Raw genomic sequence first — 72,089 nt, forward strand, 5'->3', positions numbered from 1 at the left:
CATCTCTTTCTACAACCCATGGTTTTCAATAGGATGATGTTGATAGAAATGATGGTATTGAGTTAATAACATATGAAAGAATTCATAGTAACAAAGAATCCAAAGCCTTGATAATAAATTCAATGAAGAGGGATGCAGAAGTACACGATTGAAAGATCGACAATTTTTCCTTGAATAATTGACTAGTAAGTCAACTTATGATTTTTGAAATTATAAAATAATTTGTTGTAGGAAAAAGGGCTAAAAGAAATAGAAGAAAGCACATCACAGCTGAACTTTCCCATATCAAAAATAAAGTAAAATATTTACATATAACTTTAAAGCACAATGGATTAGATGACTTTAACAAATTTTCTCTGAAAAATAGACTCGGTAAGGAAACTTTAATTCCTAATATTGAAACTGGAAATAAAATCAGGCACATCAAAATAGAAATTTATGACATACAAAGAATATAACAAAAATTGTAGAGTATCTGTAGATGATTAAAATGTTGTAATGAGAAGAAAAGCAAGTGAACAAGTAAGATTCTTTTACATTTGATTCATTGCTCTCTATCGAGCCACATCTTCAGATACGTGTTTGCTGGAAGTAGTGTCATTTATTAAGGTCATCCATACAATAGGTGGAATGTAGACCTAAATTCTATATTTTTTCTTACCAAAAAAAAGACTCCAAAAAAAAGCAAGTTTCCCAATCAAAAAATAGGAATAAAAAAAGCAATAATCTTGTTTAATGGCACATTTTTGATACACCATAAGTCAAACGAAGAAATTGTGAAATGGGCACATGACGATTAATGCAAAGTGACAATTTGAAAACTATAGTCTCTGCCTCAGACTAACAACTGTAAATGGATACACTTATTACTAATTAAAAGATTATTAATTTTTGTGTGGTTATTATAGGTCATTTTGGAGGTGATGTATTTATGCTCACAATTTCATAATCTCCAAATCTAAAGGTCACTTTACAAAACATGTGGGATAGAATTGTTTGAAAGAAGAAACTAGAGTTTCATAATGTAGAAGATGCACATAGATGTCTTGAATAACAATTTCTGAAGGTAGAAAAGCGGAGCTACCAGGATAATATTTGAAATAAACAAATATTTCACTAGATTCTGAGTATAAAAATAAAATCATTAGACATTATCTGTTTGAATGCAATTTCAAGTTGTGTTGACCTCAAGTGGGTATTCGAGGTTTTACCTTTGAACTACAATCTGAGATATGCCAGCGCCTCTTATGTATGGTTTATTAAATGTCACAATATTGTATCATTTGAATCTCTTAATAAATCATGGTCTAATTAATTTCCCCTACCATGCATGACTTATTTGGGTTCATTCTTGTTCTTTAAGACCTGGAAAAGTACTTGACTATTTGGAGTTCCATCAACAAGTTGTTTCCATTTTCTTGTGAGTCTCTCCAATTGCTGATATTTTTAATAAAATAATTTTAAAGCTTTTAGTTATGTCTAGATCATTCATTATATTGGCTATTGTCAATTAGTTAATGAGATTCCACCAATCACAATAGCACATTATTATTCACTGTATTATAGATTATAGTTAGGAAAAAATATTATTTAGCTGATAGGCTTTTTGTGGGAACTTTGTTCTCGAAAATTGAATTTTTGATGGAAAATTTGCAAGTTAGCCGAGAAAGTTGTTAGTTTGGCCAAAAAATTAAAAAAAATTCTTGTTAATTATTTACCGGCCTTTTTTTTTAAAATCTCCCTCCACTTTTAACTCTTGTTTTGATATTTATTAGTTGTTAGCTCCTCTTTTAACTATTGTTTTTCTTTTTCTATTTATTAGTTGTGGTCTCCACATTAGCTCATGTTGTGATCTATTCATTTAACTTTTGATTTTTAAAATTGATCTAGATTTTAGTTTTTAATTTAAAAAAAAAAAATTAATATTAGTTTAATTTTTTTTTAAGCATTATTTTTTAGTTTCTATAATTTATTTAGTCAATAGAATATTTGTTAGACATATTATATTTTTATATTTCTCTTATTAATTTTTCATAATAGTTTTTTTTATGGTTTTTTAAAATGATATTTGATAAATTTAATTTAAATAAATAATATTTATTAATTTTTTTAATAGATTTTAATAAATATTATGTTATTTAAATTAAAATTTATTAATAATCTAATTTGTTCAGATAAGATTATATTTTAAATATCCACTTTTAACTATTGTTTTTCTTTTCTTATTTATTTGAAAAATAGTTACTTGTGATCTCCACATTAAATTATGTTGTGATCTCTATTTATTAAACTTTTAATTTTTAAAATTGATTTAGATTTTAGTTTTTAAATTCTTTTAAATTATTATTTTTATATAAATTTGTTTTTTTTTTGAAATATTATTTTTTTAGTTTCTAAAATTTATTTAGTCAATAGAATATTTGTTAGAGATGTCATTATTTTTCATATATTTTTTTGTATTTCTTCGTAATGAATTTTTTGATGGATTTTTTTTAATGATTTTTTTTTTTCATAAATGATAAATTTAATTTAATTGTAAAATCTTGAAATTATTGAACATGTTTCTTAAGCAATATTCAAATTTCTTAAATATTGTAAATTTTATATCTATATTTTAATCTTCAACATTTTTTATTTTTGTATTTTTTATTTTTAAAAAACTTATATTTACATTATATAATGTTCATTCTACGTCTTTCTCTTAAATCTCATCTCCTTTCGGCGGACTCGTCGCATGTAAAAAGCATGTGACTGCTAGTTTATAAAAATCTTATGTATCTAAAACTTCATTGGTTGAAATATTTTTGTCTGATATGCTCACTTTTCTTTTCTTCAATTAGAAAGTTTTCTTTGAAATTGATTGTGTTATATTAGTCAATAATAACTGTCAACAATATTTCTAAATCTAGACTAGTTTTAACTAGCAGTCACATTCTTTTGTACATGCAATGAGTGTGCCGATAGGAGATGAGATTTAAGAGAAAAATGTATAATGAACATTAAATAATGTAAATATAAGTTTTTTAAAAATGAAAATACAAAAATAAAAAGTTGAAGATCAAAACATAGATATAAACTTTACAATATTTAAGAAATTTGAATATTGCTTAAGAAACGTGTTCAATAATTTAAATATTTTACAATTAAATTCAATTTATCAAATATGAAAAAAAAATCATTAAAAAAAAAACCATCAAAAATTTTATTACAAAAAATTAATAAGAGAAATACACAAAAAATAATATGAAAAATAACGACATCTCTAACAAATATTCTATTGACTAAATAAATTATAGAAACTGAAAAAATAATATTTAATGAAAAAGTAAACTAATAAAAAATAAAAATAAAATTAATTTAAAAACTAAAACTTAAATCAATTTAAAAAATCAAAAGTTTAATAAATAGAGGTCACAACATAATCTAATGTAGAGATCACAAGTAATTATAATAACGACATATCTAACAAATATTCTATTGACTAAATAAATTATTGAAATTGAAAAAATAATATTTAAAAAAAAAAACTAAACTAATATTATAATAAAAATTTAAAGTAATTTAAAAACTAAAACCTAAATCAATTTAAAAAATAAAATTTTAATAAATAGAGATCACAACATAATCTAATGGAGATCACAAGTAATTATAATAACGACATCCCTAACAAATATTCTATTGACTAAATAAATTATAGAAACTTAAAAAATAATATTTAAAGAAAAATAATAATTTAACGTAATTTAAAAACTAAAACCTAAATCAGTTTGAAAAATTAAAAGCTTAATAAATAGATATCACAACATAATCTAATGTGGAGATGACAAGTAATTATTTTTTAAATAAATAAAAAAATAATAATAATAATTAAAAGTGGATATTTAAATTATAATCTTATGTGAATAAATTAGATTATTAATAATTTTTAATTTAAATAATATAATATTTACTAAAATCTTTCAAATAGATTAATAAATATTATTTATTTAAATTAAATTGATCAAATATGAAAAAAAAATCATTTAAAAGAAATCTATCAAAAACTCTATTATTAAAAATAAATAAGAGAATTTTTTTTTTAAAAAGTCTAATAAATATTTTATTGACTAAATAAATTATAGAAACCAAAAAATTATATTTGAAGAAAAAAAAATCTAATATAAAATAAATAAATTAAAATAATTTAAAAACTAAAATCTAAATCAATTTTAAAAATCAAAAGTTAATGGAATAGATTGAGCTAATGTGGAGATCATAACTAATAAATAGAAAAAGAAAAACAATAGTTAAAAGTGGAGATAACAACTAATAAATATCAAATCAAGAGTTAAAAGTGGAGGGAGATAAAAGGTGACCAGTAAATAATTATCGAGAAGAATTTTCAATTTTTCGGCCAAACTCTTGCAAATTTTTTATCAAAAATTTAATTTTCGAGAACAAAGTTCCCACAAATAGCCTATCGGCTAAATAATAAAAGGTTTTCTTTTAAATTGATTGTATTATATTAGTATACATAAGTCTGAAAAATATTTTTAAATCAAAACTAGTTTTAATTTTAGCTAAAAGATTTAGAAGGGGAAAAAAAATTAAAAAATTAAAAAATTTCTTAGTTTTAAATTTACATGCATATGTTTTCATTTCACATTTTCTCTTCTATCTTTTATTTGTTGTCTCTTGTTAGAATTTGTGAAGAAAAGCGTTAAATTATAGGCAAGAGTGGATTGAGATATATTAAAATCATATATTTCTATCTATATTTTAAATTATGCATGTTTTTAGGACTCTGAGTATGCATACTTTGATTTATGTTTGTGATTACTTTGTGATATATTTATTTATTTATTTATTATTTATTATTGTTTTTCAATTAACAATAATGTCAAAATTTTCAATTTCATGAACTTTAAGTATATAATTATAATAAATAAAATAACATTAAAAATTATTAATATTTTTCTAAAAGTAATAAATATAATATTATTAATACCGATAGGCATTCTACAATGACAGAATGGGAAAGTGAGATGGTGTGACCGTGTTAATGTTAACTTTTATTCTTCTAAATTAAATTTGAAAACCATCTATATCTCAAAAGTCTAAATTTAATTATAAATAGAATATACTTTTAAAAATAATTTTATAAATACCACATAAAATATCCATATAAATTATTATATTTGGAAATATAAATCATTATTTTTTAAGAAATTAAAACAAAAAGCTTAAGTTAGCAAAAAGCTAAATAAATGGAGATAGGAAAATATAAATAATTTTAGATGTAGTAAATTAAATTATAATTATTTGGTAGTTGATATCTATCGACATTTCTTTAGATAGATTTATTTAAGATATCTATACTAGTAATAATTAATGTGGATATGCATTTTACAATGGGAGAATAGGTGGAGTGGGATGGTGTGAGCGTGTTGATGTTAACTTTTATTCTTCTAGGTTAAATTTGATAGCCATCTACATGTCAAAAATTTAACATAAAATATCTGTTTAAATTATAATATTTGAAGATCTAAACCATCCTTTTTTTAGAAATTAAAATAAAAAGCTTAAGTTAACTTTTATTCTTCTAGGCTAAATTTGACAGCCATCTACATGTCAAAAATTTAACATAAAATATTTGTTTAAATTATAATATTTGAAGATCTAAACCATCCTTTTTTTAGAAATTAAAATAAAAAGCTTAAGTTAACTTTTATTCTTCTAGGCTAAATTTGACAGCCATCTACATGTCAAAAATTTAACATAAAATATTTGTTTAAATTATAATATTTGAAGATCTAAACCATCCTTTTTTGAAAAATTAAAATAAAAAGCTTAAGTTAGCAAAAACCTAAATAAATGAAGATAAAAGAAATATAAATAATTTTAGATATAGTAAATTAAATTATAATTATTTTGTAGTAGATATCTATCGAAAATGTTAACATTTATTTTTTAGGTTAAATTTGACAACCATCTACATGTCAAGATCTTAATATTTATTATAAATACAGTATTTTTTTTTTTTAAATGCTGATAGGCATTATACAATGGGAGAATGGGTGGAGTGGGATGGTGTGAGCACATTGATGTTAACTTTTATTCTTCTAGGTTAAATTTGACAACCATCTACATGTCAAAAATTCCACATAAAATATTTGTTTAAATTATAATATTTGAATATCTAAATCATCTTTTTTTTAGAAATTAAAATAAAAAGCTTAGGTTTAGTAAAAACCTAAATAAATGAAGATAAAGAAAAAAAAAAAAATTTAGATATATTAAATTAAATTATAATTATTTTGTAGTAGTTATCTATTGGCAATGTTAACATTTACTTTTTAGATTAAATTTGACAACCATCTACATGTCAAGATCTCAATATTTATTATAAATACAATATATTATTTTTTTGAAGTTTGATAAATGGTCCATAAAATATTTTTCAAATTATAAATTAAGAGATATAAATAATCATTTTTAAAAAAAAATTTAAAAACTGAAAAAGAGGCAAAATATAAAAAGATTAAGTGCAAAAAAGAATGGAAATAAAAATATTTTTAGATATCATAAATTAAATTCTAATCATGTTTATAATTAAGCTGAGAGGCTTTCTACAATGGCAGCAATCTTCAATGTAAACATTTTCCATTTTGAAAAAAAAATGACGTTCATTTACATGTCAAAAAACCAAAATAGAAATATGCATTTTTTTATTGCTATGATTTTTATGGAATATGATTTCTAATCTTCAATGTAAACATTTTCCATTTTGAAAAAAAAATGACGTTCATTTACATGTCAAAAAACCAAAATAGAAATATGCATTTTTTTATTGCTATGATTTTTATGGAATATGATTTCTTTAAAATTTGTACATGGTGAAAAAAATCATTGTCAAAATTTGATTATTTTTCAGTCTCATTAAACTTCTATGTATCAATATCAACATCAACACATAGTATATATAAAAATAAAAACAATAGTTTTTTCATGGAATTTTTGTGTTTATTTGAATACAATATTTACTAGATTTATATTAATTCTTTTGAAATTAGATACCTCTCAACTTATTTTACAAAAAAAATTGAAATAAATTTTTAGGTATGCTAGTGGATATCTATCAGCATTTCTTTAGATAGATTTATTTAAGATCTCTATACTAGTAGGATAATTTTAATGTTAACAATAGAACAATAATTTGATAAACAATATAATAATAAATGACTAATTTCAAAAAAGTGTATAAGTTTAGGAAATATTTATTGTAAATAAAAACTATTAAGAATATTGAACATGGAAAAAATCTGATTTGGGGGATGGAGTCTCTGAGAAGCATTGGCTGCTGGCTGGGCTAGGGTTTTTCCCCTTGCTTGTTCTTGGTGTTTGATCTTTACTATTTTTCTGTTCTGTTTGGATTGTTAGCTACTGGACATAATCTGCGTCGGTGTTTTTGGAGATCTTCTGTAGTCAATTTTGGATTGGGGGTTTTATTGTTTGCATGGTAGGGCCTGGGATTTCTTCTCCGTTGGTGAGAACAGATGGTTCTTCTCCAACTATGCATGCAATGCGATCTGAATCATTTTATTCAGGGGAAAGCTCCAAGCTGAAAAAAGTTAATGGTTGTCTTCCGCGTAGCCATGATCACCCTGTTTTGGTTATTCCTCCAACGGCTGTAATGGAGGACATTGATTATTGGACCAAGCATGCTTTGATATGCAAATTTCTTGGAATTCGGATTTCCCTATCTGCTCTTGAGGCATGGATCCGCCGCTCTTGGCAGGTGGAAGGCGATATGGAGATTATGTTGGCAGGGAATAGTTATTTTTTTGTTGTATTCTCTTGCATGTCTGATCGTGATTGTGTTTTTGAAGGAGGCCCTTATTTCTACAACAATGTGGGGTTATTTGTCAAACCTTGGCATTCAGGTTTTAATTCTGCTGAGGATCTCCCTTCAACAGTGCCAGTTTGGGTTCGCTTGCCTCATCTTCCCTTGGAATTTTGGCGCGAAGGCATCCTTCGACAAATTGCTGCTTTGTTGGGGAAGCCAGCTGCGATCGCACATCAAACCCTCGATAAAAAGGTTATTTCTTTTGCTAGAATTTGTGTTGAAATTAATTTGAATAACCCATTACCAGATTCTTTGGAAATTTGTCTGGGGGATTCTTCTTGGGTGCAACAGTTAGATTATGAATCCCTCCCTTTCTGTTGCTGAATTTGTCATGAGTATGGTCATTTACTGCGGCAGTGCCCCTGTAACTCGAGTTTCAAAGGAGTGGATCGATCTACAGCTGGAAATGCTAGTGGTTTGGCAGATACTACAGGGAAAGGACAATCTCAAATGGTTAATACTACCAAGGGGATGAATCCACAAGATGCTATAGGTAAGGGTAAGGCTCCAATGCAGGATAAGGATGGATTTACCCCTGTTCGTCCTCGAGCTAAGGGACGTGGTCAAAAGAGGCCTTTGAAAGAAAGATTATCTGATTCAGATTTTAATCGTTTTGAGGTGCTGGATAGTATGGTTCTAGAGGAGGATATTCCTCCTCCTATCTCTTCTGATCCAGCTTGCCCAGATGAGAGATCTATTCCTAATGATGCTTGTGGGGCATCTCAAGTTGTAGTATATCAGAATTGTGAGGTTCCGATAGCTCCTGTGACAGCGGCTCTGGTGACTCCTATAGTGTTGAAAGATGATGATGTTGTTTTGGCTGACTTGGTTAAGGATGTGCTACTATCAGGTAAGGGCAAGGGATCTCCTCTCCCCTTGGGGTTGTTGCCTCGACCCTTTAAGCGGGCTTCTTCTTCTCCCCCTCTAAGGAGTGGGCGCAAAACAGACCAAGAGAAGATTAAACTCACAGGAGATATATTGATTGAGTCTGGTTCAGTGAAACCTTTGGATTCTCATTTTCCCAAATCTACCCAATGATGATTATTCTCTCATGGAGTGTAAGGGGGTTGAATAGCATCCCTAGACAAAAGGCTATTCATAACTTGGTGGTTGATAATAGTCCTAATGTTTTTTGTATCCAAGAGACTAAGCTCTTTGTGGAGTCTATGGTCCAACATGCCTCTAGTATTTGGTCTCGTGGCCAATGCCAGTGTATTGGGGCAATAGACAGTGCTGGTGTTTTAGCTATATTTTGGGATCCTCAAAAAATTTCTCCTCTTGGCTGGATGTCTTCTCGCTCAGCTCTCTCTATGGTATCTTCTGCTCTAGACTCAGGAGAGGTAATCATGGTTGCTAATGTGTATGCACCTGTTGATCTTGTGGGAAAGGAGGAACTTTGGGAGCATATTCAATATGTTAGAAATTGTCATCCTTATCATCCTTGGGTGTTAGCAGGGGACTTCAATTCAGTTTTAAGTCTGGAAGAGAAGCATGGTGGTTTGGCTAGATTGGGGCCTTCTTCTGCTCTTCTTCGGCAACACATATCTCTTTTGCATTTCTCTGATGTTAAGCCTTCTAATGGCCTCTATACCTAGAATAATTGCAGGACTGGTGTTGCTGCTATCTCAGAACGCCTGGATAGATTTCTTGTTTCTTGCTTCTGGCTTAGTGGCACCCTTACTATCTCTTCAGAAATCCTTGATTGGAGGGGTTCAGATCATTGGCCAATCAAATTTTTCGCTATAGGGGCTTATGTTCTGAAGCATCCTCCTTTTAAGTTCCAGTTGATGTGGCTTCGTGACTCCTCTCTTCATGATTTTGTTTTTTGTTGGTGGAAAGATGGTTCCCCTACATATGGTACTACAATGTTCTCATTTTCTAAAAGGCTTCAATATGTTAAAAGGCAGCTCAAGATATGGAATAGGGAATGCTTTGGGAATCTTCACTTTATGAAGAGGCTTACTCAAGAAAATCTTGATGTCATCACAAGGGAGATTAGAGATCGAGGTTTCTCGGAGGATCTTGGCCAGGCTGAATCCCTTGCTTCTAGAGCTCTAGAAGAATGGTAACTTCGAGAGGAAATTTTTTGGAAGCAAAAGGCTCAAGTTGATTGGCTCTAGGAAGGTGATCGAAACACTGCCCTTTTCCATAAAACAGTGCAATCTCGCCGGAATCAGAGCACTATCTCTTCTTTGGTTAATTCTCAAGGTATCCAACTGAATTCCTTGCCAGCTTTGTTCCAGGAGGCTATTTCATACTTCTCTACCCTCTTCTCTGAGGACTCTCCTCCTGCTGATAATGAAGAAAATATTATTTTGTCCTGTATTCCTTCCCTTATCACTCAAGAAATGAATGATTATCTCATGCGTCCTATCTCTTTGGAAGAGCTGGAGGCGGTGGTCTTTGGCATGCCTAAGGGGAAGGCTCCTGGTCCTGATGGTTTTCCAGTTGAATTCTTTCAGAAATTTTGGGACATCATTAATCATGATTTGTTGGAGGTGGTTAAAGAATCCTATGCTAGCAAGCAGATGCTTCGAGCTTTGAACTCTACATTCTTGACTCTTATTCCTAAGAGAGAGGGTGCTAATCAATTGGAGTTTTTTAGACCAATTGCCTTATGTAATGTGGTCTACAAAGTTATTACTAAGATGATTGCTGAGAGATTGAAAAGGTGGCTTCCCATTATTATCTCAGAAGAACAAGGTGGTTTTGTTGCTGGAAGACAAATTTTGGACGGGGTGGTTATTGCTACTGAGGCTATTCACTCTATGGCTACTTCAAGGGAGAGAGCCATGTTTGTTAAGCTAGATATGGCTAAGGTCTACGATAGAGTTAAATGGAGCTTCCTAAGGAGTATTCTTCTTTCTTTTGGATTTAGCTCTGACTGGGTGAGTTGGATTATGAGTTGCGTTACTTCTGCCTCTTTTTCTATTCTTATTAATGGTCAACCTTCACAACTATTTGGTGCTTCTAGAGGCCTCCACCAGGGTGACCCTCTCTCCCCATATCTATTCATAATCATGGCTGAAGGCTTGGGTAGATTCATTAAGCATCAGGTGTCCCTGAATACTATTCAAGGCTGGCGGTGGGGTAATGGCTTACCTTCTCTTTCCCATCTTCAATTTGTTGATGATTCTGCTCTTGCCGGTCTTGCTAGGATCAAGGAAGCTAAAGCCTTTCGACATGCTTTGGACGTTTATTTGGCAGCTTCAGGCCAGAAAGTTAATGAGCACAAATCTTTCATTTACTTTTTTAACACTCCTGATTCTATTCAGCACATGATTGTTGGTATCCTACGGTTTCAGATAGGTTCACTTCCTTTGACTTATCTTGGCATTCCTATTGCTGTTTCCAGGAAGCCATGTCTCTTCTGGAAAAATTTGATTACCAAGCTTGAGGATAAGGTAAATCATTGGACTCATAGATGGCTTTCTACTGCTGCCCGGGTTACTCTTCTTCAAGCTGTTATCCAAGCTCTTCCTACTTATAGAAGCATGATTCATGCTGCACCTATTTACTTTCTCAAGGAGTTTGATGCTCTTTCTCGACAATTCCTTTGGAGTGGTAATTTGCGTAGTACTAAATGGAGCTTGGTTAATTGGGCAACTGTTTGTAGGCCTAAAAAGGAGGGTGGTCTTGGTCTTCGTTTTGCTCTATTGAGTAGACAAGCTTTGGCTGCTAAACTTTATTGGCGATGGTTCTCTGGACAGCATCAACTTTGGGCTCATATTATCACTCATAAATATTTTCATGGTGCTGATCCTTACTCTATTTCTACACTTCCTCTTGAAGGTCGTGGCTCAGTGGTTTGGCATACTTTGAAGACAGGTGCGATGTTGGTGAAGAGGGGTCTGTTCTAGATATGTAAAGGAGGTTCTCAGGCTTTGTTTTGGTCTGATGCTTGGGATGGATTCCCTTCCATTTTATCCATATACCCTCATCTTCAGCCTCTTTGTGACTCTTTTCTGGCCGCTGGATGGGATAAAGTGGCTCATTACAAGACTCCTTATCAATTGGGACCTGTTGTTGGTTATAGATGGAAGCATTCCTCTGATTGGCCTCTTGGAGGTACAGACATGGATCGTCAGGAGCTTTCTCAAATTCTGGCCTCTAGAGAGTGTTCCTCTTTGCTTGGTCCAAATGTATTGGCTTGGGGCGGTACCTTGTCTGGTAAATATCATGTCTCTGCTGGGTATCAGGAGATAACTAGACAATAATTTGGGGATGCTAAAGTCCCTTGGTGGAAGCAAGTCTGGAATAAAGTTTCTTGGTCCAAGTGCAATTTTTTCATGTGGCTAGTGGCTCACAATCGTTGTCTTACCTGGGATAATCTTTGTAAACGTGGATTTCAGGGCCCCTCTTATTGTGTTTTGTGTGGTAATGGAGAGGAGTCTGTCTCCCATCTGTTCTTCCATTGCTCTTATTCTACTCAGATATGGCACCTTTGGTGGAGCGCTTGAGGTTGCTCTTGTCGGCATGCTTCCTCTTTGCCTGAGTTCTATGCTCGCTTGGGTAGTGCTCCCTCCAAGTCTTCTTCCCTCCATGCTGCTTGGATTGCTGGCCCATCTTTCATGCTTTGGCATATCTAGTTGGAGAGGAATCGTCACATATTCCAAGATGTTCAGCTTAGTGTTTTGCATCTTTGGTGGAAAATATCATATTCTCTCCAAGAAACTATTCTTGTGAAGTGTGAGCTTGATGGGGGTATGGATCCGGTTGATCTTGCTATCTGTAATCGTCTCAATTTTCATCTGCAGGATGGGGTTGCGGCTCATAGGTTTCCTTCTATGACCAGGCAGCTTCACCATCAGAGGAAGGGTCGGGTTAACCGGGATGGGCACTGGACTCCTCCTCCCTGTGGAGTTCTGAAAATTAACACTGATGGTTCTTCTCGTGGGAATCCTGGTCCGGCTGGTATTGGTGGAGTGGCTTGTTGTAGTTCTGGGAATGTTAAATTTTTCTTCTCAATTCATAAGGGTGATTATACTAACAATCTCATGGAAGCTCATGCTATTTTATATGCTATGGAATAGTGTTGCTTGTGGGGATGGAGTAAGATTATTTGTGAGTCTGATTCCCAGGTGGTGGTGAAAATGCTTTCTTCGGAAGAGCTTGAGGATGTTAGTTGGTAGCTGGCCACTGTTGTTAAGCAGATTCTTTTCTTCTCTTCCTCTTTTCAGTTCATTAGGTTCAAGTATATTCCACGAGAATGGAATAGACCTGCTGATTGTTTAGCCAAATGGGCTTCTAGTCATGATCCGGGTTGGAATATTAGGGATAGGGGGCAACTGTCCTTTGAGATGGTGCAAGAATTTGATGATCTTGTTGCTTAGGATCGAGCTCCTTGTTGAGCTCTCCTTGTTGTATTCCTTTTTGTCTTAATAAATTTTTACCCCTCTTTTTGCCATAAGAATATTGAACATTGGTTGTAAATTATATTAAGAATATTCATGTTTGTGATTAATTTGTGATTTTTTAGATATTTTTAATGAATAGAGTACTAAATTATATTTGTGATTATTATTTTAAAATTAGGTAAACTTTTCAATCTCATGAACTTTAAGTATATACTAATAAATATATACTAATAAATAAAAGAACATAAAAATTTATTATTATTAATATTTTTATAAAATTAATAAATATATTATTATAATTATAGAATAATTTTATGTTAATAGTAGAACAATAGTTTGATAAACTATATAATAATAAATGAGTGATTTCAACAATTAAATATTAGTATATAAGTTTAGAAAATATTTATTGTAAATAAAAAATTATTAAGAATATTGAATATTGATTCTAAATTATATTAATAATATTTATTTTAAATCATATTTATTACTTTAATTTACAATTGTTGATTTCATTATTATTTTAAATTATTCACTTAATTTACTTTGTAAATTATTCACTTAATTTACTTTGTAAATTTTTCAATTAATTTATTTTTAAAATATCATTTTACATTACATTTCAAATTAAAATGTTTTTTAAAATTTTAATTACATTTCTAAAAGCTTACTTGTGAAATATTATTGTTCTAATAAGTGCAATTCAAAAACATATCCTTTTTTAATGTAGTTAAATTGATGTGCAAACAAATTAATTTATTATTTTTATTGTGTTATTCAAACAAGTTGAATGGCTCACAAAGAGCCCACCCAAGGCCCAAAGACATCTTAAGGGATGAGGCTGAGATCGTGCTTGGGGCGAATTTGGTAGCGTAGATGCTCCTCAGTCCTTGGCTCTAAGCTGTTCCTAAAACATCTAGGTGGCCTTCGTTGGTTGGTAGCTCGTAGGCTTGTGCTTCGCTAGGCTACCTCGTGGGTCTGAACCCTCCATAAAAAAAAGACATATTAATTGTGCATAATGCATACCTATTGTTCTCTGTTGATATAATTTACTAACCACTACGTGATCTAGTTTGTCAAAACATTGAAGGAAGCAAAATCTTTATTTCAGTCTAGTGATAGACTTTGATCCCTACTCAAGTCAACTATAGTTTACACAAATGATTATCGAAAATCATAATTCAAAGTTGGTTAAAGTAAATATGTATTTTTAACAAACAGTTAACTATTTTATCAAATTAGGGCATCTTGTGGGCTAAGTTTGTCTTTCAATTTCATTAGCCATTTTTGTATATGAGTACATTGTCTGTAGCTTAAGGCTGTGTTTCAATTTTCTGATTTAATCTACACAAAGTACTGCATGTAAGTTGTGCAGTTTAGGGTAGTCTATGCAAGTTTTTTTTCTCCAACTCATAACAGTTCCCTGTAACAGCAATAAGAAACTGCACTGATGCTTTTATAAATTTTTAGGGCTCGGAAGTTTCTATTACAAAGAGTACAATGTTCAATATGGGCATGCCCAATTTCGTAAGAATTATTTGTTATGTTAATTTAATATGCTAAAATGTATTTGCTAATTTGATGTACAATTCCACTAAACAAAAACCACACAATACTGGTGTCTTGGTTATTGAGTTGTGCGAAATGTGTATACAAATGACAATAAGTCAACTGTACAATTATTAAAACATAAAAGATATATAATGTAAGATTTAAAATATTTGTTATTTAATATCGTCGATGTTTAATAAATCACTGATAATGTGACTAGAGTTCAAACATTGTTTCAAAGTCCTCTTGCCATCATAAATAAAGAGGTGATTGGTAAATGCTGTAGACTTTTTTTTTATTTTTGCCAATTCCATGTGCTATAAATAGTGTCTAAAGGTTTTCAATAAATCCATTTTCTGCAGAAATTGGAATTTGGCCTTACACATAGCATTTTATATGTTTGAAATTTTTTTGAAGTTTCTTTTAACTATATCTAAAAATATAAATTCATATGCATATATGCATACATAAATCAGTCCTTAAATCCAAAATATAATCATCGAAATGAAAGAAAGATCAGAAAGATCACATGCAGACACCATACATAAATTACTCTGAAAAATCCAAGAATATAGTCATGACATCAGAATGAAAAGGAAGATCATATGCAAACAGGCATACATAAATTAGCCACATATATGATAAAGAAAACATGACTTCTAATCGAAGAAAGGAAGCTTGTTGCGAATGGACAATGTTCCCCAAACTGCCCTCCTTGGAATTTGAAACATGCAGCCCGACAACACATTATTCCATTTCATGGAGCGCACATCAAAGGTAATCATATTTCTACATCCTGTAATTGTAGGCCAAATTTTATCTGATGCAGCAGCGACCATGAATTCCATTGCACCAAATGGTATGGGTATCAATTCATGGGAAGTAACAGAAATAAGAGAACAGGAACATGATTTTTCATCCAGCTCCCATATTCCCAGTCCCACCAAAAGAAGCTTTCCACCACACGAAACTAACCAAGGCATGGCACAATAATTTACAAAGCCCTCTGGGAAACGCCCCACAATCTGCCTAAATTGAAACTCTTGGGATTTAATGTCATACTGAGCAAGATGAGTACCAGAGAAAGTCACGATGTAGACCACACCATTGTATAGCACGCACATGCGAAAATCAAAACCATCTGTAGTCGTGAAAAGAGGGATTTTAAACCAGCGGTTGAGGGCGATGTTGACCAAGGCTATGTTTTCATTATCGAGCTGCGCAACAAAATAATGGTGAATTATACCGCGATCCTCAGCATTGAAATTGGGGGAAGAGATTGTAGTATTCTAGGCTTTGCAAACGATCCTGGCTCTTAACAACGATGGCAACAGAAGTCTTGCCAAAATCTCTTCAATCATGCCATCATTCAAATCTGCAAAATCTCTTTGAGGGGAAATTGACGACAATAATCTTGAAAGAGAAAGGTGACTGGTATTGTTCTTCTGTCGTCTCTCTTTACCAGTTGCATAATTCTTCTGACCAATTTCTCGTGCCATAATGTTGGTTCGTTCTCACATATGAAATCCAAGGAAAGACACGCCGTACGGATACCATCTATTGCAAAAAAATAAAATAGGTTACAGCCTTTCTTAAATTAGAAAAAAACAACTGCTAAACTTTTTTACAATTAGGAAAAAATATATAATAATAGTTCTAAGGAAGACAATAAAGCTTTTAAACAATTAGAAAAACACTTTAAAATTGTTTAAAGTTATTTTTCAATAAAAAATAAAAAATTTGATTAAATAAATAAAATAGTAAGTATTTTGTTTTCTAGTTGAAGCGTTCTAATTTTTATATATTAAATCTCGAAAGTTCAAAAGATCTTATACAAAGTCTACAAGGGGAGCATAAAGCCAGCCCACCAATCCAAGAAACAAAATACAGAGTTACATTATACTGAGTACGAATTACAAAAGTTTCAAAAATAGAAACAATACATAAGACAACTAGTGCAAGCTTTCTTCATGGTTCTCGATCCAATTGGTCCATCCAAGAGATCCCTCCATCCAGACCATAATTTTCCTCTCCAAAATTTGTGTTCATATCAATTTTATCAGAGCAAGGGACTTTGTTCTCTCTAATGTCTTAAATCAATTTTTCAAGCACCTCGTCGAAAGCAGTTTGGTTATCCACAATATTGGCCCATTCAAAGTCATCTTTCATTTCATAAATGAACATAGACGCATGCCTATCTTTGAGGAATCTTAGCAGCTTGTGCCACTCCAAATTCATCACACAACAAACCTGAGAAGCAATTTTAAAATGAGTGACTTTTTTGAAAAAGCTAGTAAGAATCCTATCAGTGCCTTAGAATTTAGCTTCATTTCTCAATTTCCAAATAATCCAAAGGATGAAAAATGATACAAATTGCATAAATAGGTTAGCATCTTTACGAAGTCCTTGAATATAACCAGTAATAATTTCTAGAGTATAAACATGCTTAGTAATATAAATCTCAAACATTAATCAAATTTCTCTAGCAAAGCTATAGTCAAAGAAAATGTGTCTCATATTCTCAAGGACTCTACAAATGGGATAGGTGTCAAAGCCCATTTGGTGATTCCTGATGGTAAGTCTATCAAGAAGGAGCTACCACTTGAAACACTTAGGTGGGATGGGAGACTTCCAAAGTTGTTAAATATTTTCTGCCATTCAAAAGGACTGGTGTTGCTATACCAAATAAGATTAATGTGATAAGTCATAGAAGTGTCATGGTTAAGGAATTTGTAAATATATTTAGCTTTAATTTTGGTAAGAAGAGAGTTGTCTTTCCATCTAAAAGTGAGGTAGCGGTGAGAAAGTAGTGTTCCTAGGGAGGTTTAGGGAAACATAGGCAGCCCTAATCAAGTCATATGTGGGAGTCTGGGAGATCAAAATCATGGGAGAGGGTATCCCAGTTGATAAGTGTATTATGCTCCATAATATCCATTATACATTTTATGCCTTTATTATTCCAGGATCTAGCAGAGCATCCTTTAGTAAGGGTAAGAGGTTTGTTTAAATGAGAGAGATTCCACCAAATAGAATGCTCCCCATGCAGGGAGTGGTTATAATCAAAATTAGAGTTTTCAATGAAGCCACAAATAGATTTGCAAGCCCTTCGGATGGATCTAAAAATCCAGCTACCTTGAACAGTCATTAGGAACTGACCAGTAACCAAATCACATAAAGGGAGACCTTTCCAAGATTTGGCAGCCTTGGGAACACCATTCTGAATATTATTTATAATGAGGACTTTATAGGGTTCATTTTCTTCAAAAGCCTAAAAAATCCACTTGGAGGCAAGGGACATCCCTTGAAGCCTAAGATGCTTAAGGCAGAGCCCACCAGCCTTTAACCATGTGATACCACTTCCATTTAACCACATGAGCTTTCCTATTTCCTTTGCCATCAGACCAAAGGAAATGATGAATAATCTTTTGAATTTCAAATATTTGATAATTACTAAACATCAAAGCAGGAGAATAATAAATGTTGTAAGATGAAAGGATTTTTTGGCAAACTTGAACCCATCCAGCAAGGGAGAGAGCTTTATTGTTCCAATACCACATATCTTTAAGGGAAGGAGAAATGGAGAAGGGAATGCCAAGGTATCTAACAATCTTATGAGGTCCTCCCCAAGCATAGCCAAACTGATCAATTCCAATTTGGGGGTTTTTCTTTCCACCCAAGCATAATAGATTTAGAGCTAGAAATACAGGCCTCAAAGGCTTTATCGAAGAGATCAATCTTTTGATTAAGGTATTGTATGTTACTTTTGGGAGGGCTCCAAGAAGAAGGAGGCGTCATTAGCAAACTGAATATTAAGAAACTCTAAATTGTCAGGCAGGGAAATTCCACAGACTCTAGGGAAAAGCGTGTCATCTCTGAGGAGATAGAAAAGAGCATCAGAAGCGATAAAAAATAGGGTCAGGTCAAGGGGGCAACCTTGTCTAATGGACAAGGAGAGCAGGATAGGCTAAGAGAGATTTCCATTAACTTCAACCAAAGCAAAAGCATCCTTAAGAAGGATTTGAACATACTTGCAGAAAATATGAGGAAAACCAAAGGCAAAAAGCATTTTGAGGATAAAATCCCACTCCACCCTACCATAGGCTTTGTTAAATTTGACAAGGAGCATAGCAACATCGGACTTGGCCCACTCTATAGCTTCCCAACTAGTGACCAGGGTTTCAAGACTATACCTACCCTTGATCAACCTAGTTTGTGTGGAGCAAATGGATTTAGGAAGAACTTTTTCAAGGTGGGAGGCTAGGACTCCGGCATGAATTTTATAAGAGATGTTTAAAAGGATGATAGAACGCCAATTCTTAATAAGGGCTTTGTCACTAGTATTAGGGATAAGCTTGAAAATTCTTGTATCAATAAAGGTCCCTAAGGTACCATTATCAAAAGCTTCAGAATACAGATCATAGAGGTCTTGAGTGATCCAATCAATATTGGATTTATAAAATTTAGCAGGGAACCCATTTGGGCTAGGAGATTTATTGTCTTTGAGATTTCGAATGGCATTGGGTATTTACTGAGGAGAGACCATAGCTTGAAGAAGGAGGGAGTCATTTTCAGTGATCATATTGGGGATAAGACCCACACATTTATTTCTGATATCTTTAGAGGCCTATGTATCCTCAGAGGTAAATAACATATTGTAAAAAGCCTAAAAAGATTTAGTAATGTCATGGAGGGTTAGGAGTTCCTTATCATCCACAACAATTCTGTCAATTCTTTCTTTGATTTTTGTTTGCTTAAGGAGGTTAAAGAAGAGTTTGGAGCCTTTATCCCCAAACTGAAGCCAATGATTATGGGCTCTAATAAAGGCACCTATGATTTTAACTTGTTAGTGTTTCCTAAGAGTGTCCTTGGCAAGGGAAACTTGCTCAGCTAAGCTAGGTGAAGTGGGTTGAGCTTGAATGTTGCTTTCTAATGAGGGAAGACAACCGGTGAGAATATTTTCCAAATGTCTAAATCCTTTGGCTTTCTTTTTACCAAAAGTTTGAAAAATATTTTGCCAAGAAAAAATGTTCATGTTTCATCTATTGGTGTGTGAGATATATTTATTTTGCAAGTTAAATAGTCTAATCATTTTAACATCAATAAGGACACCTTGATCATTAAGGAGAGAAGTGTTGAGGATAAATTTTTTATTAAGAGGAGAGGAAGAAGGGATGGAATTCCTAAGAGTAATAGTAGCGAGGATGGGGAAATGGTCAAAAAGAGTAGCAGGGTGGACCACAACTACAAATTTCAATCGATTAGGAGGAAAAGAGAAAGCATTACTATTAGCATAGAATCTATCAAGTCTAGAGTAAATGTGACTAGAGCCTTGTTAAAAATTGCACCACGTAAAGCATAGGGCTAAGGTATTAGATTTAAGACCATCAAGAGGATCAAACAAATTAAAATGTTGTTTAAATTGATCCCAATGAAGTTTTTTAGAACCTTTCCACCCAAAGGGAGTTCCTCCAAACTTATCATCAGGGTTCTCCACCATATTGCAATCACCTCCTATGATCCACAAAATATTAGGTAGGGCATTCACCCTATCTCAAAGGAGAATCCTTTCTTTGTAATCATTTGAAAAATAGAGGGAACTGGGACCAAAATGAGAGTTATCAGCATTAATAATGACCCAGGCAGCCCTATTACAAGTTGAGACACTTGATTCAGAGATATGGTTAGTCCATTTAGGGTTCAGAAGAAGGAAAACTCTACCTTTTCCTCTAGAGTGATTTGTAACAATTTTCAATGCATCTTTCCAAATACAATCAAGACCAGTATCAAGGGAAAAACCAACAACTATAATTTCTTGCAATATCATAAAATCAGTATTTTTATGACAGTTAAGAAAATTCTTAATAATAAACTTACAATCCAGAGACTCAAGGCCTCTCACATTCCATGAAATGAACTTCATGAGGAAATTTAATTAATAGAGCTAGTAGGGATACCTAAGTGATCTCCATTTTTCTTATTGTTTTTGGACCCAAGAGGTCTACCTTTCTTTTTTGATGAAATGTTTCTAGGATTTTCATCATCATCATTATCGCTAACCCCATAAGGACCCTACTTATCTTTAAGGGCATAGAAATTAGTCTAGTGTGTTGAGGATCCCGAAAGGTGGGGGGGGGAGGAGGGCATTTTTCAGGTCAGGAGTAGGATAGACAACCTCAATAATCAAGTTATCCTTAATATTTTAGGGCTTGCAAAAAGGTTCCTTCTGGGTTATTTCTTGGAGCAGAGTGGGGTTAAGACAGGTAGCCAAGTTAGACCTATAGATATTATTATCCTAACTATCTACCATAGTAGTATCATTATTCTTATTAGGGCTAGCAACACTAGAAGTATTATGCGGGGTATCCTCAATCATAAGTAGAGGGCTAGAGTTGAGAACCTCAAATTGGTTACCTCTGGGATTGTCTAACTGAACTCGATCCAATGCAAGTTGCTGAGCATTTATTCATCTCCTCTTTTTGTTCAAAACAATTTGGAAATCATCAAGGAAGGTTGTCTTAGGAGGACCTAGATTTGTAGAGGTAAATTGAGGGAAGGTAGGGGTGGTATTATTCCTAGCCATTGGGATAGAGAATGGGTTAGAGGTGATAGGAGGGACATTGTTCCCTAATTCGACACTAGATAGGGTAGAGTTCTTTCTATTAGAAAGGGCATTTGGTTTAGGTTTCAATTTAGGGTTAACATTAGAGGTGCCTGACTTAGAGTTGTCCAAGGAAACTAAATCAAGGATAGATTTAGATTTTTCTTCAAGGTCAGAAGGATTGGGTTTCTGACGGCTAGCAATAATAGGGAAGTCCTTCCTAAGATGTCCTTCTCTCTTACAGAGGAAACAAGCTTTTAGACCACCTAGGATTTCTACAGGGCAAAAAAAATATTTTTCCCATTAATGTCAAAAATTAAATCCGAAGGGACGTCAACACCAAGTTTGCTAGAAATGAGAACCCTGGCATCTAGATTAGGGACTAGATGGGCAATTTCATCAATGCAAATATTTTCCCATAATCATCAAGAAGTTGGTGTAAAAATTTCCATAAAAACGAAGGAACACTTCTCAGAATGACCCACCTAGGGGAAGAAAGGGAAAAAACCTTCTTCATCAACCACCTCTTGAGACTAGGATAGAGTGTGGAAAGAAGTCTTCCCCACCGTTCAATAGTGGGGTTTAAGAGCTTCCAGTTGGGATTTGTGATTTTTGAAGAAAATAATATATAGTCTGCACTAGATCTACCTACAAAAGGAAATCTTCAAGCCAAGTTTTAGATTCCACAGGCTATATAACTAGTCATCAAGGAATTTTGAGGTGGACATTTCTCCACATCAACACAATCAAAAAAAGATAGTCGTATTACATAACTTATTATTTTCCAAAGCAATTTCATGTAACATTTTATCATTTGGGGAAATAAAAGAATCAGCTAAGGTATTGGTAGGATTCTTACCTTCTTTGATTGGTCTTTTACTTCCAAAATCTTTAATAAATCAAGCAACAGGGGAGATGCCATTGCAAGAAGGGGCAACCATCTCCGCAAATGTTTTCTTAGGAATAGATTAATTTAGGGCATCAGATCTAGAGATAATATTAGGGGAAATGGTCTTCTTAGGGGCCATTAAAACAATGAGGGCAGTGATCGAGGAATTAAAGGGTGAAGGGATTGGTTCAAGCTCCATATAAGAAGTGAGCAAAACACAAAAACAAAAATCAAATAGAAAGAAATAAAAGAAATGACAATGGAAAGAACACAGTTGGCAATAGAAAAAACAAAGAGAAGGGAAAAGAGATCAAACCACATGGAGGAGAAAATATCCTCCTCATTACTGCACAACAGACCGAGTTTGCATCTAATGCTCGCCACATCCAAGCATCCTCCGAAGTATCTTGTGTTCTATTTTTTATTTATATTTATATCTATTTTTGTCTTTTTAACTAGTTTTATAAGATTTTTTATTTTTTAATCAATAAATTATTATTTTTAAAAACCACCCAATCAATGATATTCATCATAAAGAATTTATGAATTTTCTTAACATTTTTTATTCTAACATAGAGGTATCCTCGCAGCCCAATCCAGTGCTCAGAAGAGGCGAGTGGGGTAACAGGCTCATATAGTTGTCCCATTAGTTAATCGTAGAGAGAGGTTTGAACCCGAGACCATGGGGTAACCCACAGCCTCAAGTCTCTACTCTCAACCAGATGAGCTAGTGCCTTTATTATTCATTACTCTTCACTATTTTGAAGGTTCCATATAATTATGTTTTCAACGATGAGCTAATATATGTTTAATAATATTTTTTATAGGTATAATTTAATGTGCATAAATTAAATTAAATTAAAATTTATTTTTTAATCTCAATAAATTTATTTTTTTAGTAAACTAAATAAATATAATGTATTTATTTAATTTATCATATACTAATAAATTATCATCTTAAAAAATCTTTCCATTAAAAATCTATTATAAATAATAATAATAATAATAACATGAAAAAAATAGCATGTATAAATAAAGAGTAAAAAGTAAACTAAAATAATTATCAAAATTTAAAACTAAACTAATTTAAAGTTTTTCAACTTAAATATATCAACTAGTATAAATATCTAGATAAATCTATCTAAAGGAATGCTGATAATAATTAAAATTTAATTTATTATGTCTAAAATTATATATATTTCATTTATCTCCATTTATTTATTTGTTTACTAACTTAAGCTTTTTATTTTAGTTTCTAAAAAAATGGATGATTTATATCTCCAAATATCATAATTTAAAAAAATATTTTATGTGGTATTTATTAAGTTATTTTAAAAATTATATCATGTTTATAATAAGATTTAAACTTTTGACATGTAGGTGATTGTCAAATTTAATCTAGAAGAGTAAAAGTTAACATTAGCATGTTCACACCATCCCACTCCACCCATAGAATGCCTATCGAGATTAATAATATAATCATTTAAAAAAAATTAAAAATAATAATTTCAAGAATATTAAAATATATATCCCACTCCACCCATTTTTCCTTTATAGAATGCCTATCGACATTAATAATATAATCATTTTTAAAAAATAATAATAATAATTTCAGGTATATTAAAATATATATTAAAAAATAATGGTGCTTCTACAAATATCCTCTTTGCTAAACTAAACATTAATATTTAAAGTAAAAAATTAAATTAAAATGACCTAAAAACAAAAATTAACATCAATCAAAAGTTAAATAAACAAGAAGAAAAACACCATTTAAAAGTAGAGATAATAGCTAATTAATTAATTAAGTTAAATAAATAAATTTAAAAATAAGAGTTAACCATAAAGATAATAGCTAATTAAGCTAAATAAATAGAAATATTTAAATAATCTATACATATCTCATTATTTTACAGTTAAATAGTAGCTAATTAAATTAAACAAGTAGAAAAAGCAAGAATTAAAAATGGAATGAGATGAAAATTGATAAAATACACAACAAATTTTCCATTTAAAAAGTAATTTTAAGGGTTGTCACATATAGCCCTTCGGTTAATTTTTTTGAGATTTATATTTATTAAATCATTTATAGTATATTTGTTTGGTATGGCCTTTATATTTGCTTAATAAAATAATTAGAGATTACAAATCCTCAACATGGGGCATACCTATTGACTCCTATTCTATCATCTTCAATAATTTATATTATAGTTGATCAAAGTCTTATTCTTAATTTTAATACTAGCTTTTATGAGCATCTAATGCTCACATTGGTTACATAGTAGCAAGGTTTTACCCATGACTAACCATTTAGAGCCAAATGTAGCATTGTATTAATTCTAAAATAATAAAATGAAAAAATGCCAAAATAAAATAGAATTTTGTTAAATCAACAAGAACAGTTTTCTTACCTCATTATGGACCACCAATCATCATCAGAGATTATTTTCTTTACACTTCTTCCCTCTAGTGTGTGGGACTCATTCAAATTCAAATTCTAACCATTATTTTATCCCTAATCCTAACCTAATAATAACTCCTAGCCTAAGTATATTTTTCAATGAGTTCCTATATCTAAGTATAATCCTACTTACTATGTAAAATGTAACCCTAACACTAACCCTGATCTTGGTCCTAAACCCAATCCCAACCCTTAGATTAATCCTAATTCCAACCAACCCCAACTATTATCCTAAACCCTTAATAATAAACCCAACCCTAAACCCTAAAATATTAAACCAAAAAAATTCAACACCTTAATAATTTATATATTAAATATATGCCAAATTAACCAACATCCTCACTATACATCTTATAAAAGCCTTATACTAGCACTTGTACCGCAATAGGGTCCAAGCGTATAGCCGATAGGCGTCACTATTGTAATATGGAGTGGAGGTGGTATCAGAGCATTAGTATAGGCGTTGTTGTTGTAATGTGGAGTGGAGGTGGCATTAGAGCATTAGTTTAACTGGTGAAGAGTTTGATACAGAGGGCAAACCATTTTTTAAAGCAAGTTGCTTTTTACATTCAAGTGTCCAGATAAGAAGCAAGCACCAAGAAAAAGATAGACAAAATAAATGGTATTGGAAAATGTTCTTTATGACTTGAGAAGCAATAGTATTATCTTTACATGTGTACTTTTCATTGACTAAAATACATATCTGTACACATTTGATCATGATTCCAGATGGACATGTGTTCTTCAATTGTTGGGCTTGGTTGAAAAATTATTTTTGATGCACACAATTTGTTGTGCAATATTTTCTCTCTCAAAACACAATCACAAATTCTTGTCCAATAGAACATGTTCTACAAGGAGCACGCTAGATGGGGCCTGAACAAGTTTCCAATGAAATGTCTATAAAAACTTGACGTGTACTGATATTTGACCTGAGGTGTTAATTCACTCCATATACAAGGGCCAACTATAGCTGAATGGTACATCACTGGCAGCTACTGCTTTAAACAAAATATGATTACCAACTACTACTAAAATGCATCTACAGGCTATGATCCCTCATGAACTATTATTAGAATTAAATAGACAATATTCAAAGGCAATGCTTGATCACAAGGAGATGTAACCCTTCAAAATGAGACAATACTAGTGAAAGATGTAACGTTTCCTGCAATCAGAGATATAAAAAGAGAGATGGTTCATTTGAAGAGAGCATCAAGTAGATTTGAAGAATTAGAAATCCAACCATCAAGGACATGAATAGAGCACAAATGAGAATGAATGTTAATTAAGGAAATCAAACTCTTTAAAATAATGTTCATCAAAGATTGTAGCACAATAGAGCAGTATGAGATCAATCGGAACATAGTTACAGGATGAATATTCTCGACGCACGTCATCAAGAGTCAACTTCAAACAAAATGTAATATAGAAACGTTATCTGAATATAAAAGAAAATTGATACACAAAGCAATTTGAGATTATCTAACTTTTGATCCGTGAACAAGGGTCAAAACAGAGCCACTAAAGGAGATATGTACTTATTTCACTTACCTGTATTTCGCATGGTCTAAACAAGTGTTGAAATTGGTTAAATTGGCATTTGCAGGTACAAATTGTGTAAATACATTATAAATGCACAAAGAAAAAATGGAGTCCATACGAGAAATATAATATAATTTCTATCTCAACCATTGCCCTATGGATAAGAAACATGCTGAGAACAATACAAAGAACATGGAATCACATAATGTCGTTTTACCTAAATCGTTGAGAAGAACTCCAAGCATTTTTGTCTGCCTCTTCTACTATCATCCCAGTTCCTATAGGAACTAACAAAAAATGACCTAAGAAAGGTTATCGAGAAGTAGCAAGCATGTAAATAGAATGGAAAGAAAGCAGCAGACAAAGAATACCTGTTCAACCTGTAGCATAGGAGTGATCCCTTAAGCAAACCCCTTTGCAGGCGAATTTATACAAAACCTAAGTAGCCAAACTATGGTGGTTGGAGAGACGGTGCAATGAAGTGGTTCGCCTATCAACTGACTCGTGGCCCTCCACCTAGCTCTGCAATAGCTGCGTAGCATTTCGAGCTCCACCAAGGTGTTAGGTCACGCGCAAGTGAGAGGTGAGCACAGATTCAAACTGCCTATCACATGCTCTAATTAATTAGCCAATATTCGTCTGCAAATTAAATGTCTGTGGTGAACATATGGACCCTCCATCCTCGTTGCAAGCAGCTAGCTGTCGATACGGCTGCAACCACAACTTCGGCATGGACAACCCAGCAGTGGTAGCAAAACTCGGCTAACAAGGAGGAACACAAGCAACAGCATGAGGAATTCCCTATGGACTATCGCCCAGGGGAAAGCCTATCGGCTAATTACCCATTACTATTTATATCTTAAGATTTGAATAATTTAATGATTTTGTTTAACAAATACTATTTCAATAATTTAATTTTATATCATATATACTAGTTTAACCAACATCCACGTCATACATCTTATAAAAGTCTCATATATAAAACCACTATTTATATTTAAATATTTAAACAATTTCGTAAAATTCTCCAATAAATACTATTTAAATGTTTTATACCCTCTCATAAAAACTATTAAATTTTAATTAAGCTGATAGGCTTATATGTGGGAGCTTTGCTCCCGGATTTTACAATTTTCCATCCGAAAATTGTCAGCCTTTATCGGATTTCATATTTTTTGACAATAGATCTTTCCTTTAGCAATTTCTATTTTTGACTCCTAAAAACTATATTGTTCATATATTTATACATTAATTTCTATTTTATTTTAAAATTATAATTAAAATATTTATAAATATAATATAATTTATTTCTATTAGATACCAATTAGAATTAAATTAATAATTTAACATTACATAATAAATATTTTCCAAATTTAAAAAGTTGAACCTGGGTAAGCATAAACAATTGATATACCTCGGATGGACTGCGTGGATGGATATTCCTCCTGTTGTTCTCTACTAGTACTTCTTGTCTTATCTTTTGTAATTATGTTTATATTTGGTTACATATGTTTATATTTTCATCTATAATTATGCTACTCTGAACTCGGTTTAAGGTTGTGCCTCTTGGTGAACTCCATGTTTATGGTTATTTTTTCTAATATCTCTATAGTTAATAGATTTTTTTTTTTAAAGCTTGATTTTAATTTAATGAGGATTCACTTTAGTTCAATTAAAAATAGATAAAAAGAACAACTATGAAAATTTATAATTAAACAAATAAAAATTTATACAAATTATACTTTAAAATATTTTTAATTATACTTTATTAAAAATAAATATATAGAAATGTTTAGTTGTATTAAAAAATATAGGTTCCACATATCTCTAGATATTATTAATTAAAAAAATTAGTTAAAAATATTAGATTAAAAGTGTAGATTTATTTTTAAAAATGTGCAAATTTTTCATTTGATTTTTATATGAATATTTAAAAATTGTCCTTTTTTTTTGTTTCTCAAATCTTTATTAAACCAAAATCTTAACTTAGATTATTTCTATAAATATTTCTTAAAAAATCTTAAGCTACATTATTTCTATATGATGGTGAGATATTTTAAATATCTTGTATAATGGATTCTTTCTATTTTCTCTAAGTTTCTTAGATTAATACAAATAACATTTTTTCAAGTTTTTTTTTTTAAATAAAAGCTTTTGTGGGTTTGTTAAGTTAAAATCTATTTACAAACTATGAAATTAAATTTATAAAATAAATTTTCAAAATTTGTACAAAGATTATATTTCTTGTACACACATGGTTTCTATCATGGACTTAATTGACTTTGTAGTTTGCATTTTCATAACTGATTTCAACAGAACTTTTTAAAATTTGAGTATGGATGTTAGGAAAACAATCATAAATAGATGATGTTAATTGAAATGAAGTTTACATAGTGTTTTTATTGTCATACAAAATAATAATTTATATGCAAAGATTTATATTACTTTTTTAACAAAGATAGATTGTTAGTATGCAAAACAAATATAGGCAAGGTAAATTATGAAATGGTTAGATATAAATTAACTGAGTCTTTCAAAAATAAAAAATTGTACTTTAATTTAATGATACAAGATATTTATAATATTTATTTCATTGTATTTAGATAGAATTATTGATAAAAAATTAATTACTTATATATTTTTTATTTAGTACATTTTAAATTTTATCTAATTAGTTGTAAAAATGATATATTTTCTATCGACGCATGGTTGATGCGACTGCTAGTTTATTTTTATATTGAAAAATATTAAAAGTGAATACTATTAAAGTACCTACAACACAAGTACTTAATCGGGAAAGCACTCAAATTCATTTACCAAAAAGCCCCACAATCAAATTCCAACAACCCGCAAATTCAATTCCAAAACAAGCCCATGCAATGAACAGCTAAAAAGCATGACGAGAGCCCGAAATGCAAAATCTGCCGCCACAGGGTCACAATGCCATGGCTTCTCATTCTCATTCTCCTCCTCAGAAGCGGCGCCGCCATTACCACACCAGGCACAGATCGAAATCATCTTCAACTGAGAGGTCACGGGATCGAATCTCAATACGACACCGCGCCAGAGAAACCCATTTGAGGTCTACCAGAAGCCGTGACAGAAACAGAAGGCATCGCCATGAATGCACCTCAAGAGATTACCACAGATCTTCTCATTCCCACTCTCCTCCCCGGAAACGGCACCGCCATTACCGTAGCAGGCACAGATCCACATCATCTTCATATTAAAGGCGGTCACGGGATCGAACCCCAATAGAACCCCAGTCCAGAGAAACACATTGTTGCAGCAGAAGCCGAGACAGATACGGCAGGCATCTCCATCGCCATGAGTACGTTTCAAGGTCTACAAGAAATTGCCCTTCGGAGACAAGGAATCAACGCCCAATATTACGGTATGATCGATCATGTCCATTGTTACTTTACATTCATTTTATTAAGGGCCTCGATATCAACATATTACCGGACGAAGCACGCAGCAGGTACAGACCCTACCTGCACCAGCTCAAAAAGGGATTTTTCGCTGCTCACAAAGATGAGCAGAGGTTAAAAGATATGTACCATACTTCCCACATAGAAACCGCCATTAACATAAGGAATGAATATGCAAATGCCCTGGCAGAAAACTTCTTCAGAGATCTTCAAAATGGTACTTTGATGCTCTTGGAATGTAACCCACTTGGAAATGCTGTGACACATTTGGAGGACTTGAACCAGGCGCGCTGCCTCATTGCTAAGCTTGATGCAGAGAAGGGCATTCATGAAAATCTTCTGCTTTCTTCTGGGGAAGATGGGTATTTTGCCCAGTTTGTCCCTGTAAAAAACCGAGATGAGAGCAGTGGGACTCTTGGTGGGATAGAGCTTCTGAATGTGGTGATTACATATTTGTGGGATGTTCATGGAATCCATTACTATGGAATGACTGATATAGGCAAGGATTTAGTTACTAGAGAGGAAATAAATCTGGCAGCTGCTAATGTTGAACAGAGTTTGGATTCAGTGTGGCAGAAGAGGTTGCAAGCCAGGGATCCTTCGCTTCTCTCTTTGGGAAAAGAAAAGACGGAAATGTTGGTTAACAGTAAATTGTGTGCCCACTTTACCGTAGTGGAAAAAGAGAGGAGAGATGGACAAATCAAGATCAAGTATGTTTGTAAAGAGAATTCTTATGGCAAATGCTGTAAATCATCTGGGAATATCATAGCCCATATACATGATGAACACAGTGGGGTTGTGGAATATTACAGGGCACAGGCAAGTGAGGAGATTTACTTTGAGAATTATATGAATGATCCCTTTGCACCATGTACTGTTAATTAATGGTGCATAGCCCCTTTGGAAGTCATTTCTTATACTGTTAATTAATGGTAGATAGATCCTTACGGAAATTCCAAATTTGAAGTGATTGTTTTATACCTTCGAATTTTTCTCAAGCAAACTTCTAGTTGGGGGTTTCTAATTTTCTTTTTTTGGTTTTATCTTAAAAGTTTCAATTTAGAACCTGGTTGATTGAAGGTATTGTGTTTGATTTCTTGGAATGGTTAGGATAACATCTATTTTATTAGTTTCACTCATTCATTCTTCTTTTTGTTGGAAGATTGATCTCCTATTTATGATTTTAATTTCTAAATCTTAAATTTTCAAAATTTAAAATATGTTGAAGTATAAAAATTAATCAATGATTATTCAAATGTAAACTGGAAAAAAGTGTGAGGTTTCTGAAATAGAAATAAAACAAATTTAGTGAGGTTTTAGAAATTAAAAGAAAATGAATTTAATGAAAATATTATATTCAAAGATATAATACTAGTTCTTTTTTTTTCAAAGATTTATGACTTCATTTTTAAGGAAGTTGTGAGGGAACATTAAGTGTAGAATTTAATTTTATTAAGTTTGAATTATAATATATAATTTGAATTATGATTAGTGTGCTAGTTTATGAAGGGATGAGACTAGATAATGTAAAAAATAGTCATATAGAATTAAAGGGATTTAGATGGAATGAAAGTATGAGAATTTGAAACATGTCTAATCTAAATATACTTAGATATAATGAATTTATGAATGAAACTTTCATCTATTTGGTCTTTGATACCTTTTCGTCATTGTCACTTCTCCTAAGCTCACTATTTTCATCACTACAATCATTGTTTTCTAAAGCTTGTCTCAAATATTTATTCAATTGTGAACACTGCATTTTGTATTGTATTATATTTGTCAATTGGTCAAGAACTTGCATAACAATTTTTGGATGTATCGTGTCCTATTTGAATTTGTACTCATATTCCAAACATCTTTTGAAAGAGACCACAATTCTTGTTGTGTTATCTATTGATAGTAGTAGTGTTTTTTGTATAATGTTCATGTCAACGAGAGCATTACTTGTAGGACTAATTAGACTCATTTGAAATATTTTGTATGGCAACTCCCAAATTTGGGCAAGTTTAATTTTGAGTGAAACAAGTCACTCTTCTAATTGCATTAATCATTTATACATTTTTCAATTGTTTGTTGGTTTGGATATTGTATGGTGTAGCATACTTGAGAAGCATGAAGTGCCTTATTTCAACATTACATGTTCAACAAAGTGATTTTGTTAATTTAGAATTTGTAGATTTTACTAGTTTGTAATATATTTCTCACTTCTTTTGTTAAAAGACTAATGTCTTTCTTAAAATATATCACTTGAAAAATTGTACATATGTCTTTTAGCATATCTTAAATTATTTTTTCAAACCAAGAATTGGTGACAATGTTTTTTAATTTTATTTTTGAACCTTGAACATGGTAATGCTTAATTGTTCTTGATCATCTTCCCAATTTGGGATGGTTGTGATATCCTTTAATTTTTTCTGTTGTTATAGTACTTGTAACTAATTTTTTAGTATCTCAATGCGCATTACTGGTTGTATTGTTTCATGTTTAATTATTTTTATTTTTTAACCTCCTAAACAATATTCTTTCACCTGTAATGATTTTTTGTTTCTTTGCATATTTTGTACTTGGTTTTTTGTCGTTATTTCTAATAAAATTTTAAAGCTCTTGCAATGTTATTATTTTTCAAGGGGTTTCTTTTATATTGCATTTGTAATGTAAATATTGGTTCAAAATGTACGAAGTGTATTGTGAAAAATGATGGAGTATGATTTTATATGTGAAGAATGGTTGAAATGTGTTAGAAGTAGTAATCTTTCCTTGGTTGTATTTATTTATTAAATGGGATAAACCAAGGTATCCCTTATGTATTTTATCTTTTAGTACACATGTGAAGGACATATTATTTTCTTGTCCTCTAGTCCACATGTGAGGATAACTCTTTTTTGTAATTCCTTTATTAAGAAAAGTAGTTTATTCCTCCTTAAGAGGATATTGACACTTTGCACACACTTATTAAGAATGGTGGCATTCATAGAAATGGGAGTTACACATGCAACTTCTTTCTCATCTCTATAAAAGAGACGCCTCTCTCATTCTTGTAGAACTACTTCTTCTTTACATCTTCTTGATGTTATTTTAATGAGCTAGTTTGGTCCGCAATCCTTCTTCCTCCTCTCTCCTTTCTTAGGCTTCTTTACCACATTCTTAATATTACACAAGGGGTTTTCTTTGCTTTCCCCTTTCAAAATCTCTTGTCTCCATTCTTGTTGATCCATTGGGAAACTCATTTGGTTTATGGTAATATTTTTCGCATTAAGCTCTCTTGGATTGTTCTACTAGTTTTCATTTTGCTCGATTTCTTACATGGTATCAAAGCTTTCTAATCCTTGTTTTGAGCTTTTGTGAAGGTTACCATATTGGAGAACTTTGTTGAGAGGAGAAGTGAAGAAAAAAATTCATTCCTATTTTTTTTGCAGGTTTTTTATTCAATCTTCAAATTTTTTTTCTAACCCTCTTTGGAAGGTTTACTGCCAAAGATTTCTTTTTATCATCTAACCCATTTTTTTCCTTGCTTTGGAAGGCTTGCCGCCAAAACAAAGAAAAAATAGATATACTTTTATTGCTCTTAACACCTTCTTTCATAGACTTTAAAAATATTAATCAGTTCATTTTTTTTAACGAAAAAAAACTTTACTCTTTACAAGTCATTAAACGCTTCATTAATAATATTTTTAACTATCTTGTTTCTCTTTATTCTATATTTCTTTCAAATAAATTTATATCCATCATTGGTATAGTTTATTTTTAATGATAATTATAATTTCAAAGCTATAATGGTTTCTATTTTAAATCTCAAAAAAAACTAATAATTCATAACTATTCTTCTTTCCTATTTATAACACTTCTTTCCTATTATTAGCTTATTGTGAGTTTTACAATCATAACTATGTGTCTTATTCTCTTCTTCTAACTTTAGCCATGTGGTTTGTTCCTTTTGTCTAATCATTTATGAGATTCTATTTTTTCTTTTTTTCAAACTACTTGAATTTCTTCTCCACTTCTTTCATATTATTAGCTTATTGTGAGTTTTACAATCATAACTATTCTTCTTTTCTATTTATAACAATTATTTCCTATTATTAGCTTATCGTGAGTTTTACAATCATAACTGTGTCTTATTCTCTCCTTCTAATTTTAGCCATGTGGTTTGTTCCTTTTGTCTAATCATTTATGAGATTTTGTTTTTTTTTTTTCAAACTACTTGAATTTCTTCTCCATTGTTTCAATCAATTACTAATTTAAAAAAAAGGATTGCTCTCATAAAAAAATTGCATTGAAATATACAAAAAATTTCAATCATTTTTGTTTCCTCTTACGTTTTTTTTTAAATTTTATTTACTATTATTATTCATAAAGTTTTTAATTAAATTTTAATTCAAACTTGAGTTTTTTTTCTAAAATAAAGTAAAGTACATGATTATTTTTAGGAATTTTTTTAAAGAAACCAAAAACATATACTTTAAATATATATATTATAGTTATTTTTTAAAGAAAATAGAATCTAAATTTAATTTTAAAATTTGAAATTAAAATTATTAAAATATTTTTTTAAAAATATAAAAGGGGTTTAATTATTATTATTATTTTCTCTCTCAAATAATTTTTTAATTTTTCTTTTTTTCAAATTTATTTAGTAAAGAACATTATTTTTTCATCTTATAATCATGTCGACTCTCATTCTTGAAATTAAGTTGAATAACTCTAACTATCATGCTTGGAAAACACATCTCTCCTTTATTTTTTGATTTAAGCATATTTTAGATGTTGCTACTGACCCTTCTATAGTTTCGGGTACCTCGTCTACACAAGATGAAAAAGATACATGAAATACTAAAAATGAGGAAGCTCTTGGCCTCATTGGTATCTCCCTTAACCCTGATTTATATGTTCTAATTGCTCATTGCATTACTGCCCACGAAGCTTGGGATATTTTGAAGCAAACGTATGATAGGCCATCTGAATCACGCAAGATTCAATTGCAAGACAATTTGGAAGACTTGAGGTATATTGTTTTCAAATCTATGGATGAATTTTTACTTAAATTTGATTATATTAAAAGTCAACTAATTGGATTAGGCGTTACTCTCACTGATATTAGATTAATTATCATTATTTTAAAGAAATGTCTTCCTAGACAATTTCAACAATTTATTACTAATGTTCATTCTCAAATTGCTATTCTTACTTTGTCTAATCAATTAACGTATAGTATTTTTCGAAATTTGTTGCGTCAAGAGGAAGTTAAGTTATTGCAATTTGGTACTCTTAGATCTAATGAACATGCATTTGTGTCTAAAAATCAAAATCAAATTCTTAGATCATCCAATCATGCTCTCAATAATAATCAAAATCAGAATTTCAAATCTTCTAATAATGATTCTCGCAATACTCATAATAATAATAATCACAATAATCATAATTTTAATCCAAACATACATTGTAATAATACTCATCCTAATCAATCTAATAAAAAAACCTACTGTACTTAGTGTGGGAAAGATGGTCATGTAACTAATAATTGTTTTAAAAAACAAAAAGATAAGCAACCTATCAATAACAATAATCAAAACTCTCATCCATCTCATCATGGTTTTACTGTTAGTTACAATGTTCTTAAAAATTTAAAATGGATTATTGATACTGGTGCGTCTCAACATGTTACTTTTCATAAAGTAGTGTTTGATTCTTTAAAATTCGATCCTTCTAATATTCCAATTCAATTAGCTGATAATCATAGTTGCAAAGTTGAAGGATTTGGTAATGTTAGTATTCCAAATAGAAAATTACATGATGTCCTTTATGTTCCTAAGTTGAAATACAATCTTCTTTTTGTTGTTAAATTATGTCAAAATTACAAAATTGAGTTTCATAGGGACATGTGCTCTATTATTGATCCTAACACTAATGAAGTTGTTGCTAATGCTAAGTTAGGTCATGATAACTTATTTAAATATTCTAGGTTTACTTCTTTAAGACACTCCTTAAATGAAAATACTGCTTTTAATATGGAGCATGAAAGGCTTACTAATTATGTCTCATCTAATATGGTTGACAATTTACCTCTTATTTCTCCATCTAAGATTGCATGTACTAGGTGCATGAGTGAAAAAATACAAAATACCAAAGGTCAGCATGCTTATAATCCTATTACTGACAAAGTGCAAATAGCACAAAATGTTTGTATTGCAGAAAAAGATATACATTATGTCTCTAATGCTCAAAATGAACAATTTTGTGGAAGCAGAATTGTGTTAGTGGAGAACCAACCTCCTTCTCTAAACCCTACTCCTCATATATCTACCTGTATTCCTCCTATTCTTTCTTACAGTGGTAATAGTAATGATGGATTTATAGATCATGGTAATAATGCTAATATTGATAATGGTAATAATGCTAACGTTGATACAAATGGTACATTCATACATGATGACTCTTCCTCTAGTGATAAATTTGTTAAGAGGAAAAATAAATGGTTTCAAAAAGTACTTAGTAAAAGACATCAATTTCTAGAATGGCTGGACTTTAACCTAGGAGGATTAATTACTACAAATATGGTTTGATGTTAATGATCCTCATTTATCATCTTTGGCATGTCTCCTTAGTATGTTGCCTAGAAATTATGTTCTATTTATGATCTTAATTGTCTTTGTATGATTTCATACCATGATATTTTAGGTATATTTATTCGTGTATATATATGGGGGCCCACATTTATATCCCGATAAATATACAAATTTTTGTGTATTTTTTGACTTGACAATTATGAATGCATTTTTATATATTTCACATATGCAATTTTTTTTCCTTGGGATAATGAGCTATTATAAACTATTGCCTTCAACATTTATCTTGTTCTATTGATTGGCACATAAGTGTAGTTTGTGCATTTCTAGCATCATTCTATTGCCATATTGGCACTTTATGGTTTATACCATTTATTCTTGGAGTTTCCCTCCAATTTTAGTTAAGTTGACCCATCTTGAAGGCATTTTACTCTTATTTGAAGGAAATCTATTGTTAATACTCATACTTCTTTGCTTTGATATCTTTGAAAACATGCCATATAATGTTACGTATACATCATTGCTTAAATCATGAGTCATGCAGGTTATGGATTGATCACCCATTAACTTGCAGTAAAATGACTTATTAGTGGACTGCCTATATCCATGTGATTGAAGCATTGTTGATTTTGGATTCATTAGCTAGCCTTTTCTATGGTCCTTTCTTGAAAGTTTTGATAACATATTTGTTCTTTGTAGGATATGATTTATCTTGATTTCTTTGTGATACCAAGTTACACTTATATTTACTCTATGAGAGTTTACTTATACATAAAAAGTTTCTAACTTGAATATAAGATGAAATTATCCTTGTGGATAGTTGCCTTTTTTTCTTGTTTCTATGTTTCAGGTAATCCATCAAGGCACATACAAGGCATCATTATTTGTTGTACAGATCCTATGCCACATAAATCCACTTGAAGATGTAACACACTTGAAGGACTATCCACTTCTCTTGGCTCTCCAATGATGTACCCACAATAATAAAAGACCTCTTGCACAATGAAGATATTTCAAAAAAATCAAGTTGTAATATTGTAAATTGGGTTTGACACCCTTTGATAAAATCTCTCCAAGTAAAGATTAAAGGGAGATGTTAGAAGTAGTAATCTTTCCATGGTTGTATTTATTTATTAAATGGGATAAACCAAGGTATCCCTTATGTATTTTATCCTTTAGTACACATCTGAAGGACATATTATTTTCTTTTCCTCTAGTCCACATGTGAGGATAACTCTTTTTTGTAATTTCTTTATGAAGGAAAGTAGTTTATTCCTCCTTAAGAGGATATTGACACTTTGCACACACTTATTATGAATGGTGGCATTCATAGAAATGGGAGTTACACATGCATCTCCTTTCTCATCTCTATAAAAGAGATGCCTCTCTCATTCTTCTACAACTACTTCTTTACATCTTCTTGATGTTATTGTAATGAACAAATTTGCTCCACAATCCTTCCTCCTCCTCTCTCCTTTCTTAGGCTTCTTTGCCACATTCTTAATATTACACAAGGGGTTTTCTTTGCTTTCCCCTTTCAAAATCTCTTGTCTCCATTCTTGTTGATCCATTGAGAAACTCATTTGGTTTATGGTAATATTTTTCACATTAAGCTCTCTTGGATTGTTCTACTGGTTTTCATTTTGCTCGATTTCTTACAAAATGCAAGTACTTTTTTTGTATTGATACTAACCAAAGATGTGTGTATATTCTATTACTTTGATAAGGAACATATACAAAATATATCTCCCCAAAGTCTAATTTATTCATTAGTTGATGGCTTTGTAGACAATCAAATTACTTCTAAACATGTTTCAATATCATCTATGTAACTCATATAGAGTTTGAGAATCGAGTTCATGGTTGTATGAGTTAATTACTTCCATTTTAGCTTTTGTGAGACAACATAATAGTTCCATTTTGGAATTCAATTGATATATATTTTTACACAATAATAGTACCAATGAGCCAAACAAGAAATCTTCAATATTGTATTTAAATAAGTTCATTCTTTGCAAGCCTTCTTTGTTAAAAACATTATCAATATTCAAAATTGTAGTTTACCCTAGAGATTATTTTTGTATTTGTGTACATCTACAATTTTTGAATATTTATATCTATTTATTTACTTTAGTTGTCTACCAATTGTGCTCTTTTTGCACTACTCAATAGCATATGTAATCTTGTTATCCCAAATGATAGGGAGGTGCCTTATTTGATGGATCATGAGTTTTTGTACACGATAATGACATTTTTTTGTCAAAGCTAAAAATTTCAAAATTATGTACATGAAAGAATTTTTGGTTTTTTTGTCCCTTATCTATCTAATGTTTCATGTACGGATATTCCCATTTAATAGCTCTATATGGTATGACATTATTTTATTTACTTTTTGAGAAAATATTGTTACACAATATTGAAGAAAATACTTACTTTTTCATAAAATTATTAAAATTATAATTTTAATACAAAATAACAAAAAATATATTTTTGAAGTATTAGATAGTAGCCAAAATGACAAGGGGCTGACCCCAAAGAACAAAAAGGCTGAAGAATTAGCTAGAGGTTACCTCCCAGTCATTTACCCTATGCCAACTTTAAACTTCAAAAAAAAAAAAATGTCCATAGCATAATTAACAGTACTATCAATCCTTAAACTAATATGTAGGAAAGACTGTAAGATAGACCAGCAACACCTAGACAAATCGCTACTATTAATCGACATAAGCATAAAAACTAAAACCTCGTAGGGTACCAAGTTCATAGTTATGAGCATAAAACAACACAAAAATACAAGTACCAGGGGTAGATGTCATCTTCCTGCCAATTCTTGTCCTCCTTCTTTACTTCAAGAATGTCCTTGTCTGCATCCTTTCCTCCACCTTAATTGGTTTGTCTAGGATGGTCTTTGGCCAGTCCTCTACCAAAAACCCATAGATGTCTTGGTAGCTTTGCCCAGGTCCTTCTCCTTATTGACCTGCAGAAAGTATAGGGTTGTGGTAACAAAGTTCATGACCTTGGTCGAAAACTCAACCAAAGTTCTTAATCTCTGGTAGATACCAGTTTGATTGTTTGTAAGGTCCCTCGTAGATTTCTCAAGCCTTTCCTATCTCACCTTACTATGGTTGTGCTTGTCTTTCTTCTCAACATATTTGGTGGTTTCATTCCTTTAGAATATGATATATTTCCCCTTACTCCTAGCTCGAGTAGCATCAAAAGTGTCAGAGATATGGGAAGCGCTAAGAGCATTGGGGCAGGCTCGGTGTCTTGATGTAGTCTCTTCTTTCTTGCAGCTTTGACATCACTTTCAGAAGAATCAAAGGCAGAATCATGCTTGTGGGAAACATGCTTAAATTTTACCAACTAGAAAAGTTCAATGGTTCTCATGGCATTCCATGTACCCTTCCTAGTATATGAATCTGACTCTATGAGGTTGATTTTAACTCTGGGTCAATTTTGACTTTAGGACCACAATTTTTTTGAATTTGTTATGGCTAGGGCTAGGACCAAGCCCAAGGTACAAGGAGACTTGGAGAGTGATAGACGCCAAAGGATTAATCAAGAGTAGTGGGTTTTGGGAAGGATGTTGGATATACAGTTTGTTCATAAGCCCCTGATGGATAAGGTAGAAAGTTTTACTCTTGTCATGTTTCCTCCTAGCCTTATAAATACAATCTTCTAGAGAATGCAATAATAGAAACTGTATATGCTAGTTTATGAAGGGATGAGACTAGATAATGTAGAAAATAGTCATATAGAATTAAAGGGATTCAGATGGAATGAAAGTATAAGAATTTGAAACATGTCTAATCTAAATATACTTAGATATAATGAATTTATGAATTAAACTTTCATCTGTTTGGTCTTTGATACCTTTTACTCATTGTCACTTCTCCTAAGCTCACTATTGTCATCACTACAATCATTGTTTTCTAAAGCTTGTCTCAAATATTTATTCAATTGTGAACATTGCATTTTGTATTGTATTATATTTGTCAATTGGTTAAGAACTTGCATAACAATTTTTGGCTGTATCATGTCCTATTTGAATTTGTACTCATATTCCAAACATCTTTTGAAAGAGACCACAATTCTTGTTGTGTTATCAATTGATAGTAGTAGTGTTTTTTGTATAATGTTCATGTCAACAGGAGCATTACTCATAGAGATATTTTGTATGGCAACTCCCAAATTTGGGCAAATTCAATTTTGAGTGAAACAAGTCACTCTTCTAATTGCATTAATCATTTATAAATTTTTCAATTGTTTGTTGGTTTGGATATTGTATGGTGTAGCACACTTGAGAAGCATGAAGTGCCTTATTTCAACATTACATGTTCAACAAAGTGAGTTTGTTAATTTAGAATTTGTAGATTTTACTAGTTTTTAATATATTTCTTTCACTTCTTTTGTTAAAAGACTAATGTCTTTCTTAAAATATATCACTTGAAAAATTGTACATATGTCTTTTAGCATATCTTAAATTATTTTTTCAAACCAAGAATTGGTGACAATGCTTTTTAATTTTAATTTTGAACCTTGAACATGCTAATGCTTAATTGTTCTTGATCATCTTCCCAATTTGGGATGGTTGTGATATCCTTTAATTTTTTCTATTGTTTTAGTACTTGTAACTAATTTTTTAGTATCTCAATGTGCATTACTGGTTGTACTATTTCGTGTTTAATTATTTTTATTTGTTAACCTTCTAAACGATATTCTTTCACCCGTAATGATTTTTTGTTTCTTTACATATTTTGTACTTGGTTTTTTGTCATTATTTCTAATAAAAATTTTAAGCTCTTGCAATGTTATTATTTTTCAAGGGTTTTCTTTTATATTGCATTTGTAATGTAAATATTGGTTCAAAATGTACGAAGTGTATTGTGGAAATTGATGGAGTATGATTTTATATGTGAAGAATGGTTGAAATGCAAGTAATTTTTTTGTATTGATATTAACCAAAGACATGTGTATATTCTATTACTTTGATAAGGAACATATACAAAATATATCTCCCCAAAGTCTAATTTATTTATTTTTGATTAGGTAAAACAACTTTTATAGGGATCTTGAAACCCAAAGTTTTACAGCAAAAAGAGCTAAATAAAACAGTCTAAAAAAAAGAAAAACTACCTCAAAAGGCCAGAGACAAAATAAGGCCTGAAGCCAGTGACCAAAGGCTAGAGAGGAAAGGACAACCGAGCAGGCTAGTGGTCGTCTATGTCCATGGCTTGCAAGATTTTTGCAGCATCATTGTACTTCTGACTGGCCACACCCTCCTGAATCTTCGTAGGAGTGTTCTTCTGGTTCCCCTAATTCGCTTGGTCACTGGCATCTTTCTGAAGAACATCTCGGTTGAATCCTTGCTCTGTGTTCTACTCCACATCCCTTTCAAGGCTAGTGGTAGTCAAATAGTTGCCTAGATTGACAATGTTCTCATTCAAGGTGTGAAGGGTGTCCACTATCTGTTTGGTGATTATCTGGTGGATAGAATCCAGCCTTTGGACCTTCTACTCAAGCTGGGTGAGCCTGTCATCATGATGGTCTCTAGAGACTTGACCTCTTTCTTTCTCCTGGCTGCCCACCTAGTCATTTCTTCCTCTGGCATCCTGGTCCTTGTCAGTTCCCTATTGTTGGGTTGGTTTCTCCTATCCTTCAGAGCCTCAATTTCTTGAAAAAGCCACTTGATGGACCAAAAGTTGTCAATCAAACTATTCTTTGCATTGTTCAGGAAGTTGAAGCCAGTTTCATGCACATTGTTAGAGAGAACCAAAAGAGCAGGGTCAATGAGCTTGTCGTATTGGGTGCTTTTGTCAAGGTCCTCCAGCACCTGGATTTTGGCAGGTTCTCTAACAATACCCAAACTGACTTTGTCCCCATAGAAGTTCCTCCAGGCGCTCTTCTTATTCTTTCTAATAACCTACTCCCCTTTTTCAACCATGATATCAATCATCTCCTTCGGGGGCAAAATGGGAACCTCCTAAGGTGAATTAGGCTGGGTGGGGCTAGGGGGCACATCAACAAGGTTGCTGTGATGTTCCTGGGGTAGGACCTTTTTTAATTTTCTTTTCTTGGGGTTATCCTTGGGGTCCATAGGGGTCACCGCCTCCTTGTCATTTTCTCTCCCCTTATCTTCTTCCATCTCAATATCCTTCCCAGTCTCTAAATCCTCCTCCTTAGACTCTGTATCAGACTCCACTTCATCATCACTAGCCTCTTTCACCTCCTTGAGATGAGGAGAGGGTGGAATTGGGGGAAGACATCTAGGGCTCTTCCTACTAGGGATGCGGGGATCACAGGTAGCAGGGGTAACTTTGCATGGGATGTTAGTTTTCTCTGATTTCACTTCAAGCTCATCCCTAGAATCAAAACTGGCAATGTCCTCTAAAGCATTGCCCGAAACCCCAATGGTTTTACCAATAGTGAGGGTTTTCAAGAACTCATAAACCAGAAGCAGGAGACCGTCATGGAGGGCAGGGTTTTTAATAGGGCATTTCTTGAACCCCTCTATATTCTTGGCCATGGAGGTAAAAATGTAAAATGGAAGAGAACATTTCACTTTGTGTCTAAAGTGATTTAATAGAACAAAATGATGAGTCCTGATTCTATCAAACCTGGGGTCAAGAGTGACATATTCAATGATAATCCTGAGAACATACCTCCAGAACTTTTTGATGGACTCAATGTCATAGAAGGTGTCAATCTTGACTAGTTTTCTTTTCTCCTTATCATCCTTGACAAAGTCATTGATAGCGTTAGCAGACATCTTCTTGTCCTTGTAGAAGTTCAAGCCATCCTGAGAAAGGCCAGTTACCTCTGCAATAAGACCCTCAGTGATTTGGTGGGAAACTCCATCAATTTTGACCCTGCCATTTTGCTAGGAATCAACCATAGCTTTAGTGACCCCCGCATCAAAACAATGATGCTTCTCCATGTTTTTAGTTATACCACCCTTCTGGAGCTTTCTCCAGACCTTCCTCTTCTCTTTCCACCTCTCCGCTTTGCCCCATGGCTCTCTTCTGATCCTTTCTCCCACCATTGTTGATTTCAGCTCAACTAACCCTAATCCACTAGCAGTTTTGCCAAATTCAAAGTAGTAGAAGGCATTGAGAGCGAAAATGATTTTATGTTGGTTAATGGGTTTATTTCTGGCTTCCTTATGCTTATGTCTTCCATACACATGATTATGAAATGGAGGGGGTTTTGCATAAATCCAAATAATTCCCTTTTTAAAGTATGATTTAGACAATCCTATCATCATTAAAGAGATGTTATGTTGGTGCCCTGGATTTTCTCCTTTTGGATTAGCTTAGTCGTTGCCACCAGAAAAACATTATCACTTCCCCATGTCATCACCGAGTTACTTACAACCGCTTCATTGGCGAACTAGTCAGTGACCGTGTTTGCTTCACAATAAACATGGCTGATGTGGAAGTTTTTAAATTTCCTTAGATCCGATTTTAGGTCCTCAGTAATGCTTTCGATGGTCCAGAAGGGTTTAGTGGCTCCTAGAATGCAATTTATTATATTTAAGGAGTCACCTTCAAGCCATAGCTACTCAATCCCTGAGGCCAGGGCCAACTTAACAATGAACCTAACAGCACTGGCTTCAGCTAGATGATTGGTTTGGTGGCCAATAGGGGAAGAGATAGCAGAAATGCCACTTCCCAAGCTATTTCTTATGATTCCTCTACATCCAGCTAGCCCTGGATTCCCCTTGACTGCCCCATCAAAATTGTCTTTATGCCAGTTCTCAGGGGGAAAAGACCAAATAGCCTCCTGTCTTCTTTTGATGTTGTCTTCTTTCCTGGTTTTGCTGTTCCCTCCAACCTTAATGTCTCCTTCTCTGGTTATGGCATAGTTCTCTGTCATTAGACCTTTGATTTTCTTAGCTATAATAACCTCAAGAGCTTCCCTATCTCTGAAAATCCTATTCTTGCGCTCCTTCCAAATTCCCCAACAGAAGTGTGGGAGGATCCAGGAGCTCAATAGTTGAGATTTCAATCTTTGGTGGTGGCTTCTCCACTGACTAAAGAAATCTTGGATGCAAGCTAGAGGGCACCAATTGAAGTCCAGGTTAGTAGTCAAATAGCTCCACACCCTAGAGGAGAAGGGGCTATTATTTGTTAGTTGTTGGCTTTGTAGACATTCAAATTATTTTTAAATGTGTTTCAAGATTGTCTATGTAACTCATATAGAGTTTGAGAATTGAGTTCATGATTGTATGAGTTAATGACTTCCATTTCAGCTTTTGTGAGACAACATAATAGTTCCATTTTGGAATTCAATTGATATACATTTTTACACAATAATACTACTAATGAGCCAAAGAAGAAATCTTCAATATTGTATTTAAATAAGTTCATTCTTTGCAAACCTTCTTTGTTAAAAATATTATCAATATTCAGAATTACAGTTTACCTAGACTATTTTTGTATTTGTCTACATCTACAATTTTTGAATATTTATATCTATTTATTTACTTTAGTTGTCTACCAATTGTGCTCTTTTTGCACTACTCAATAGCGTATGCAATCTTCTTATCCCAAATGATAGGGTGGTGCCTTATTTCGTGGATCATGAGTTTTGGTACATGATAATGACATTGTTTTGTCAAAGCTAAAAATTTTAAAATTATGCACATGAAAGAATTTTTGGTTTTTTTGTCCCTTATCTATCTAATGTTTCATGTACAGATATTCCCATTTAATAGCTATATGGTATGGCATTATTCTATTTACTTTTTGAGAAAATATTGTTACACAATATTGAAGAAAATACTTTTTCATAAAATTATTAATATTATAATTTTAATACAAAATAACAATAAATAATATAAACAAAAAATATGTTTTTGAAGTATTAGATAGTAGCCAAAATGATGGGGAGCTGACCCCATAGAACAAAAAGGCTGAAGAATTAGCTAGAGGTTACCTCCCAGTCATCTACCCTATGCCAACTTTAAACTTCAAAAAACAAAATATGTCCATAGCATAATTAACGATACTATCAATCCTTAAACTAATATGCACAAAAGACTGTAAAATAGACCAGCAACACCTAGACAAATCACTACTATTAATTGACATAAGCATAAAAACTAAAACCTCATAGGGTACCAAGTTCATAGTTATGAGCATAAAAAAAACACAAACATACCAAAACCAGGGGTAGATGTCATCTTCCTGCCCATGCTTTTCCTCCTCCTTTACTTCAAGAATTTCCCTGTCCACATCCTTTCCTCCACCTTACTCAATTTGTCTAGGATGGTCTTTGGCCAGTCCTCTTCCAAAATCCCATAGATGTCTTGGTAGCTTTGCCCAGGTCTTTCTCCTCCTTATTGACTTGCAGGAAGTATAGGGTTGTGGTCACAAAGTTCATGACCTTGGTTGAAAACTCAACCAAAGTTCTTAATCTCTGGCAGATACCAGCTTGATTATCTGTCAAGTCCCTCGTAGATTGCTCAAGCCTTTCCTGTCTCGCCTTACTATGGCTATGCTTGTCTTTCTTCATAGAATATTTGGTGGTTTCTTTCTTGGGAATGTGATATCTTTCCCCTTACTTCTATCTCAGGTAGCCTCTAAAGTTTCAAAGATATGGGAAGGGCTAAGAGGGTTGGGGGTAGGCTTGGTGTCTTGATGCAGTCTCTTCTTTCTCGCAACTTTGACATCACTTTCGAAAGAATCAGAGGTGGAATCATGCTTGCGAGGGACAGGCTTAAATTTTACCAACTAGAGAAGTTCAATGGTTCTCCTGGCACTCTATGTACCCTTCCTATTATATGAATTTGACCCTATGACATTGATTTTAACCTCAGGGTCAATTTTGACTTCACGACCATGATTTTTTTGAATTTCTTATTGCTAGGGCCAGGACCAAGGCCAGGGTCCAAGAAGTCTTTGAGAGTGATAGAGGCCAACGGGTTAATCAAGAGCAGTGGGTTTTGGGAAGGATGTTGGATATACAGTTTGTTCATAAGCCCCTGATGGATAAGGTAGGAAGTTTTACTCTCCTCATGTTTCCTCTTGGCCTTATAAATACAATCTTCTAGTGAATGAAATAATAGAAATGAGAAGGAAATGTGGTCTATATTCCTGAAGTGATTCAAAATAGGGAATTTGTAATAATAGATTACCTAAAAGTGGTCCTCTAGGGTCATATACTGCATAATTGCATAGCAGATGGTGTCCCAAGGCTTAGGAAGGGCTTCCCATGAAAACCCTCCATGCATTCGCATCAATTCCTCCTTGAGTTTGAAAATTTTCAGCAAACTAGCTTCCTTATTCACCTTATGCTGCCTTCGCTAGCTCTTTCCTTCCATAGAAAGTTCTCTAGCCCTCGCAGTGGTTTTCTCTAAGATTTCAAATCCCATACCATTGACAATCACCTTTTTATCCTTCCAATTCTAGAAGAACTACATGGAGACAATCTCATCATGCTTCATCATACCCTCCATTTATGGTAAGAGGTCACCCTCCTACAAGTAAACCATCACCACCTCACTACTATGGATACATTCCTCCACACCCACCAGTTAAATGTGATGACTAGTGCCTGTAAGGAAACTTGGCAATAAAGAATATAACCGTTTCCACATAACCCATAATAGATCTGAAATAAACATGAAATTAAAATCCACATGCAAGAGAATAAAAAACATACCCACAAAATGTGACACAAGATATACCCTGGGAAACCCTCCTTGAGGAAAAAACCCAGCCTCCAAAAGCATCCATCATCATGTATTATTCAGCAAAAAATACCATTGCCATACAACCATGGAAGTCTTCATGGCCATAGCCACAACCGAGCAAACTATGTGAACAAGCATAAATCCACACATCCCATGCCATGCTTCCAACCTTCACAAATGCTCCCTTGGCTAACCTGTCAAGCCTTGTCTCGCTCAACTCTTGCCTTTTTTCTTCTCCTTGTCATTCTTTCTCTCTCTATACAACAACTACCCTTGTGGCTGCTTATATAGTAGCGAGTCCCACAAAACCACCAAGTGGTATTACATAAAACATGTGCTAAAACCATGTGCTACCTAACCCACTTACCCCACATTTAATATTGGGCATTTAATTCTTTTCCCCAATATTAAATAATTATATCAAAAATTATCACAATGTTACAATACAACTCATAAAGAATATTCCATGGGAATCTTTACATGTTGCACGTCCATCTAGGTACAACATTACATAATAAAATAAAATAATAAAATAACAATATTATGTAATGTGTGCAACACCTATTATCTCAACAATCTCCCACTTGTTGTATACATTTCATAGGGTCAATCCGTAGCCACATAAATGAACAAGGGAACAATCCCTCCCAGTACATCCACCATCATAGATCAAAATACACCAAGTTCTCCATCCTGGTACCTACAACAAAATCAAAGTATCCAGCATCTCGAACATGAATGATCTCACCTCCTATTATGCCACTCCCACTGGACATACATAGAAGCCATCCAAAGAGAAAACCACCCAACTTGTCGCATTAGAAGATCATAAAATCCTGTACCAACTGAAATTCCAAGCACAAATAACCTAATCCAAAAGGTAATCACATGTATCCGTAGTTGTCAAAATATCCATAGCTGAAATAGCACCCACAGCAAAGTGCCAAACCCATCCAACTATCCATACCTCAAAGGTATAACAAGTGAATCTCATATCACCGACATATCCAATCTATAACCTGCAATCAAAAGCCTCAAGAGCAATACCTGCCACATATATACCAAGAAGCTCCCACTACAAAAGATAATGTCAAATCTATAACCAATCCACTCAACACATCTCAAAGAAGTGAATCCATGTAGTATCAAGGACATCCACAATACATAATCCAATATCCTGCAAGAATAACTCTCATAACAAGTCTCTAATGCTCTCCCAAGTTCACCACAACCAATAGAGGAAAGAGATAAAGGAATAACCATGTCATCTCTCACAGGACATAGATGAGCACAAACTAGTGATCACAATCTCTCACCAATCTCAAATCCAATGTAGGCAAAACTGAACATCTAAGAAGATAACCAAGACCAGAGAAACCATGCAAATCATAACCTGTATCATGTCCTTCTACACACACCTCTAGATGTAAACTGTACAAGTATGATCTCCTCCATAAAACCCCAACAAGAAGCCTCAACAACACCCAAACCATACAATATAACTAATCATGGATTTAAGCCTCTCACAAGAAGATCAAACTCAATAAACCATTCCTAAACCAAGGAATAACCATTCCTAATCCAAGGAATATGCCCAATATAAAACCATCTCCCAAACTCAACTAGCATAACAACATATGGACATGAAGATAACCAATGCTAAACCATCTCTCAAATGAACCCTCCAGAACTAACTCATGTACCATAGCTCAAGATCCATATCCATGAAAGACAAGCATAAATATAATGCAACTGAGAGAAACAATGGGCTATACCTCTCAAGTAGCAAACTTCCGAGTAGACCAAGAGTGGGGAATGAGAATGCTCATCATGATACCCAAGTCTCCAACCAAGACTCATCTAAGAATAATCTCCTCTCAAGTCCATATCAGGTGACTGCCCCTTGGACTTCTTGTTGAAACCATCAACTGTCACAACAAATACTTCTCTAATCCAAGAGAAATCAGCATCACCACCGTCTCTAAGTATCCATGAGCACCTGTAACCAATCAATCCATGCCAACTCCAAATGCAACATAGAAATATCATGAAGTATCCAGCTTATGACCAGTGTACTCAATACCAAGAAACTAAACCAAGATCAATGTCAAAGTTCCAACCATGGCCTCAGGAACATAAACATGACAACATGATCTTACCATCTCAACTAAAGAGATAACATGCTCCATATGAACACACCATAACATGTCACAACTCTAAATATGTATCAAGAGTATACCATGACATAATAAAGAAATCATCCTCACACCAAGGATAACATGCCAAATAAAAGCATAAACCACACCTTTACCAAGAACCCTGTGAGTCCTCAAGATGCAACCATCTCCACACACCATGAAGAAAAACCATCTCCACATACTAGGAAGAACCATCTCCACATACCATGAAGATAACCAAGAACTTCATGAGTCCTCAAGATCTAACCATCTTCAAACACCATGAAGATAACAAGTGCACCATGCAAATGTCAAAGACACTTCTGTAGCAACAGGATCTAAGAAAAACCTCCAATATCTGCAAACACTCAATAAATATATCAATGCCAACAACTCCCACTCAACCATGGTACAAAGTCACCTATGGCATCATAAAATCCATCCTCTCCAAACCAAGAAGATATAAACCAAACCAGGAACTAATCCTGCACTGTCACCCCATCACTATCACAAGCTCCCACTAAACTGTTTATCCAAGCTATCCATGACATATGATGAACAAATCCATCCTCTAACCATGAGAATCAACAAAGGCATCAAACCATCAAAGAACTCAAAATGCACATCATGAGCTCCTTAAAAGAAACTAAATAACCATGATCCTCAACCAAGAAGATATACCACCATAACCAAATCAGAAAATCCAAGCTAATGAACATCAAGGATGTACTTGTATAACCAATCATGTCATGCCAAAATCCATGGCACCATGATCACATCCATAAAATGAGCATCTGGCTCTCAAAGTGTCCAACCTGTCAGCATAAAATAGTCAACCACAATCCTCCACCATGACTGTACCTGGTAACAACATCTCATCCCTTCAACATGAAGATAAAATCATGTGACTTAGGGCATAGACAACCCAAATCCAAGCCACCAATCTGAATATGCATCAATAATGAAAGATCAATGGGCAAAGACAACCCATAACCAAGCTATAAATGCAACCTATAAGTATAGACCACTTACAACACTGCACAACTTGTAGACCCAACAAGTCATCATGCATATCCAAACCAAACACTGATAATCATATCGTCATGAGACCAATCCGAGATATGAACTGAGTATACAATGACATCAAATCTTAAATCTCCAATGCCATAAACTCACAATGTTACCATAGTCAAAATATATCAATAAACTGTTCAGATCAATATATCACCAAATAAATCATGCCAAACCTGCACCAAATCTAAGCCAATGTGTAGAGCTCTCTAAGAGCTTTCCATTGACTACTCGAAGTCCAAAATCCGACTCCGTATGCCCAAGTTATGCCCTAATTCGTGCTCAAAATAAATAACATCTGACTTTAGGGCTCTTAAAACTTGAAAGTTTTTTTAAATCACACAACCAAACCTACACCATCTTGTAGTACTTTGAATTAGCTTTCCAACGCCTATAAGAACTCTGAAATTCGATATTATGAGAAAAAGTTATGGCCATTTTACTTAGACGGTCTTTTTACCATTTTGCAGTATGATTTTTCATTTTTTATTTTTTCAGTGACAAAAATTCCGACGAGATTAAATTTGACGGCCATCATGGGCTGAAACCAAAAAAACTCTTTCATTTCCTCTGAACATGGCCAAACTAGGGCATATTATATATCAAGTTTTATGGAAATGTCGACCCAGATCCAATGGTGAGGTCTGTTTTTACCGAGGAGGTCATTTCTACAAGCTAACCCCCAAAACCCTCATTTAAATGAAACATCCGAAAAAATCTTTTTGTCCAACAATTTCCCATGCCCAAATCTTTCAACATCCCATCATAACAGCAAACCCAAAATCCTCAGATCTACAATAAATCATTCATATATCTTGCCCTTTCTTTTATCCTCTCATGCATTCCCATGGATTCAATCTAGGGTTGCAATAATAAAACCATAGCTCTGATACCACTTGTAAGGAAACTTGGCAATAAAGAATATAACCGTTTCCACATAACCCATAATAGATCTGAAATAAACATGAAATTAAAATCCACATGCAAGAGAATAGACAACATACCCACAAAACGTGACACAAGATATACCCTGGGAAACCCTCATTGAGGGAAAAATCCAGCCTCCAAAAGCATCCATCATCATGTATTATTCAGCAAAAATACCATTGCCATACAACCATGGAAGTCTTCATGGCCATAGCCACAACCGAGCAAACTATGTGAACAAGCATAAATCCACACATCCCATGCCATGCTTCCAACCTTCACAAATGCTCCCTTGGCTAACCTGTCAAGCCTTGTCCCGCTCGACTCTTACCTTTTTTCTTCTCCTTGTCATTCTTTCTCTCTCTATACAACAACTACCCTTGTGGCTGCTTATACAGTAGCAAGTCCCACAAAACCACCAAGTGGTATTACATAAACCATGTGCTAAAACCATGTGCTACCTAACCCACTGACCCCACATTTAATATTGGGCATTTAATTCTTTTCTCCAATATTAAATAATTACATCAAAAATTATCACAATGTTTTTGATAAGGTAAACAGGTTTTAAGGGATCCTGAAACCCATAAGTTTAACAACAAGAAAGGCTGAAAATAAGCAAAAAAATGCCCAGCCAAAACAAAAGCCTTACGGCTGAAAATAAGCCCAAAGGCTCAGCGCGAAACAACTGCCCACTAAAAAGGCCTAAGAACCAACCAGAAAAATAGAGACCAGACAAAAAGCCAAAGCTAGGAGAAATAAAAACCAAAGGACAGAGACCCAACCTAGCAGACTACTTCTCCATCTCGAGCATGGTCTGGGCAGCTTCGGCGCACTCTTGTTGCTCTTCTGCCTTATGATCCTGGGCATTCATCAAATCCTGCTCCATAGTGTTGTCCTTGGCTTTATCCACATCTAGCCTATCTTTGTCTTTGTTCTGTTTATCATCTTCCTCCATCTGGTTCCTGTCTTTGAGATTTTCCAAGAGAGAGAGGATGTTGTCGTTGATCGAAGCGAGGAGGGAGATCATTTGACTTGCCAGGTTGTGATTGTAGTTCTCAATATTTTTTACTCTCCTCTCCATCAGAGTCTCCCAGCTATTTCGGTCACCTTGGCTTTCTGCACCTATCTTGCTCTTGATTTTTTCCATTTGGGAAACCCTATCTCTGACATCGTCAAGCTCATGGAAAAGCCATTTAATTGATCTGAAGTTGTCGATCATGCTATTGCGGGCATTGTTCAACAGATTCATGCCCGTTTCTCTTGCATTATCAGAAATAGCCACCATAGCCGGGTCAATTAGCTCATTGAGTCTAGGCTTCTCGAGATCATCCACCAGGAGTTGGGGGTTCATCGCCTCTCTGTAGATTCCCATAGTGGCTGTTCTCACATTGAATTTCTTTCAAGCCTTCCTTCTGTTATTAACTTGCACTTCCCCCTCAATCTGTCCAGAGTTGTCATTTTCCTCCAAAGGAGGTTGAGGATGTATAGGGGAGAGGGGAATGGGCAGAGAATCCTTTCCCTGACTACTGGAGCGCTCCATGCTCTCTCCCTCCCTCTTCTGTCTTTTTCTCAGTTTCTCCACATCCAGCTCCTCCTTCGAAACCTTGTCAGAATCATCAGTATCCATTTCCTCCTCCACCTCAGCAGAGCCAGTTTTAGCTGCGGTATGACCTCTAGGGCTCTTTCTGCTGGGTAATTTGATAGAGGGGTAATCCTTCTTATGGCTTTTAGTCTTCTTACCTGAATGCTCAAAAACCTCATCAGAGCTGATGCTCAAAATTATCACAATGTTACAATACAACTCATCAAGAATATTCCATGGGAATCTTTACATGTTGCACATCCATCTAGGTACAACATTACATAATAAAATAAAATAATAAAATAACAATATTATGCAATGTGTGCAACACCCATTATCTCAACAGTGCCCATGACTTCTCCCAGTTCAACAACCAGTTATTCTGACAACATAGCCTTGTTGTAGGTTTGGCAGTTACCAAATATAAAATGAAAAGCCTTAATGATTAAAATGAAAAGGAAATGCATAATCATCAAAACACCGCAAGATTTTTCAAAAAACAAAGATCTACCCTTTGCGGCACGTGTGAGCGATCTCTTTCCATCCATAAATGATTGCTGCCAGTTGTAGCTTGTGTGATAATTCAGCAACTTGTCATTTTGATCATTACTAGACTATTCTCTATATCTTGCTAAATCTACCTTCTGCATTCTTTTTGGTAGTAATCAATACTCACAGCAGTTGAAACATTAATGCATATCATCCTACAATCCTTGTCCTCACGCCCACATGAAAAAATGAAGGTTTTCCACCTATTTTGATTATTCATGTGACATTATTGAAAGTACGCTCCCTTTCCATCACACCTTGTGTTGATGATGACAATAATCTGAAGTAATCATATTCAACTAATCTCATGATACCATGCCCAAATTTGGTCAACTCATCTACAACACCATTCCCCTCTCGATATATATGAGCCACATGGATCTCATGGTAATCTTCCATCAATCTTTGGATTTTAGTGATTATGACTTAATCAACCAGTTGTACTGGCCCTCACCCTTAATAGCGTTAATGATAAGAATAGATCCCCCCTCAATGGCAAGCTTATTGATTCCACAACCTCTCATAATTCTCAACACCCACAGGAGTGCCAAAGCTTCAGCTTCACTAGTATAGCCTCCTCCGTAGTTTCTAGTATAGGCAACCACCATATTTCATGTACTGTTATGAAGGACACCACCCACCGTGGTGCTACCCATCATGGATGAACCATAAAAATTTAATTTGAACCAAGACATAGGGGGTGGGTGCCACACCATCTTCTTTCTAGCCAAGACTTTTGAATTGTCAAATTTTCCCACAATTGAGTCAACATTCCAAGCAGAAGCCCATTTCATATCTAGTCCACCAGGGGGGTTCGAGGGCGGGGGGGCTTCCAATGACAAAACCTACTTCATTCTTTTAGGAGCTTGATAATCTACTAGGCCACCCCCAAACTGGTAGTGGATTGTTCCCTAAAAATCTTATTGTTCCTATCCTTCCAAATATGCCAAGTAACATATGGGGCATAATCAACCAAAAATTTTTGAGTTATGGGTGAGAAACTAGATCATTCCAATAAATAAATTACTTTAGTTCACTCCCCATACACCATTATACCTCCCATAGGGAAATAATTTCCCTCCAAACATCTATGGCAAAGTGGCAATGGATAAGTAGGTGTGGAATAGACTCCACACCTTGGGGACATAAAATGTAGTAGTTAGCATGTTGACACCCTCTACGCTAGAGGTTATCAATAGTGAGGGTCGACCCATAAAAAGTTGTCCACCAAAAGAAATTTATCTTGGGTAGGATCCAAGGGTGCCAGGCTTTTCTCTAATTAGTCAAGGCCACCTCCCCCCCATACACCAGAGATAAGAAGACTTAACTATAAACTCCCTTGGGGGTGTGAGTTTCCAAATGAAGGAGTCCTCAACTAGAGTGAGGGGGATCCTATAGTTGTGGAGAAGGTCTTGTAACTTTGAGCAAGCCCCAACTCTAATATCTCAAGGTTCTAGAAAGTAATCCATTATCTATCAAGGGTGAGGAAGTTTCTAGTCTAAGGGCCATACAATCTAGTACACATCTCATGCAGAGTTAACAACTTAGTATGCATATGGGGGTTATCATGAATCCATTGATCTTCACAGAAGTCAATAGAACTACCATTCCCCATAATCCAATGACATCCCTTTCTCAAGATCTTCCGAGTGTTAACCACATTATTCTAGATCTTGGGGCCTTCGGGGAGATCATGTGCATAAGGGAATTGGTGGGGAGACAATCTTCTAAAATATTTAGCCTTTATAATGTTACACCAGCTACCCTGAGAGCTCACCAAATTCTAGCCAATTTTGTTTAATAGGGCCTTATCCAAGTGTCTTATTCTTCTTAAATTCAGACCTCCAAGAGCTTTTAGTCGAAAGACTTTCTCCCAGGTAACCAAATTCATTCTTGACTTCTCTTTGATATCCAACCATATAAAGTTCCATTGGATTTTGTCAATAATGTTTATGAACTTGGCTAAGATTTTGAAAATGGAGAGTAAATACACCAAGATGCCCTACAGGGAGGTGGAGAGAATATGGAGTTTCCCAACATTACTCAAGATTTTTCCTTTCTAGCTTGCTAGCTTTTTTTGGAAGCATTCAACCAAACCATTCCAAAAATGATTGGGGAATTCCTTTATTGTAAGCGGTAGGCCAAGATAAGTATCTAGGAGGAATGCCTCCTAGCAACCAAGAATACCTGTCACCTTTTCTCTCAAACTAGCAATGGTGTTAAAGAAAAAGACTTTTCTTTTCTGGTAATTTATGCTTTAACCAGATGCCAATACATATTGATTCAGGGTGTCTTTCCATTATTTGGCTTCATGGATGGAGGAGATGTTGAATAAGAAAGTATCATCCAAAAATTGGTGGATGATTTGTGGGGGGCACCAGGAGGAAGGTTTAATGCCCTTAATTCTACCAGTGTTAGTCAAAGAAACTAATTTTTTTCTTAGAACTCTCACTATAATAATAGAAAGGTAGGGAGATAGAGGGTCACCTTGGTGAAGACCTTGGGACAAAGAGAAGAAATTTCCAAGGGCTTCATTAATGATCATCGAGAATGTAAAAGAGGTAACAACATTTTCTATAATACTATTAGCCTTCTCATTAAAGTCGTGTTTAGTAAGAATAGCAAAGAGGAATTCATGCATGACCTTATCATGGGCTTTGGAAATATCCAATTTTAGTGCCATACCTGAGTTCCTAGACCTTTCCATAGAGTGTATTACCTCATGGATGGTTATAACCGAGTCAAGTATCTACCTCCTAAGCACAAAGCATTCTGAAAGGGGTCAATAAATTTGTCTAGGAGGGGCTTGATAGGATTCACCATAACCTTACCAAGAACCTTATAGATTATGTTACAAAGGTTGATGGGTCTGAAGTCTTCCAAACTCTGAGGATTGGTTTTTTTTTGTTTTTTGTTGTGTAGTTGTTTTAAAGAAAATTAAATTGAAACAACTAAAGAAAGGAAAGGAAGGGAATTATTTTCTTATTTTTGGCTTTATTAGGTGCATCGATTGTTTTAAACTTAAGAAGTAAAACATACACACTTATTGTGAAAATAATATGTTAATATTTTAAATTTATTTTTGAATATTAAACTTATGAAAAGAATTAAAAGCTACACACTTATTGTGAAAATAATATCATTATGATTTCTTTTAATAATAAATTCAATTATTTTCTTTAATTTTCCATTTTGAATAAATAAAAATAGTATTTTATTTATTTTATCTATACATTTACACCTCCCTTTATCCCCCTACCTTATAAATCCATGTGCATCATAGATCTTACCTTCTTAAAAAAAAATCAACTATTTATTTTGCCTTATATAGTGTACAATTGACGAAACATAGATGAAGTGTGTAAATAATATCTTTATTCCCAACCATTAATTTTACCTCTTAATTGTATCATTGATGGAATGTAATGAAGTATACAAAAATGACCTTCACCTCCAACCGGTAAGTTGACCTCTTAATCATATTATTCATGGAATGTACATGAAGTGTATAAAAAGTACCTTCATCCCCAACCTTTCATTTTGTCTCTTAATCTCTACCATTGATCAAACACATAGATGAAGTGTATAAATAAATCTTTATTTCTAACCATTCATTTTTCCTCTTAATCCCTATCATTGACCAAATGTGCATGAAGCACATAAAAAAAATCTTCATCCCAAATGTTCATTTTGCCTCTTAATCTCTATCATTGATCACACACACACACACACACACTCACACACATAAATAAGACCATTGCATCCTCTTCTTTGGATCACTTGTAAGCATGAGCCTATCAAGGATTTCCAACAAAAAGTATTCTAAGTCGCTAATACCAATAGAATATTTTTTAGATTTCTATTTTGGCTATATTGGTTATCATTTGATTTAAACATCTATCTTACATTTGATTAGATATTGTTAATTGTCAACCCAAATCCTATTTTACTATTATTTGTTTTCACCATTCATATCACTAGAAAATGGTATAACAATAGACATAACTCATGAAGACCACAAATCCCAACATAAATCTACCCCAAGATGATAAACAAGAGACCACAAATCCCATGGCTCTTCCTTCTCCTCCTTGGAGAGGGAAACACCATTGCCAAAGCATGAACAAATATCCTTACTCTCATTATTCATCTGGAGGGTCATAGGATAAAGAAATGGTCCAAAAAACCCATTTGAGCCATAACTAACACAACTTTCAATTAGGTCACCATGAATACAGTTCAAGGCCTTCAAGCTCTTATAGTAGGTATCGCCATGAAAATCCAATAGTCTGGTCAAGACCATTATTACTCTACAAAGATTTCATCAATTGCCTCAATGTTGAAATATTTCTAGAGGAAGCACACGACATATACAAATCCTACCTAGACTAGGTCAAAATGGGATTTTTTGGTGGCCATAAAGATGCCAGAGATTTAAAGATGTGCACCATGCTTCCTGTAATGCCTACCTCTTGTTTACATTTCATGTTTTATATCCAAATTCTTTTAGGCCAATTTTATGTTTATGTTTTATGATTAGAAATACTTGTTTATCAGATTTGATTGGATGTTATTTCAGGCTCAATTTGGATTTGATTGGATGTTATTTCAAACTCAATTTATACATGTGATGAGCTACTCGATACTCAGTTATTTCATGTGTTTATGATTATTTTGATGATAATATATGTATTTTCATATAGTGATTTTAGGTATTTCTTCATGATAGTTAGATGGATGATTTATATGCAGTTTCTATGGTTGTGTACCCCATACTTGCATGTGTATAGAATTTATGTTTAATTTTTTTGATGTGGTTGAGGGAGGGAGTGGTAGTCACCTACTAGTCAAGATATATATGATGCACCACTCCTCACCATTGCTTATTTAGTTTAGATTATATATGTACATGCTCAGCTTTTATACAGATTGTAGGTACCAAACATTGCCTTCCCTGAATTACATGGATGAGTGCTCCCTATTGCAATATCTCAATGGTAAAAGAGTGGAGATAATTCTTGTGTCCAAATCCTAACCTTAAGCCAATTGTCCTAAAAAGTAGGACAAGTATCTGAGTTATTTACCCATCTAAATTCATCAAGTGATGTGAATTTGTGATGTCGACCTTGAAGTTTGAATCTGTACTTTGTCTTTCAATTAGGTTTTCTATTTGGATTTGTAGGTCTATTGTGATTTTCAGTTATAAGTAAATAAAATAAAATATTATTAAATGATTTAATTTAATGAAAATTTTATTTTCAAAAATCAATATTTAATAAATTGAGAAATTATTTAAATAAAAGAATTAAATTTAAAAGATTTAATTAAAGTTTGAATATATGTGGAATTATATTTATTTAATTTAATAATAATTTATTTAGGTTTCCAACTCCTACTACAGTAGCCTCCTTTGTAATGGTACAATAATTACAACATCCCACATAGAAATTTTTGCATTGGTCTTCCTCATTTGATCTACCACACTAAAATAAGCATTAGATGTTTTGCTAGAAGCCTTAGATATAGAAGCTTGAGGTGGGATAGTGTGCAAGTTATTCACATTAACTCTACTTTCACACTACCTTTATTGTTGAGGGACATTAGCAGGTTGAATGGCATTGTGTTTTTGGGAAACTATTTGTACATGTAGTGCTACAATTGATGTTGAAGTATAATTAGTTCTTCCACAACTCTTCTCTTGCTTCTTGTATTGCAAGCATAGGAATCATGGTTTACATTACCATGCTCTTCCATTGGGAAGTTCATGAAAGAACAATCACCCTGCTAAAAAGTATCAATAGATTGATTAGCATTGTGTTGCTGGACAACTACTCACTCTGGTACAGTTAAAGACAAATAAGATTCTACCTTCTGACACATGCAATATCCATAGGAGTAATTACAAGAAAGGCAAAAATCTTGATCTTGGGAAATGTTTTTTCTAAGGGACTAAAGCCCTATTTAGGTTCATGTTTGAAGATTGGGGGTGGTTGATAGGTCTATTATGATTGTGAGGGTGATCGATAGGTCTATTCTAATTATAAGGGACATGACTCTGGTTTGGAGGTCTACCATGAATGGGACCTTGACTCTGGAGTTGGAGAGGCTTATTATTTAGAGCTTGCTACCTCTTCATGGTCACACACTCATTTCACATCTTTTGCACTACTAAACTATTGTCCTTCATCTTCTTTTCTTTATCTAGCATCCTCCTTTCTATATTCTACATTAGTGTTTGCATCATGCCCTCAATCCTATCAATTCTATTCGAGTATGTAGAAGTTATTGGGACCACAGCAAGAGGCTAACTTACAGAGGAAACATGAATAGGGGCTATAGTGTAAGGAAACTTGGCAATAAAGAATATAACCATTTCCACATAACCCATAATAAATCTAAAATAAACACGGAATTAAAAATTCACATGCAAGAGAATAGACAACATACCCACAAAATTGTGACACAAGATATACCCTGGGAAACCCTCATTAAGGGAAAAACCTAGCCTCCAAGAGCATACATCATCATGTATTATTCAGCAAAAAATACCATTTCCATACAACCATGGAAGCCTTCATGGCCATAGCCACAACTGAGAAAACTATGTGAACAAGCATGACTCCACACATCCCATGCCATGCTTTCAACCTTCACAAATGCTCCCTTGGCTAACCTGTCAAGCCTTGTCCCGCTCGACTCTTGCCTTTTGTCTTCTCCTTGTCACTCTCTTACTCTTTGTCACTCTACAACAACTACCCTTGTGGCTGCTTATATAGTAGCAAGTCCCACAAAACCACTAAGTGGTATTACATACCATGTGCTAAAACCATGTGCTACCTAACCCACTGACCCCACATTTAATATTGGGCATTTAATTCTTTTCCCCAATATTAAATAATTATATAAAATATTTTTACAATGTTACAATACAACTCATCAAGAATATTCCATGGGAATCTTTACATGTTGCATGTCCATCTAGGTACAACATTACATAATAAAAATAAAATAATAAAATAACAATATCATGCAATGTGTGCAACACTCATTATCTCAACAATCTCCCACTTGTTGTATACATTGCATAGGGTCAATCCGTAGCCACATAAATGAACAAGGGAACAATCCCTCCCAGCACATCCACCATCATGGATCAAAATATACTGAGTGCTCCATCCTAGTACCCGCAACAAAATCAAAGTATCTAGCATCTCGAACATGGATGATCTCACCTCCTATTATGCCACTGCCACTGGACATACATAGAAGCCATCCAAAGAGAAAGCCACCCAACCTGTCGCATTAGAAGATCATAAAATCCTATACCAACTGAAATTCCAAGCACAAATAACCTGATCCAAAGGTAATCACATGTATCCGTAGTTGTCAAAATATCCATAGCTGAAATAGCACCCACAGCAAGTGCCAAACCCATCCAACTATCCATAGCTCAAAGGTATAACAAGTGAATCTCATATCACCAACATATCCAATCTATAACCTGCAATCACAAGCCTCAAGAGCAATACCTGCCACATATATACCAAGAAGCTCCCATTGCATAAGATAATGTCAAATCTATAACTAATCCACTCACAACATCTCAAAGAAGTGAATCCATGTAGCATCAAGGACATCCACAATACATAAACTGATATCCTGCAAGAAAAAATTCTCATAACAAGTCTTCAATGCTCTCCCAAGTTCACCACAACCAACAGAGAAAAGAGATAAAGGAATAACCATGTCATCTCTCACATGACATACATGAGCACAAACCAGTGATCACAATCTCCAACCAATCTCAAATCCAATGTAGGCACAACTGAACATCCAGGAAGATAACCAAGACCAGAGAAACCATGCAAATCATAACCTGTATCATGTCCTTCTATACACACCTCTAGATGTAAACTGTGCAAGTATGATCTCCTCCATTAAACCTCAAGAAGAAGCCTCAACAACACCCAAACCATACCATATAACTAATCATGGATGTAAGCCTCTCAAAAGAAGATCAAACTCAATAAAACCATTCCCAAACCAAGGAATAACCATTCCTAATCCAAGGAAAATGCCCAATATAAAACCATCTCCCAAACTCAACCAGCATAACAACATATGCACATGGAAATAACCAATGCTAAACCATCTCTCAAATGAACCCTCCAGAACTAACTCATGTACCATAGCTCAAGATCCATATCCACGGAAGACAAGCATAAATATAATGCAACTAAGAGAAACAATGGGCTATACCTCTCGAATAGCAAACTGTCAAGTAGACCAAGAGTGGGGAATGAGAATGCTCATCAAGATACCCAAGTCTCCAACCAAGACTCATCTAAGAATAATCTCCTCTCAAGTCCATATCAGGTGACTGCCCCTTAGACTTCCTGTTGAAACCATCAACTGTCCCAACAAATACTTCTCTAATCCAAGAGAAATCAGCATCACCACCGTCTCTAAGTATCCATGAGCACCTGTAACCAATCAATCCATGCCAACTCCAAAATGCAACATAGAAATATCATGAAGTATCCAGCTTATGATCAGTGTACTCAATACCAAGAAACTAAACCAAGATCAATGTCAAAGTTCCAACCATGGCCTTAGGAACATAAACATGACAACATGATCTTACCATCTCGACCAAAGAGGTAACATGCTCCATATGAACATACTATAACATGTCACAACTCTAAATGCATATCAAGAGTATACCATGACATAATAATGAAACCATCCTCATACCAAGGATAACATGCCAAATAAAAGCATAAACCAAACCTTTGCCAAGAACCCTGTGAGTCCTCAAGATGCAACCATCTCCACACACCATGAAGAAAACCATCTCCACATACCAGGAAGAACCATCTCCTATATGAAGATCCAAATCAAACCAGGAACTAATCCTACACTGTCACCCCATCACTGTCACAAGCTCCCACTAAACTGTGTATCCAAGCTATCTATGACATATTGATAAAAAATACCATCCTCTAACCATGAGAATCAATGAAGCTATCAAAATATCAAAGAACTCAAAGTGCACATCATGAGCTCCTCAAAATAAAACTAAATAACCACGATCCTCAACCAAGAAGATATACCACCATAACAAAATCAGAAAATCCAAGCTAATGAACATCAAGGATATACCTGTATAACCAATCATGTCATGCCAAAATCCATGGCACCATGATCACATCCATGAACTGAGCATCTGGCTCTCAAAGTGTCCAACCTGTCAGCATAAAATAGTCAACCACAATCCTCCACCATGACTATACCTAGTAACAACATCTCATCCCTTCTACATGAAGAAGATAGTAAATCATGTGACTTAGGGCATAGACAACCCAAATCCAAGCCACCAATCTGAATATGCATCAATAATGAAAGATCAATGGGCAAAGACAACCCATAACCAAGCTATAAATGCAACCTGTAAGTATAGACCGCTTACAACATTGCACAACTTCTAGACCCAACAAGTCATCATACATATCCAAACCAAACACTGATAACCATATCATCATGAGACCAAACTTGAGTATACAATGACATCAAAACTTAAATCTCCAATGCTATAAACTCACAAGTTACCATAGTCAAAATATATCTATAAGTTGTTCAGATAAATATATCACTAAATAAATCATGCCAAACCTGCACCAAATCTGAACCAATGTGTAGAGCTCTCCAAGAGCTTTCCGTTGACTACTCGAAGTCCAAAATCCGGCTCCATATGCCCAAGTTATGCCCTAATCCGTGCTTAAAATAAATAACATCTAACTTTAGGTCTCTCAAAACCTGAAAAAATCTCAAAATCATAGAACCAAACTTACACCATCTTATAGTGCTCTAAATTAGCTTTCCAACGCCTGTAACAACTCTGAAATCTAATATTTTGAGAGAAAGTTATGGCCGTTTTACTAAGACAGTCTTTTTACCATTTTCAATACGATTTTTCATTTTTTATTTTTTCAGTGATGAAAATTCTGACGGGATTAAATTTGTTGACCATCATGGGCTGAAACTAAAAAACTCTTTCATTTCCTCTGAACATGGCCAAACTAGGGCATATTATATATCAAAATTTATGGAAATGTCAACCCAAATCCAATGGTGAGGTCAGTTTTTATCCAAGAGGTCATTTTTGCAAGCTACCCCCCAAAAACTCTCATTTAAAATGAAACATCCAAAAAACTCTTTTGTCCAACAATTTCACATGTCCAAAATATTTTAACATCCCATCATAACAGAAAATCCAAAGTCCTTAGATCTACAATAAATCATTCATATATCCTGCCATTTCTTTTATCCTCTCATGCATTCCTATGGATTCAATCTAGGGTTACAAATAATTAAACCATAGCTCTGATACCACTTGTAAGGAAACTTGGCAATAAAGAATATAACTGTTTCCACATAACCCATAGTAAATCTAAAATAAACACGAAATTAAAAATCCACATGCAAGAGAATAGACAACATACCCACAAAATTGTGACACAAGATATACCTTGGGAAACCCTCATTAAGGGAAAAACCCAGCCTCCAAAAGCATCCATCATCATGTATTATTCAGCAAAAAATACCATTTCCATACAACCATGGAAGCCTTCATGGCCATAGCCACAACCGAGCAAACTATGTGAACAAGCATGAATCCACACATCCCATGCCATGCTTTCAACCTTCACAAATGCTCCCTTGGCTAACCTGTCAAGCCTTGTCCCACTAGACTCTTGCCTTTTGTCTTCTCTTTGTCACTCTCATACTCTTTGTCACTCTACAACAACTGCCCTTGTGGCTGCTTATATAGTAGCAAGTCCCACAAAACCACTAAGTGGTATTACATACCATGTGCTAAAACCATGTGCTACCTAACCCGCTGACCCCACATTTAATATTGGGCATTTAATTCTTTTCTCCAATATTAAATAATTACATAAAATATTTTTACAATGTTACAATACAACTCATCAAGAATATTCCATAAGAATCTTTACATGTTGCACGTCCATCTAGGTACAACATTACATAATAAAAATAAAATAATAAAATAACAATATCATGCAATGTGTGAAACACTCATTATCTCAACATATAGTAGGCTAATGATTAGGCAAGTCAGGGAAAAAAGGCATTGGGGGCCTTGGAGCTAACTTCTCTCCTTGTATCAAAATATTTTTAGCTCTTATGGAAACATCATAAGCATTTGGTAGAGTGTCCCCTCCTATAGATTGTAGAGTGGTAGCAATGTCACTGTTGAAGGCTTTGAGATAATACAAGAATGCATTACTAGGAGAGGGCTTCACTATAGTAGATATCCTATCCCATATCTTTTGAAATCTATAATTGAAATTAGTCATACATTCATGGTGGGGGCTCTTGATAGTTATCAGTTGTTCTAAAAGTGACAGGTGATCACTTTTGTCCTCAAAATGCTTGCATAGTGTTGTCCCTAACCCATCCCACTCACTAATAGAGTTATGAGGCAAACCTCTATACCATTGCAGTGTCTTTCCTTTCAAGGATGAGGCTAGAAGCCTGGCTACTACATCATTCTCGATGATATTATGAATATTGTAGACAATATACACCTCTTGAATATGCTCAACTAATAAACTCAGGTATACTCTTGAGAACTGATACTGGTATGTCATGCCTTTGCACTAATAGAAGGTAGCTCCCACCATTAAATGTGACAAAAGTGTGAGCTCTAGCCCTATAAGAAAGTGTTCTATCAATATGAGCAGATGGTATTCTAGGCTGAGACCTAACAATAGGAGGAGTGGAGATAGATCTTGTAAGGTTATGTGTTACTATTGTACTCCTAACTGGTGATAGTGATATTCTAGCCTTTCTTCTTGGATTAGAAAGAGAAAGCTCTTGGTATTGGAAATTTCCTCTAGAAGATGCCCTTGTGCATTTATTGGGCATCAATTACAAGAACTTTGGTCTAGAAACCAAATTGTACTTGAAGCTTAGAGTCGCTAAGTACTTTTGAACAATGAGCTTCTTGAAGGCTTTATACTAAAGGTTGTACTATCTCCTTGATGTGAACATGGAATCATTTCTCGATGCTAGTAAAATTTAAATGTTTAAATATATGGTCCCATTGGGCATGCCAAAAACTATTGTCACAAAAGCTTGCATCCTTGTCCAAAGTTTTTACCTAAGGACAACCTTGTAAACAACCTCCAAGATGTGGGACTTGAACTATGAGGCTAAGTCTCTGGAGAAGGCTAGCTTCCTCTACTATTAGGATGCACTTAAACTATTTTTGAAGAGAAAAGGGAGAAGAAATTCATCAAATAAACTACCTAATCTATTCTAAAAAGGTGATGCACCAAAATAGGGTGTTCTGACAAAAAATCTACCCATACATGCACAGTACCATTATAATGATAGTCCAAAGATATATGGATTTGGACTTTCTTTAATCTATTAACCACATAAAGATCAGACAACCACAAGAAAAAAATGTTTCACTTCTTATCATTCAAGGCCAGAAGAGATACAAAAATGCCAATTATAGATATTTATAGTACATCGAAGAGCATAGTACATCGATGACTAAAAGAGATAAGATATGATGTCATATAACTTAGAGGCAAAGAGGGAATTTATAGTAGCATGCCAAGGCAATACTGAAAGAGTACAACATTTTCTTTTATAGTAGAAGCATAACTTGGATAACTTATATTATAAGACAAAATTCAATCACTACAATCAAATCTATAGAGAATAATAACTGCAAAATTGGAAAGATTTGATCATAGTGTGAATCCATACAGAAGAAGATCACTTCTTCACCAAATAAAGCTCTAAGAGGTTAGGATGGCATTAATTAACTTCTGACTAAATGGATGGATCAATAGGTGGTGGTGGAGCATCTCTTTACATTTTTCAGACCTAGGGGATGATGAAAGTGGTTTTGGAAGATCGGAAAGAGTGGATTCATCATCAAGGTGTTGCCTCTATCATTGTTAATATTGCCAAATTAGTCATGTTATTTGGTCAATAGGAGTTAACCATCAAGCCCTACCATGTGGACCAAACATTTCCTACCACTCTAATACTCTATTAGCAATTCAACTTTATGTATTGCATTTGACCACCCCCGATCACAACTTTTCCACTACCTTGCTTTGATAACAATTCCTGCTAGAAAACTGTGACCCATTGGTTATCACTACTTCACAACCTACTCTTAACATTCTTCACTAACAATCATGACATTGTGAAGGCTGAGACCTGCCACATCCACACCATCTCCACCTTAACTTGAGGTTCCCTTTTAATCCTTGTGACCAAACAAAACAAGGGAATTTGCTTGCTCATATCTCAATGCTTGACCACTTCTTAACCTACTGTAATCATGCACTAAGCGTAGATCCAAAAGATCTAATAGTGCAAAGCATTTACGTTGAAGATTTGAAGACTTTCCCTTGTCATGTTATCAGGACTTAAACCATAGTACGTTAATACAATTGTGCAATTAGGCAAAAACAAAGCAACAATGCCCTTGCCATCTTGATCTTGGTCAATAGTTTACCAACTGTGACTATGTGAATCACATGGCCATGACTTAAGACATTGTAAAGAATAATATAAAATATAGCCAATGCTAAATTAAAATCTTAGGCAACCAATACGTGGATTATATTTGAATTTGATTTTTTGGTAGGAGGGCATTTTGGTTAACAATGACTAAAATCAAGATCATGCAACAATCCAAGTATAACAGGTCCTGGTCAGAAACTCTATGGGTAACTATGTAGGGACTCTAGTGGAGAGTTGGTAAATCAAAATCACCCAAACTATGGCATAATGACAACTGTTCCCCTTGGTACACCCTCAGTAAGCTAATGTGCTAGAATAAATAATTGTTCCCCTTTGCACCACCCTCGAGAGGTTGACCATACTTACCTTTTTTAATTTTCTATCGATTAATTAAGTTATCACTTATTAGAACTCCTCAATTCCAACCTAGGCTAGGACACCACAGTTGTGTTAGAAGCCTTTACACCGACCTTACCCTACATACCCATACTCATAACACGATGAGTGCTTGTAGGCATGCATATTCCCAACCCATCCCTAAATGAACATAACTTCACCAAAATATAAACAGAATATTGGGCCTCGTAAGTCACCCAAAAAATGCAAATGCATGTGCTTGTATGTATTGCACCACCATCACGAAGATCAAACACAAGTAGAAATAACACTCAACTGAATAATAGTCTGAGAGGATGGATATCACATGCATCCCAATGCAACTTAAAAAGTACAACAATAATCTAACTAACATCCTATGGATGATCATATTTCATGATCAATAACATGCCAAGAAAACCTAAGAAAATTGGGTGGCACACAAATCAAGTTAAAAACCCCAAAACTTGAAAACATTGAAAATAAAACCCATTTGATCTTTGGGTAGAAAAGCCATAAAAATCTAATAAAATTTAGGTTTGGACACCGTATGTGAAAAAAACCAGCATAATGGCATGAAATCCCAAACCCTCATCTTGAAAATAGGGAGAATGTCAATACCCAACCAACCAAACAGAATCAGCAAACATAAATGGAGGGGAACACTAGTTCTTAGTCTCCAAACAAACAGCTACCAGAAATAATAACAGAAATGGAGCTGAAACAAGAAAATGGGAGAGCCCTACCTAATAGCAAAAGGGGTTGAAACATGAAATAGCACAATAAAATAAATAACTTGTAGTAGCTGCTAAAAATCACAGCACAACAAGGTCTCCTCAAGCTCAACGCAATGAGATTGACCTTGCAAAAATCCTATGTCACAGCTCTCACAATGAACATAAATGTGATCCTCCAGAAGAGAACTCTCAAAAATGATCTCAATTTTGTATTCTACAAAAGTGAGAAGTGAGGAATGAATTTCCTCTTTCCGTACTTATTCACTTTTTGAGTGAATTAATAAGTAGGGAAAATAACCAACCAACCTAGTTAAACCTCAAATCAACCCAAATGAAAACAAGTTATTCCTAGTAATAGGAATTCGTCTATAGCAAAGCCACCAAAAATTAAATTCAATAAAATTTAAAACCCAAAAAATAAAGAAATTCATTAAGAAATTTTGCGACAATGCGAATTGCTAAATGCACAAACACTCTCACAGTTCTAGTCACATAATGCAAACAATTTTGGATCTAATCCAATCACTAGAAGGTTTATATCAACCATACAGGGATGGCATTGGTAAAATATGAACAATTGAATAACTATCTTGAGGTGCCACTGATAGGGATATAAATCCAACATACTAAATCACATGATGAAGTGCAATTTTATATAATATCATAGCTGAAGAAGTAAATGCATGTAATACCTAATTTAACAATTTATTCAATTATACTGAAATAACCCATTTACATCACTCACATTCACATAAAGTATAATGAAACAAGAATGAAGTAAATCATCATAGTATAAATCCACATATAACCAAATCAAAGATATGTCCAAAATAGAAGATAACAAGATATCATCATAAACCTATTGTCATCTCAAAATGGCATCAATATGCAGATATGATAAACTAAACAACATAGCAGTATAACATTTATGATACTAAAATCAAAGTATAACACCTAACCCTCAAGTCATCTCAAAATACAGAAAGAATAAAAATAGTATCAAGTATTTCATGAACCAAAATATAATAGGGTACAGACTACAAACATGAGAGGCACTACACAAACATTATATATATATATATATATATATATATATATATATATATATATATATATATATATATATATATATATATATATATATATATATATATATATATATATATATATATATATATATATATATATATATATATATATATATAGACACACACACACACACACACACACACACACACACACACATACAAAAAAATAACAATGCACTTTCTAAGAGTTTATAATTGTTTAATGAAATTGTTGTTTACAAGAAAATGCACCTAAAGAACTATTAGCTTAGAAGCAAGAACATGGTGTTGAAAAAGTATAGAAAATGCTTTACATGAGAGGTCTGCAAGTGAGGGTGTTGACCAATCTTGAAAACTTGAATGCTGAAATAAAAACTATCAATAATCAAACACCTATGCCAGAGTTACAACATAATGTGAAGTTGATTTTAGATAAGGTGCAGGCAAATTTTTAGAAGTTTGATAATCAAAATTTAAGGCAAGAGAATAAAGGAGAAGGAGTGGCTTTAGAAAGAGACTAGACAATAGAAACAACAACTACACAACATTGAGGATATTATGGGAGCCACTAGATAGAATCTAGGAAAGTGTTGTGGTAGGTAATATGACATTGGAATCACTTGCAAGTGTCTTTAAGAATTTACAGTCCAAATATCAAATGTATAGAGGAGTGTTTCAAGTATTGGCATAGTCTCCCTATGATGATCCCAAGTATCAAATGCCTATAAGAGTGTTTCGAGGTTGGGAACAACTTCAAATTCCTTTGCATGGTTTAGAGGTAATGTCATTGTGGAAGAGGCTGTTAGAAACAACAATCCACCAAGATAACTAAGAGTTGGGGGGTGAATTAGTTATCCAACAATTAAAACATTTATCTTCTTGAAACAAACTTAATCATTGCTAGAAACCATACAAGATGCACATAGACAATTACACCATATATGTTGACTAGGGAAACCCTTTATCAGAGGGAAAATCCCAGTGGGAATGATGTCCACAAGATGATGTACTAATATAAATATTCCTTGTTAGAGGATGGACCCTGTTAGGAGTTTATTACAACATTTAGTATAATAACTCCCTATTAGGAGACTTTTAATCCCTATTAGGAGATTCCAACCCTATTAGGAGTTGTGGTACAATGTATGCAAGAAGAGCCCACTGCCCAAATATGCAATTCCAACTACAAGAAGAGCTCACTGCTCAAACAAGTAATTTATTGTTATTTGCCTTCTTTCCTTGATCTTTCCTCCATCCTATCAACCGAACCAATCACTATCAGACCTTGTAGACTAGGTCACAAACCTTGGATCCAAATACCAAACCTTGGATCACTCAAAAAAACCTCAGCAATGAAATTTCCTTCACTTCCACACTACTCTGCTCAACTCTGCATTCTTCACTCTTTACTGCTTTTAGAACATTCATAGTTTGCATATATCTGTGCCACAATAAATGAAAATATCCTTTTTTTATACTAAGTCCATAAAATAATTCCTTGAGTTGGCTTTTAGTCCTTCCCAATTAATTATTATAGGACTACATTAAGAACATGTTACGCTTAGCGATAAGACAAATCTTCCACCTTGCAACTTGAATAACTTTTTCGTACACATAATATTATGATGAGTGAGCTTAGCCATGTCATCCTCAACATGTCTTCTCCATGTACTTAACCTCGATCCTCAAGATATCAACTCTGCTAAGAGATATAACAAGTTTACCAAAACATGCATCTGTAAACTCTATCTCAGAATAGACATCACCAAAACTTACGTAACTTCTTGTAGACTTATCTTTTCTACTTTTGTCATTAACTGTATATGCTAGATACTCAGAAGCATCTCCCATAACCTTGACTAGTTATCATGCTCAACTAGCCATCCATAACAACTTGATCTTTATGTTGTTCTTCTATCAGATACCACAAAAGACATCAAACATGCTGTGTTGACATCAATGACAAACTTAGTCATGAATGTAACATATCATCATCAAACCAATCTTTTAACAACAATCTCCCTCTTTGACATTGATGGAAACATAAATGAAAAACATCTAGTTCCAAGAATACCAACAAAGGACTGTCCATGTTCAAATCCTCTTCATCAATTATACTCCCCCAATTATATACCTTAATGTGCTTTATCCCAAATTATTATTCTGCATACTATACTTATGTCAAACATCTTCCTTAGCATACTTCCAAACTTTCTTCTTAAAATAATATTTTCCTACAATACTTTTTCCTTTTTAGCATAATTTTTTTCATGCCAAACCTTTCCCCCATTGACATCAATGTCAAAGGTTTTTGTAACCAATATCTCTGCATCAAACTCTATATCAACTAATACTTATTCAGCTCAAGTGTCAAAAGACATTGTTCACAACAATATTAATCAAGAGTCCTAGATAACTATGTGCTTCATAGATACTCCCCCATACAGGAAGCATCAGCATCTAGTCCAGACAAACCATGGTGCTCTGTTACTCTAGACTAATGCATTCTTGCATCTTCTACTCTAATGTAGGAAGGGGCATAACCCCAAGCATACCTCACAAATACTCAAAAGTCTCTTTGGGAAGAGGCTTAGTGAATATATTTGTAATCTTCTCTTTTGTGCTTACATACTGCAATCTAATTTCTTTTTCTACAACATTTTCTCTCAACATATGATACTTAATAGAAATGTGCTTAGTCTTTGAATGCAATACTATATTCTTAGACATATTTACTATGCTTGTGTTTTCACAATGTATAACAATAGGTTCACTAATTTCTATCATTACATCCTTCAACATCTGCTTCATCCAAATAATTTGATTGCAATTATTTCTTGCTACAACATACTCTACTTCTAGTGTACTTTGAGTTGTACAATCCTACTTGTTGCTTAACCAAGAAACCAATCTTCCTCCAAGAAAGAAAGCTCCTCCACAGGTGCTCTTTGTGTCATCCATACTACCTACCCAATCTGCATCAGTATAAGCACTTAGAGTAAAATAATTAGATCTATCATACCATAATCCAAACTCTGAAGTTC

This window comes from Cupressus sempervirens, chromosome 5 (assembly GCF_028749045.1).
Source record: "Cupressus sempervirens isolate cs-2001-9-10 chromosome 5, ASM2874904v1, whole genome shotgun sequence".
Classification (NCBI taxonomy): Eukaryota; Viridiplantae; Streptophyta; class Pinopsida; order Cupressales; family Cupressaceae; genus Cupressus; species Cupressus sempervirens.